At 38.2% G+C, this 72,089-nt stretch overlaps 4 protein-coding genes across 4 annotated transcripts; 3 read left to right on the top strand and 1 right to left on the bottom strand.

Moving 5' to 3' along the window:
• The first annotated feature begins 25,153 nt into the window (after positions 1–25,153).
• On the top strand, positions 25,154–26,296 carry LOC137238810 (chymotrypsin-2-like). The gene is made up of 3 exons (XM_067763835.1): positions 25,154–25,289; positions 25,394–25,995; positions 26,060–26,296. The coding sequence occupies exons 1-3, from the start codon at positions 25,196–25,198 to the stop codon at positions 26,213–26,215; spliced, it is 852 nt and encodes a 283-aa protein (XP_067619936.1). The 5' UTR covers positions 25,154–25,195; the 3' UTR covers positions 26,216–26,296.
• Positions 26,297–28,890: 2,594 nt separating this feature from the next.
• On the top strand, positions 28,891–30,048 carry LOC137238809 (chymotrypsin-2). The gene is made up of 2 exons (XM_067763834.1): positions 28,891–29,003; positions 29,071–30,048. The coding sequence occupies exons 1-2, from the start codon at positions 28,949–28,951 to the stop codon at positions 29,841–29,843; spliced, it is 828 nt and encodes a 275-aa protein (XP_067619935.1). The 5' UTR covers positions 28,891–28,948; the 3' UTR covers positions 29,844–30,048.
• Positions 30,049–30,995: 947 nt separating this feature from the next.
• Rsbp15 (Radial spoke binding protein 15) lies at positions 30,996–35,151 on the bottom strand. The gene is made up of 8 exons (XM_067790085.1): positions 34,893–35,151; positions 34,519–34,829; positions 34,134–34,232; positions 34,007–34,078; positions 33,836–33,940; positions 33,746–33,784; positions 32,009–32,062; positions 30,996–31,238 (listed from the first exon to the last, which is right to left on the bottom strand). The coding sequence occupies exons 1-8, from the start codon at positions 35,074–35,076 to the stop codon at positions 30,996–30,998; spliced, it is 1,107 nt and encodes a 368-aa protein (XP_067646186.1). The 5' UTR covers positions 35,077–35,151.
• An 8,843-nt stretch (positions 35,152–43,994) lies between these two features.
• On the top strand, positions 43,995–56,859 carry Cog1 (conserved oligomeric Golgi complex subunit 1). Its single transcript, XM_067777299.1, has 5 exons — positions 43,995–44,234; positions 44,306–44,988; positions 45,044–46,110; positions 46,170–46,817; positions 56,447–56,859. The coding sequence occupies exons 1-5, from the start codon at positions 44,098–44,100 to the stop codon at positions 56,579–56,581; spliced, it is 2,670 nt and encodes an 889-aa protein (XP_067633400.1). The 5' UTR covers positions 43,995–44,097; the 3' UTR covers positions 56,582–56,859.
• The last annotated feature ends 15,230 nt before the right edge of the window (positions 56,860–72,089 follow it).

Genomic DNA, 72,089 nt, shown 5'->3' with positions numbered 1-72,089 from the left:
AGATTTAAGGCCTGGGCAGCTTCTGGCATATACAAACTAAACAGGATGTATATAACGGGACGGGAATTGTCCATTTTTTTTATAGTATTATTCATAAAAGGACGCTTTAACTCTAATTAGAGTCAATGGGCAGATATTAAAATTTTAGCGGGTTAAACCAGCTTGAAAATACATATATTGAAAAATCGTGCTGTTTTAATAGAATATTTGGGTAAAGGCGAAGAAAACGGGACAAATATCCGAAAAACGACAAGTTTGATAGTTCAGTAAATATCTCACCGCGTTATTGGAGCTTTCCGCCAGCCTTATTGCGAAAAACGGCCAATTAAAGGACACTTTTTCACAATCCCAGGTGATTATTTTGAGAACAAATTACTTCTATGAAAATGTCAAATATTGAGAGGCACTTTTGTTTTGAGAGTGAGGCAGCCTAATGTACCTACAAAAGAGAATATACTTACTCAAAAACGTCTGTCTGGGGCTTGTGTTGTTAGGGTCAAGTCATAGACGCATTGAACTAAAATTTCAAAGCAATTTCAAATTCAAATTTTACGCGCAGCAAATCAAAGATATTTTACATTTGACGCATTTCAGGATGAACAATTTTAATGCAAAGGAAAACTCGCGCCATTTTATAGCTCTGAGTTTGCGCGCATTCGCACTTCAAACATTTGCAGCAAATTCAATTCCAAGCTGACCCATAACAAACGCAAGGAACTTTGCACTAATCACCTGATAAGCAATAAAACATTTACATATTTGTAATAAAAAAAATCATATTTTCTGTCTTCAAAAATAATTTCATCATAGCTGCGCATATTCAGTTTTTTGCCCTCAACGGAGGGCGCTGTCTGTGGCAACGCCATTAAAACGGTTTATTCACCACTGCGTGCACATAAATTCATTTAAATCAATCAATTCAATTTGTTTGTCAATAAAATTTAAATGAGTATTTCATTTAAACAAATTAAAACCGACCCAGTTGAATGTCGCAATCTCTAACTAATGGCAGAGTCGCTGAGTATGCTACGGTTCAAATTGATGTGGCAATGCCTACAAAGGGGTTCATTTGTGTGTCCATATAAGGAGGAAAGACACAGTAGAAAGATGTGGTCAAAAACAAAAAATATTATAAATTTTAAAATAGCTACGTTCGTCATTATGTATATATGTGTGTACATAAGTATATATATCCATTCATTAGTGAATGTACAAAACAACGTATCTCAGATGCCGTTTCGGAAACCATCCTTTTCAGCAAACGCCTCACGTCAGCATTTTTTCAACCGCATTTTGAGCGTTACAATAAAATTTTTCAGAGAACGAGTTTTCTACGAACAAATTTTGAGATATGTCCCTTTTCGAAAAGCCAGCACAGACATTCCATTGATGTGGCTTGTGAAAAATAATTGTCGATTGTTCAGTGCGAGTTTAAACTCTCGTTAAAGTTGACTAGATTTTAACCCTACCATTTCGGTCGCTTTAGCTGAGATGGCCAGCAAAAATTGTATGTTATCGAACAAAGTGGCAATGCTAAACTCTAATCAACTTTAACTGGAGTTTAAACTGGCAGTGAAAAACCGGGCATAAGAGGTTAAAATCTTAGCAATTTATAGAATTGGATATATATCAATATATTCTTATAGAGAAAGAGGCAACACTAGGTGCACTAAGACTTCCAAATATTTCTGAGTTGAAGGAAGGAAATATGATAGGGCATATGAAAGTAATAAGAAAATTCATAGGAAATCCCTCATTACAACTGCGTGACGCAATGTCCCCTAAGCTCAGAATCTCACGAAACTTTTAAGTGTCCATTGTGGACAGGACCCACTGGGAAATAGGGAATCCTTATAACGACCCTGACTCAGAGGTCTGATACACGGATGGATCGAAATTCGATGACGGAAGACCAGAAGCTGGCATCTATGGGCCAAACTTCAAAAAATCGATACCAATGGGATGTTGCCCCACCATATTTAAGGCAGAAATTCATGCAATAGAGGTCTGTGGTAGAGAATGTCTGCGGAGAGGGTCAACATCGAAGAGCATCTACATTATGTCGGACAGCCAGGCGGTACTGCGTGCCTTGCAATCCTACACAGTTACATCTAAGCTAGTGGATGAATGCACTGAAATCCTTAATGCCCTGGGAGCCAAAAACAAGGTTTTTTGGGATGGGTTCCCGGATATCAGGGGCATGAAGATAATGAACATGCAGATTACCTAGCAAAGCAGGGTGCTACATCAGCATTCTAGGGTCCAGAGCCCTTTTGTTGACTCACAAAAGCACACACCAGGGAAACTATAAGTTACTGGGAAACTAAACAATTCAGACGTCACTGGATTGATAGCCTAGGGCAAAGGCATGCCAAACTGTTTATACTTCCGGCAACGAAAGTATCAGCCAAACTCATTAACCTAAGCAGGGAGGGACCTAAGAACTCTTACTGGGTACTACACGGGACACTGCGGTCTACGATATCACCTAAGTAAACTAAATCTATCTGATACCCAAATTTGTCGTTTCTGTGAGCTGGATGATGAAACGCCGGTTCACATCCTCTGCGAATGCATCGCTCTAGCTAGGCAGAGACTATCCCATCTAGGTGTGGGACTCTTAGTCCCTATGTGATATGAAGTAAAAAGCCTGAAGAGGTACTTAGATACATCAAGAGCCTCCAGATACAAAATTAGGCTGAAAGATCTTGCACAATAGATCTGCACAAAGGTCGCAGTGCTTCCAGACCTATTAATAATAATAATAATAATAATAATCTATCAATCGAAGAATCTGTACCAATACCCATATCTAAGGGTGAAATGAGAGCGTCATCTTTTCCAATATTCTTTGCCATGCTTTCTGCCATACTAATAGAGAATATCTTAATTGTTTAAAGTTTAGCTTATTAACCAGAGTGTGCAAACGTAATATGCAGTAACTAAGGTCCTTGGCATACTCTCCTTAGCAAACAAATGTTATATTCCTTTGAAGAAATTCTAGTACTAAATATGAATACAAAACAGTTTCTTTTTTCATTCATTAACTTTTTGCTTGCGCATATTAACTAAGCGCCATAAAATCATAAAGGAACCGAAACCTCAAACAACATGTCCGTAAGATTAGCTTTTTAGTTGTCAACATAAACAGGCAAGTAAACAAATGAGTCCCACAAAGTGGACTAACAAGTTCACGTCAGGACTTCAAGGCACGTATACCTGCACCCACAAGTAAATATTAGAGATGATAATCTTTACTAGTACGTAGATTTCGGGATACCGAGATTTTTTCGTGAGCTAAATATTCAATATTTTTTAATAACTTGTATAACTTAGAACGATCAATTATTATATATTTCTTATACACTACTATCTCTAATGCTTTTCTACTTTGGTGTTGTCACTCAAGAGGTCTTTACGAGAATTCCACCAATTCGCTTTTCTTTAAGAACTGGAGATAGAAATTTATTCCTTTTTATATTCACTATTGACTTAAACCGTTGAAAGCAAATATATGAAGCATTGATTCCTTTTCACAATTCGTCAAGGGCATACATATATGTACATATAGTTCCGTGCATCTGATTTAATATCGCCTAATTTAAGTATATATGTAGGTATGTACCTTACGATTTGTAAAAAGAAATTCATGTCTCTCCTTATCATATGGCTTATTTTCTATGTTACAACCTTTTTGGCCGGACTCCCTCAATATTGGTTTAACAGAGAACCGATCTTTTTAGCAAAAATTTTGAACATAAACGGTGATATTTTCAAATCCATTACATTATAGCGGGATCCATCCCTATTACAAATACAAGTTTTATTAATTTGTTTGCTTAAGTTAAACACAAAGGCATAAAGCGAAAGGCTACAAAGGTATATACATTAGGGTGGGCCGAAAATCCTATTTTTCTAAATTTTCATTACAAACACCAAAAATATTTTTCTTTACACAAAAAAAAAAGGTTTCGAAAAATAAAAAAAAAAACTTTTGGTTGATAAGAAGTTATTTAAAATTTTCTTTCCAACTTTTTTTGATTAGAATTTTCTATAATGAAATTCATTTCCTACCCTGAAAAAGTGAATTCTCGCGAAATTTCGTTTTTAAGCGGTTTTATTTAGCTTGACTTGACAGGCCGGGTGGCACAAATTTTGTAATTAAAATTTAAGTAACTTCCCGATAAGCTACAAGATTCAAACTTGGAATATAGTTCAGAACCCGATGACAATGCAACAGTAAGAAAAAATCCGATAGGTGGCGCAAGGATCGAGCTATTCAAAAAACTTATTTGTGGTCCGATTTGGCTGATATTTGGAACACATATTAAATACAGAGTTAGAAATCGCTTTATGAAAAAAAATCAGGCGAGGTGCGGCAAGGATCGAGATATCAAAAATACTCGTATCTGTGGTCGGTTTTGGCTCATTTTTGGAACAAATATTACATACAGTCGGGTAGAAGTGACATCAAAAAACTTTGGAGTTCTAGGACTTAGATTGTAACAAATTCTCAGGAAAGTGTCCTTGTAATAATGAGTCACTAAATGAACTAAATAGAATGAGAAATAATAGGCAATTAAGAATAAAAACTTGAAAATAAGGTACTAGTCATCACTCTCCTCATTAATCTAGGGCGTTGATCAGACAAAAGCGTTGGGCGCGTAAAATTGCTTAAAATGTGAGACATAGCATAACCTGATTAAGGTTCAGTTGGTCTTACTTATGATTATCAATAGAAATTTGACGCGTCCAATGCTTTTATTTAATTGTCTCATCAAGGCCCTAAATTGATGAGGAGAGTGATGACTATGGTTAAGCGCCAATTAAGTAAGTAAATGATGACTAGCACCTAGGACCTACCTAATTATTTTTTAGCTTTTATTATTATTATTAATTAATGTAAGTATTGTTTTCAATAAAACCGCTTAACTTAAACATTTTTTTTTTAAATTATTTTATTTTAGAATAAAATTGGAAGTATCTCAGTAATTATCAACTTAAAGTAACTTTATTACAGGATTTTTTTTTAGAAAATTTAACTTGCAATCAAAATAATTTGGAAAAAAATGTCTTATAACACTAAATTTTAACAAAAATTGGCGAAACTAAGATATCGACCTAAATTTTTTTTTATACAAAGAAAAATAGTTTGGTATTAATAATGACAAATCAGAAACGGCGGATTTTCGGCCCACCCTAATATAAGTATGTGTGTAAGCTAAGGATTAACGTGTACGTCAACTTCTGACTTAAGACCTCAAAGGCATGAAGCTTGTATTAAAAACTTGGAGATAAAGGGTAATATGCGTTATTAAAATTTGATAAGGATGTTTATGCAAATATTTGTATATCAATAGGTGTTATACCTTTGCATGTTAATTATTGTATTTAAAAGTAGCACTTTTTAACATCAAAGTTTTACTTTTCCATATAGTTGTAGTACTAATTTTAGACCATGTGAAGTTCACACTGCAGATGAAAGATATAACTAAATGCCCAACAATGATGTCGCTCCAACTTTTTACCTTCACAAGAGCCATATACATACATATACCTAACTTCAACTCAAATGAGGGACCGATAGACGTCCGAGGAGATTTAGGTAGAGTTTATCTTCCTACAATTTGGCGGACCTATGGCTGAATTTTGCGGATAAGCTTTTAAAGGTAGTAATACATTTGTTGTTGTTGATTTTAGTCGCACCTTACGACAGGCATGCCTATCTATAATTTTTCGAGCAAAATAAAAAACTCGAAAAAGAATAACTGCTACCTGGGCGATAAATATAAACATATCAAACCCGCCTAAGGTCACCATAAGCCAATTTTGGAAAACGACGGCTCTTCTTTCTGCGTAATATAATTTATATAGCTTTTGCAAATTTGTATAAATGTTTGCTTGATAAATATTAAAACCATTTAGCGAAGAAAAAACAATGAAAAATTATGCCGTGTTTGAAATAAACCCTATGGACTTAGTTGTTTTTGAAAGAAATTTGATCTGGACTTAAGCAGTTTTGAAACGCGTAGATATTATTTATTGACAGGTAGCGGATTAATATTCTCTTCCTGTTGACTTTATTCGATGGCAAAATTTGAATAGAGTCGCTATTTTCATCCATTTTTTTAAACACAATCACTTTTTAACCGTGTAGCTCTAAAAAAAATTCGTAAATCATGTCACAAAATACAATATCAGAGCGCACTTACGATTGGCTGAAATGGACTTAAGTAATTTTGATTTACAGGTACGGTAGACTTAGTCAGCTTTGAAAAAAATGAGTAAACTAGAATTCGGTTTTTAGTCTAATCAATATGATTTGGTCATATTTGTTTATTCCAATATAAAGATTTGTCCGGTCATTATATACCGCAATAGAAATCTCGAAAAATATCATATGTGGACTTAGGCAGTTTTAATATGTATCGATTCAATTATTAGAAGCGCTTTTTTTAATTAAACTGATAACTGTCCAGATCCTTGCTTAATATTTGAAAATCCATTAAATAGTTGAGTAATTTATTGTTTTACTAGCAAACCCGGCAGACGTTGTTCTGCCCTAAATTTGGTCTATCTGCATACATTTTAATAAGCTTTTTCCGTCTAACTCTGCCATCGCCCCTCTCCACTTTTTACTAATCTTTGTATTCACTCCTCCGTATTTTTCGCTTCATCTATCTCCATCTTCGTCTCATTCTATCTCTTTCTCAGTCTCCTTCTCCTTTTCTCTTTTCTCTTCTCTCAAGTTTTTCTCATTCTTCTTCATATCTTATTGCCAGTCCCAGAGGGTGCTAAGTATTTTGTTCCAGTCCCATTCCGAATCTCGGTCCCAGTCCCACTCCGAGTCTCAATCTCAGTCTCAGTCCCAGTCCTGGTCCTAATCCCAGTCCCAGTTCGTCTCTGGTATACTTCCCGGAAAAAAGCATCGTAAATACTAATATAGGCAAATTTATATACCAAATTTCAGGCAAATCGAATAGGACGTATGCAAATAGGCATGTGTGTACTATTAATTCATGTCTTTATTTCGGCTTCGCATGCATATTTATCAGTTTTGCCAGGTTGATGCGACTGAATAGAATATCACAATGAAAATTACTTTAAAGCTCTCAGCAACAGCTTTCATTTGATTTTAGTAATACACGCACATTCTAGGGGTATCCGGGTCCACGTTTTGGCCTATATTTCGAGACCCTAGTCACCCAGGGATATAAAAATTACCCTCTACTAAAGCACTCATCAACAGCTTTCATTTGATATCCATATTATATAAACACATCCTAGGGATGCCCGGGTCCACGTTTTGGCATATATCTCGAGACCCTAGTCACCAATAGGTATGAAAACTACATATTGTATAAACACATTTTAGGTTATAGGGGTGTCCGGGTCCACGTTTTTGCCTATATCTCGAGACCCTAGTCACCAATAGGTATGAAAACTACCCTGTACTAAAGCACTCATCAACAGCTTTCATTTGATATCCATATTGTATAAACACATTCTAGGGGTGCCCGGGCCCACGTTTTGACCTATATCTCGAGTCGCTAGTCACCAATAGGTATTAAAACTACCCTGTACTAAAGCACTCATCAACAGCTTTCATTTGATATCCATATAGTATAAACACAATCTAGGGTGCCCGGGTCCACATTTTGGCCTATATCTCGAAACCCTAGTCACCAATAGGTATGAAAACTACCCTGTATTAAAACACTCATCAACAGCTTTCATTTGATATCCATATTGTATAAACACATTCTAGGGGTGCCCGGTCCACGTTTTGGTCTATATCTCGAGACTCTAGGCACCGATAGGTATGAAATCTACCCTGTACTAAAGCACTCATCAACAGCTTTCATTTGATATCCATATTGTATAAACACATTGTAGGGTCTAGGGGTGCCCGGGTCCACGGTTTGGCCTATATCTCAAGACCCTAGTCACCAATAGGTATTAAAACTCCCCTGTACTAAAGCACTCACCCACAGCTTTCATTTGATATCCATATTGTATAAACACATTCTAGGGGTGCCCGGGCCCACGTTTTGGCCTATATCTCGAGACCCTAGTCACCAATAGGTATTAAAACTACCCTCTACTAAAGCACTCATCAACAGCTTTCTTTTGATATCCATATTGTATAAACACATTCTAGGGGTGCCCGGGTCCACGTTTTGGCCTATATCTCGAGACCCTAGATACCGATAGGTATTAAAACTACCCTGTACTATAGCACTCATCAACAGCTTTCATTTGATATCCATATTGTATAAACACATTCTAGGGGTGCCCGGGTCCACGTTTTGGCCTATATCTCGAGACCCTATTCACCAATAGGTATGAAAACTACCCTGTATTAAAGCACTCATCAACAGCATTCATTTGATATCCATATTGTATAAACACATTCTAGGAGTGCCCGGGTCCACGTTTTGGCCTATATCTCTAGACCCTATGCACCGATAGGTATGAAAACTACCCTGTAGTAAAGCACTCACCAACAGCTTTCATTTGATATCCATATTGTATAAACACATTCTAGGGGTGCCCGGGCCCACGTTTTGGCCTATATCTCGAGACCCTAGTCACCAATAGGTATTAAAACTACCCTCTACTAAAGCACTCATCAACAGCTTTCTTTTGATATCCATATTGTATAAACACATTCTAGGGGTGCCCGGGTCCACGTTTTGGCCTATATCTCGAGACCCTAGACACCGATAGGTATGAAAACTACCCTGTACTATAGCACTCATCAACAGCTTTCATTTGATATCCATATTGTATAAACACATTCTAGGTTCTAGGGGTGCCCGGGTCCACGTTTTGGCCTATATCTCGAGACCCTAGTCACCAATAGGTATTAAAACTACCCTGTACTATAGCACTCATCAACAGCATTCATTTGATATCCATATTGTATAAACACATTCTAGGAGTGTCCGGGTCCACGCTTTGGCCTATATCTCTAGACCCTATGCACCGATAGGTATGAAAACTACCCTGTAGTAAAGCACTCATCAACAGCTTTCATTTGATATCCATATTGTATAAACACATTCTAGGTCTATATCTCGAGACCCTAGGCACCGATAGGTACGAAAACTACCCTGTAGTAAAGCACATATCAACAGCTTTCATTTGATATCCATATTGTATAAACACATTCTAGGGCTGACCGGGTCCACGTTTTGGCCTATATCTCTAGACCCTATGCACCGATAGGTATGAAAACTACCCTGTAGTAAAGCACTCATCAACAGCTTTCATTTGATATCCATAATGTATAAACACATTCTAGGGGTGCCCGGGTCCACGTTTTGACCTATATCTCGAGACCCTAGTCACCCGGTATCAAAGTACTCATTATACAAACCTTCCCCGTGGAAAAATACATATATATACCAATTTTCATAATAATCGGATATAAATTCACGGTATTTCAATATTTATTACTCAATCAATAAATGGCAGAAAGCTTGACACTCGTGTGTAAATATCAGATTAATCCTGTGGGCAAATCGGGCTGCCATAAGAAACGATTCCGACCAGTAGTGGTGCTCCATACATGGTTACAAATGGACCTCCTGACTCGTGCTGAAAATATAAACATGTCTAAATACTTGTAAAGACCTACGTTTTAACTGAACAATTCTTTCCAGAGTATTCAACAAAATAAAATTCAAAATTTCTTTAAAAATGTTTTCATACATTAGCAATAACAACAAACATTCTTGGTTAGTTATTGTTATTCTTGAAATTAACTGTTAAAGTTGACTTATGTTAGGCCTAGCCAGCTACTACACGTCTTAGTTAGGGAGTGCGTGGAAATTTCGCAGACTTCCACTCGGAGAGATTTTATCCATTGTGAGTGCCCTCAGCGAGTGCGGTGGCGCCACTTTCGTCTAACCAGATTACTTTATAATGGTCCTCAAAGAACTACTTGCTTTCTCTGATGAACTTAAGTACGAGTGAAAGATCCACCTTCCCAACCTCTGCCAGCACTTGAAGAACCGTGCATTCAGAAATCTGAGTTCTCTTATTTGCAGTCCTGGACATCGGCAGAGACAGCGATGAGTCTACTTCTCTTCCTCTTCATTCTGATAGATTCTGCAGAGGGAATTTGTTGATGTGCGCCACCGTCGAAGCATTAATGCAATAGTGCAATGACCTGTGATGACAACTGTAAGTACTCTCACTGAAGGCTTGTTTAGTTTGAGGAGGAAGCTGGTTTCTTTTCTGTCCAAATATTCCAATGAAGATCTCGAGGTCGCACAGAGCTGTCGGCCTCACTTATGTCAATTTCGGAACCTTTCCTCACCATCTCCCTTCAATATCACTGTCCCTCGATACCTGCACAGGAGATGTTTCATGGACGCCCAAAGCAAACATCGTTTTATTGATGTCTGAGACCGTACTTTCCTTGATCAGTCTCGCTGCTCTCTATGACATACACCTCCGCCTAGAAGGCATTGCATGAGTCAGGAAGTCGGTACGATTGATTTACCTGCAAATTCTTTGATAACATTACAGCTCCAGTTCCCTTTTCCATTTTCGGCCCGTCAGATTGTAATGCCCTTATGACTGTCCAGGTCTGCTTCACATTCCTCCCTTGAAGGGAATCTTATGTCCTTTACCTTGAACTCAGAAAAAGCCCTGATATTATCGGTGTAGGACGTTAGGTCTGGTCATGCCATCTAATATCCTAACGCTCCCGTGTTTAGTTGATTTCCACATGTTGAATTATTTTAGTCGCAAAGCCCTTTAGCGGCCAATCTCTGCACGAACACTTGTAGAGGCATCAAAGGAAACATTACGTTTAACATTTCCTGGGGTGACCTGCTCGCTGCGCCTGACATACCCGGGCATGCTACCCTTTGCACCTTCTCATCCGTATGTTGATTGCTCTTTTTGTCTAGCTCCGTCCGCCAGACAAAAGCTTCTAACGTTAGTATCGGTTGAGCGGTGACAGTCCCTAGTTCCTCGCGAAAGCCCTTTTGCAGGTGTAATATGCTGCTTTCTTTGATCTTAACTAAAGGTTTCGAATATCATGTGGTTATATTTGGCTTCAGACGTTAGATTTATCTTTGTGCCGTATTGTCATAGTAAGGTAAAGGACGGATTTTTGTTTTTCTTGTGAACACGTAAAATGGTACGCTTGCACTCTAGTCAACATTTACCGTAGATTAAACTACTACTGAAAAACCAGGTTTAAAAGGCAAATTATTCGACATGATCATAAGACTTACATAGCAAGTACTCAAACCACGATCGGCAAGTGCGCACAGTTCATTAGCTGTTATGCGAGCACCACGTCGAGCACATTCTTGATTGGAAATGGTAATATAATTTAAGATTTGTGGTTGCTCCGGTATACGTATCGAATTTGGAATCACAGAAACCCAACCGGTCACTCGCACAGGTACGTTTTCACCAACAAATGCCTGGCCTGCCAGCGGAATGATAGTTAAGCCGTGGTTACTCACGAACGTACGTAGAAAAAACGTGTCAGCTGACACGACCTATCTTATGAGTGTGCAATGTAAACGAAAACTCACCGACGTGCAACGCCCGTACGTACGTAGCCCGGAACGTAGAAATCAAAACAATTTTGATTTTTTCCGTAAGAACGTGTCAGCTGATCGCTCTCTCACTAGATAGAGTTGCCTAGTAAACTTTTGCGTGCTAATTTTTGACCGTTTGCAGTTTTATGCAAAAACACCTAATTAGAGTTTGAAAAATTGTGAAAATAATTCGAAATAATTATGTAAAAGTGCAGATTATAAATATGTAATCTATTTATATTTATATAATATTAATTCCAGCCTTTTACAACATCAAAAATTAAAATGGAAAAAGTTGGTGTTTCCATAAACATGCATGCGAACTGGTCAATGGCAACAGTGCTTTGCTGTAAACAATACACTTACAAATATGTTATGTACATGTACACAGGCGCACGCATTGATGCCTACGGGCTTGAGAGTTCGGTCAAACGTGCTTCGTACGACAAACGTCCGTACGTACGGGACACGTCGGTGGGTAACTGCCGCTTTATGGTTGGTTTGTTTAAATCGAATGGTGGCCATACTTTCAACACAGCTATGTCATTGACGATAATTGGACGCCACGAGAAACTTGGATGCCAGCGCATGGTTACAACCCTTGGCGCCAGAATACAGAGTCAACGACAACAAATATGTCACGCAAGGCCACATAGACCAAGCAGTGAGCGGCGGTGAGCACATGCGTAGGACTGATAATAGAACCGCCACACATGTGTTCGGAACGACCAACCAGAAATCCTTGTATCGAGACCTGATATGGCACTATTTGTTGGGCGGGATGGCCGCCACTGATTTTTATATTGTCACCGCCAGTATCCTCATTCGTCTCGTTACTGCCAGGTGCTTCCGTATTCAAATCGTAAATATATTCGTCAGTCTGTGTTATGAGGGGTGTGGTGGTATTGTTTTCCATTTCAATTATGTAATCCTCTACAGATTCTAGAGCCTTAGAATTGCCAAACGCTATGTAGACGAATATACAGAATAGCTTCAGTTTAAACATTTTAATGCGAAATATTCGAAATTGACTAAAGACGTGAATACAGCCTTGGACCCATTTATTCAATTTAAAAATATTCGTTACAGTGGCCTGAAACGTTTACCGTAAATCATTTAACTCACCTAGTTAAGAGACAGATTTTGGGGTTTATTTATTTATTAAGATATCAATGAGATATGATAATCAGTTGATACACAGATAATAAATTAGCAGCAGCTAGAGGTTTACGCCGATCACTTTATCGGCGGCGGCGGCGTGGGCGGCGCGCCGGCGTACGCCGGTATTCTTACTTTAAAAAGCTTGATTTTTCTATTTAAAAAAATAGTATTTAGGAAAGGTTTTGTTTGTATGTATTTAATGAAATCAACGTGTTGGCCATTTCGGAAAGATCCGGGGTTTTTGCCTCAAGATCTCGCAGACCGTTCAAAAATTTTCAGGAGTAGCTCCTTGCGGAGGGATTGCCCCTCCTTCACTTACTCCAGAGAGGCTTCGAACCTAACCCCGGTCTTTCGAATTGGTAGTGCTGCGTCTCGTGCAAAGCGTAGTTTCGCCTAGGGTTAACTACTAATAATCATCGCGAACACTATTTCTTAAAAGCATCTGTGGATCCTTTGCGGTCACGCACAAAAGCGACTTACGGTTGCTATTAATGGTCTATTAATACTCATGACTCCCGTAGCACAGGGCGCCTCCAGTTTTTCGGCTGTTTTAAGAGCTACAATTCCCGATGTGCGAACAATAGCAATCCCGACCACCAGTCGCTACTACGCCTCCTGACCCTCACATCATATGCCAGCTATAGGACTGCGACTTCGAACTCATACCTTCGTCGACGTCACTTTCCTAGAAGCTCTAGGTGTAGCTCCGAAGACTTTCCAACGGCATTCGGCTACGAATTTTGGATTTGCTGCCACTGAGATAGCAATTGAATGCCACAAATGCAATACTTTTACGTTCAGATACAAGCACGACTATCGAGCGAAAGTTTTGATTTGAACACATGGAACCTTTTAGGCCGCTTTTTTAATCTATATGAATGGTTGGAGTTTAATATTGCAGCCTTGCGAGAATCGATCTGCCATCACGTTATACTTCACCATCCTTTAAGCCCCTTTGTTACTGGCTATCAGCACACTAAAACCTATAACTAGAAGCTAACTTGCACTAAGATGCTCTTCTTTTATATTTGAGAATAAATGGCGGCAAAAGCAATATTCCTCAAGCTTCCGAATAAAATGCACCTGAAGTAGCCATACACATACAATCACACAATTTTTAATTGAATAAACATATCTGGCTCCTTTCTACCCTTATCTCCGTAAGCTTCTTGCGTATCATTGGCGCTTGTGTGCGTGTGGCCATTTAATTCATTACTCTTACACGGCCACAATTTAATGCAATTGTTAATCATTTCGGATCGGTTTTTTATTTATTTATTATTTTTTTTTTTATTTATTGGATATGCAAATTATTTGAATTTCATTAAGTTGCCGCTGTTAACACAACGTTGTGTGGCCCAATTACGTTCGAAAGGCTTAAAAATAGTGACGCGATATCTGCTTCATTCACCGGTTACCCAAGAAAGATTTAAGAATGAATGAATGAATGTACAAACCAAATCCTTGGAAGTTCCGAGCTAAATAAAGCCATTCAAACCTGGCTTAACTTCTACGACGTATGCGCTTGTGCCATGTCTTTGTACTCATATTTGTGTGTATATATATACATAGGTATGTAGCAGTAGAAAACGATAGCCGACCAGTCGCTGCGATAATCGCATAATCGAAATGGAGCGTTGGTGGGCAGTCAAAGTTAAACAATTAACACGGCAGTGTAGAGATCAGGACCCCCACCGATGCTGTGCATGTGCCATTGAAAGATAAGGAAAGCCAAGTTCAGAAGTAGTAAGCGGAGGTGTGCATAATTAATTCGCAAAAGTCTCTGTTGTAAATGTTTTTTTTTGTTTTTTTTTTGCTCTCAAACAGTGATCATCAAATGCACTAAACTAAAAACGGTAGCAATAATCGGAGCAGTCGACAATAGTCGCATCACTTCCTTTAACAACAAAATTATAAAAATGATTCATTAACAAGAAGCAGCTAATGTTGCATGCAACATGAGCTCATACACGTTTTGCTCTCTGCTTCAATGTGTCGTTCAGAGCAAAGTGGGTGCTAGGTCTGGGTAATAGCAAATTTGTTTGCTGCCAGCGCAGTAACGTCAGCTTCATTTGAGTTAGCGCCGAACGCTGGCTCATTAACCTTTATAAATTTTGAGGCGGTTCCCCACTCCCACTCACACTTACACTCCTACCCCCATTCCCACTACCAATCCCACTCCCACTATCATTACTACTACCTCTACCACTCCTGCTCCCACTACGACTCCCAATCCCACTCCCGCTCTGTGATAGTAATAGACACTTTTAAGCGTTTCATAAACATCTTCTTTAGCTATGTAACAAAAATATGCCAAAGAAGTCGCGATATGCTGACATGTAATGCGTTAGCGCTTCTACTTTCATTTCTATTTTCAGTGGCGCTCTCGACTTTAAATACGGTCTTAGCGCACTTGCAGACATTCGGCGCAGTATTACCCATTGCTCTATAGCGTGAATACAGCGTGAAATATGTGAATAATTGTGTTGCTATTCTGATGTTTATTTGCTCTAAACTTTTCTGAGCAACTACCAAAAGCCAGATACTGCCACCGGTTTAGTATGTACATATGTATATCAACGTAAAGGAATGGATGAATGAATGAATTAATACGACCCGCCGCACAAATACTCTCAATTTATACACAAAAGCAACACCTCTTGTCTGATTCGGCTCGTCGGCTAAGCCACTCATTCATCGTCTGCGCTTGCCTGGTTCACTGCAGATCAGAAATCAGAATATTTAAATTTTATTTTACTGATTAAAATTTCGATGTTGTTGAATTGGTCAGAATTGAAGCGGATTTCCATACGAAATGTAGGCGTCTTCGAACTCACTAAAATATTCTAAATGTGTGAGTGTTGATTTACAGTAAAATGTTGTTGGACAAAGCTTTATTTACTAGAACAACGAAGGTGGTCGTTTGAGGTGTCGTTTGAGGGTGGTGGTCAGAGTGTGAGTTGGTGTCATTCCCAGGAAATTGCTATTGATATTCCACCAGAAAGTACACAATTTTGGTTTTGCTCATGTTGTTGTTGATGTTGCTACTATTGATGTTGTGTCTTTCTTATGACTTCTCTGCTTGCAATCAAGCAGTGTGGGATTGATAACATTGCTGCGCCGGATTAAATCGGCATGTTCCTTTAATTACTTAATTCACTTCTGGTTAATTCTTGAAATCACATTGTTGTTTATTTTTTTTTTTTTTTCAGTAGGAAGTTGATTTCTAACTACCCAAATGTTGTGTGGGTGTGTGTGAGAAAATTCAAGTACTTGCAGCTTAACCTTACCTTCCAACTTGTCAGTAATTACAATTTCTTCAAAATTCGGCCATTATTGCCACTGTGACCATTATTTAAAAAAAAAACTAAAAACAGAAGTCAAAAATTGATTGCGAAAGAGTTATATTTTCATATTGTTTTTTTGTGTAGGTAAAGAAAATCTAAAATATATTCCAGATGTTTTTACACATCACTTGATCTTGGAGAATTTTTTATACCAAGCGTATGTATTTGTCCTGGTCAAGTATTACGTATATGATCATACCATAAAATAGATAAGCACATGTTCAATATATTGCTTACCAGAAGTGCGCAGAAATTTCTTCATCTTTCTCCTCTCCCTGGAAGCCACCAAAACAATAAAGCTAAATTTATAATAAAAACAAAAACTACGGAATATGTATTTCTTCAAACGTCCGTAAAGTAGATAGTGTTGAACATTTCGATTCTTAAAGAATCGAAAGTTTTTTTTTTTTAAACCGATTCTAGATTTCTAAAAAAAAAGATCGATTAAATCGGTTATGAATCGAATCGAAATCCAGCTCTAGTTTCATAGCTGTTCCGTTCGTACTCTAGAATTATCTGTAAGATTTCAGCTGCAGGCCCTCGAACAGTGCAGCAACTTTATCATCCTCATTCGTTATTCACTGCTGATGTCTTCTCAAATTGAAGCTTAAATACCTGGAAAGGAACAGAGTCGTCAAAAGATGGAGTTTTTACCTTCGTATTGCTTGCTGAAACAGCTGGGCGATTTAGTTGCAACTCCTGTATACGACCTCTCAAAGCATCCACCTCGGCCTCGATTTTTCCTCAACTGTGTTATTTTCTCGTCCATACGCGCTTCGAGTTTTGATGATATACGTTCCTCTTGTGCTTCGAGTTGTACTGTTATGCGTGTCTCTTGTTCTTTCAGTTGTGTATCCATCTTTGATGTTATTCGTGTCTCCTGTGATTATAGTTGGAATGCCATACATGTTTTCTGTTCTTCTATCTTGGATGTTATACTGTTCTCCTGCGATTCCAGTTGAGATCACATATTTGTGGATATTTGTGATGACATTTCTGTTATGCGTGTTTCCTGGGTTTCCATTTTTGTCGATATCTGTGATAACAAAGCCAATATCACATTAGTCTCGCCGCTTGCGACTGGATTCGGACTTCCGTTCTTCTCTTGTAACGTAACGTTACAATAACGTCAATCCTCCCTGTATTTCCTTATTCACTTAAACCCGAACCTCCCTGTACGTATTTTTCTATAGCATAGCCACCTGAACCTCCCTGTACTTATTTTTCTATAGCATGGCCAAAAACCACTCGTACTTATTGTTTTATAGCGTAGCCAACAACCGCTAAATAGCAAACCAATGAAAACCACAATAATGGTGCATTGATTTCTCAACCAGTTTGCGGCACCACCCATATAAACAATGAATTTGCATTTTTGCAATTCAGTCCTCGCAGGTGAGCCAGCGGGAGTGGTTGTCTTTTTAAAGACAAAATTGCTACTCCGGCTAGCTAGCCGAGTGGAAGGGGGCGCTGTCATGGCGCGGGTCACCCTCCACCAGAGTTGTACGACGCGAGTGGTGTCTTCGGACTATCCTTCCCTCCGTCGCCCACCCTGGTGTTGAGCGGCCCGCTGCCTTAATGACCAAATAACCCTCCTCCCCGCGGCTGGGACTGAGCGGAAGGGGCGCTGTCATGGCGCGAGTCACCCTTCACCTGGGCTGGACGACGCGAGTGGTGTCTTCGGACTATCCTTCCCTCCGTCGCCCACCTCGGTGTTGAGCGGCCCGCTGCCTTAATGACCAAATAACCCCCTCCCCCTCAGCTCTGATTTTAGTAGGCTGGCCGGAGCGGAGGAACCACATCCTCTAGTTAGCTGGTGAGAAGAGGGTGCGGCCGTGGCGCGAGTCACCCCCTGCTGCACCAGGATGACGCGAGTGGTGTCTTCGGATTACCCTTCCCTCCGTCGTCATGGTCTGGTAAGGAATGACTCGCCGCCGAACGACCGCACGACCCCCTCTCCGCAGCTCTGGTTTCGGCCGTGAGCCGATGCGTGCGCACAAGGGGCTACCGCTGTGCCGTTAAGGTGCACTTCCCCTCCGCCACGGGTCGACCCACGGCGTCTCGGCTGGTACAACCCCACCTCCTTACGCACCTTCTACTAGTGTGCAAGTAGGGAGGCGGGGGTGTCCAGCGGCGAAACCAGCACCCGAGTCCTCAAGTTTCTCCCGCAGGTGACTGACCCCGCCGATTACCGAGCCTGCCGAAGACGTTCGATCAGCCCGATCCTGCCGAAGCCGACCGACCGACCAATACAAGTCCGCTGGTACGCCCATCCTATCCCGCCCGGAACACGCAGCCGCTGTCCAGGTAAACCCCGTCGCCAGCCCATCTCCCCTCTCACCACGGCCCTGGTACGCGCTCCGTAGCCCACCGCCGCTGCCGCCGCATCGTCGCCCATCTGGTGCCGCCGCTGCTACGACGACCGTTGGCCGTTCGCCACCCTACCGCCGTTAAGCCGCTGCATCCGTCCCGCCACTGCGACGACGACCGTTGGCCGCTTGCCATCCTACCGCAGTTAAGCCGTTGCTTCTATCCTGCCGCTGTTTCCGTACCGCCGTACCAGTCCGTCCGTTACCCGACCGTTCAGCCGCCGTACCGAACCTCCTCTACTGCAACGACCGTTAGTCGACGCTCCGCCCCCTCGCCATCTTGCGACGGAAAGCTGCTGTCCGCCTAATATCTCCAGTCGTGTGTGCGTGTGTTCGTAACATATAAACATTGTGTATTTATTCAGTAGGGGTTTGTGGGACCTTTACTCGACTCTGAATTGACTGAGCGCTACCCCAGGCTTAGACAAAACCCAACTCATACTCTTCCAATTTTGTCATGGTCTCGTCCCCATCAGGAAGAAAGACATACCCGTCCACATTAATTCCTTCCAACTCCATAACCTCTCCTATCCGTGCTTGAAATTCGATCTTATTGCCGGTTGTATTCAATCCACGGTTCTGCAACTCCTTTTTCAGTTGCTGTGTCCTTAATTCACTCATATTTGCCATGTCCAAGATGTATTCGAAATCTTCGGAATTTATTCAACAATTCCTCTTCTAACACCAATTGTAACGAATTAAGTGAAATTCCGCTTATTTGCAACCTTCTACTAACGTTCGTATCGCTAAACTGTTGAATAAATAACTCCAATATTCAGTAATGCAAAATGGTCTTTATTAGACTACTTTGAAAGTACTTCACAACAACACTTATACTTCGCAACTGATAGCGTGCTTAAATCAAACTGATTGCTGTTTACTTAGATTTCGCTCGTTTTGTACTCTCTGCTGTCTCGTTCGCATACTTCTAGGCGTTTCTTCTTCTAGAATTTACTACTTGTTTACAAGCTCTTGATTTTCCCTAAATATTGGCCGGACGGGACCTGCAAGGCAGATGAGTTTTCACTGAGAGCTTTTCATGGCAGAAATACACTCGGAGCGCTTGCCAGTCACTGCCGAGGGGCGACCCCGCTTACAAAAAAGTTCTTCTAATTGAAAAACCTTATTTCTAAAATTTTGATGTTGCTTTGCCCGGAAAAGGAAAAACGAATTTTTTTTTGTCCCGCACATATTTTAACCAGGTTAGGCTTTGTTCATCGCAAGAACACTCAAAGTGGCGAAGCAAAAGCTTTCCCAAGACAGTCGATCAAATGACGGGGTGTTTTACTACTCCAACGTAGGGGATAGTCGAATTAGTTACTCCCTAACGTTTCAAGGTGTTTCTTTGGTGTAGCTCGGCAGCCTAGTGCAACAAAAACATCCCTCAGAAAGTTTTCAGAGCTACACCTAGAGCTGCTAGGAAAGTGACGTCGACGAAGGTATGAGTTCGAAGCCGCAGTCTTATAGCTTCTGTGCTGGCATATGGAATAAGCGCCAGGCTGCGTGGAAGCGACTGGTGTTCGGGATTGCTACTGTTCGCACGTCGGGAATTGTAGCTCTAAGATGCAGCCGGAAAAAACTGTAAGCCAGTATTGATGCAAATCGTTAAAACTATGCCACGACAGTTATGACTATTAGTAGATAATTGGAAGCAACCGTAAATCGCCTTTGTGTGACCAGCACGGAGCCACAAATGATTTAAAGAAATCGTGACGACTACGACTATTAGAGTTAGCCCAGAACATATCCTTCGGTGAAACTACGCTACAAAAGTGTGACCATTGCAATTCCAAGTATTTCTCCCTTCTTCCGCAAAGTGCTACTCCTGAAATTTTTTGAACAAGTCGCGTGATTTTGAAGCAAAAACTCCGGATCCTTCCGAAATGTCCGGAACGTCGATTTCTTTAAATACATATAAACAAAACATTTCTAAATATAATTTTTTTTTAAATTTTCGTATTACAAACCTCCCAGATACCCACCCACAACTTTATGATATTGTTCCAGATCGTCAAACATGCCATTGACGTCAGCAATATGTTTCCAAATACAGTAGTTGTGGACAATGTGATACTCTGAATTACAGCCATTCAGTTTAGAGGTTTACGCCGAACAATTTGTTGGCGCGCCGGCCCCGCCGCCGCCGATAAAGTGATCGGCGTAAAACTCTAGTTTGTACATATGATATTCCATATGCATTTTTTTATTTAATTTAATTTTTGTTGTTTTTTTTTTTTGTTTTTTTTTTTTTCAGTGCACACAGCTTGATTCGTTGCTCAGCGTGTGGCACATTCTCAGTGTAAAGGCTACAAAACTTAACCATAACTTTGGCACAACATTGTTAACAGTGCAGCAGTTGGTGATTGCTGGTCTGCTCAAATCGGCGCTCGCAATCATTTTGGCCTTTATTCTTGTGTGTTTTTTTTTTTACTTTCAACTTGTCTTAATCAGTGCGAACAATGTCACAACCTATGACGCCCGCTCAAAATTGCTGATTGGTTACCTACATTCAGGATAGTCGTAGTTTATAGAAGCGTAGCACCATATAATGATACGCAATGATATTGCTGGTGTGTGCTGATAATATTGGCCTTAATAAGTTTGTTCTGTCATTTCTGGCGTGCGCACTGCAACTTAATTATTCCCAGGTTTGTCTATTTGTCCTCTTCTAGGCTATTTTTCGTAAATGCTGTAAGGCTCTGGAACTCTACATATACCTGTCTCTGTAAAAAGGTGTTATGGGCAGAGCCAACTATAGAAAGGTTATATATGTATGACTACTTCGTCTGAGAGAGCTAACCGTGATTGCAAAGAAATTACACATTCTCCCTCTAATTTCTTTCTAATTTTTTATTGAACTAAACTCTCTTCTTTGATAATCATGCTAGAACATTGGAATTCAGTAAAGAGTTATATGAAGCTCATCCCTAATACGTCAAGAAAATGTGCGGTGAAGACGTCGTTGGACCTCCCATACAAATGGAATACTTTATAATGCATATCTCTGGATGTATTAATGGTAGAATAATGAAAGTTGGTTAGAAGCTATATGACGTTAAGTCCTAATACCTCTAGTAAATTCGGAAAAGGTGGCGTTCCACCTTCTCTACAAATAAAATTTTTTGGAACTAAGGCTGCCGTCCAAACTAAAATTATTTTAACAGCTACAGTTTGACTGCAGAGTTTTGTTTGACTGCCATTTGAACGTTTAGTTATCTGTCGCCGTTGAATTTTTTTGTTAACTTCTGTCTATCAACATCTTGTGTCTATATATATAAAATTCAAACAAATGACCTTGAAGTGCAAGTTCAGCATGCGGAACAAATTGAAAGTGTGCACTACTTGTTATGACATCGACAACTTATCAATTCATTGACACAGTGGTAGAACAATCCCAAGCTGTTGGGTTTCTTAACTCCTTGAATCCATCAGGAATTCCTCCTCATAGAAAAAGGAGTCCATAATAACTATACTTCTTAATTTGGATCATCCGCGCTTATCTAATGGAACAAGGCTTATTTTCACAAACTTTTACTTTTTTATCTGGAAATTTCAAAAACAACAAAGTTTTCATACCAAGGATTCCATTAATACCGGCATGCCTTTCCAGTTTAAACGCCTTCGATTTCCTATAAGGTTGGCTTTCGCAATTTCCATGAATAAGGTTCAAGGACAGTCATTAGCTGTAGGAGGTGTCAATCTTATCAACTCATGTTTCACCCAAGGCCAAAGTACATATACTTGTACTTTTGGAGATATTGAAAGGAGAATATCAATTTATCAGAATCAGAAAAAAATTGATTGTGCACTTACTACATTTTGTTATGGAACTCCTCAAATAATATAACAAAAAGTTTGGTATATCCTATGGTTCTCAGCAATACTTAAGCAAATACGCAACTTTAAAAGCAGTTTAAAATTAGTTTTATTTATTTTATTTATTATAACTCAAATTTATTTAGTCCATGAACTGATTCTATGAAGTAAACCATATTTTTAACTTTTGGAATAATTTATTTTCTATTAACAAGTTCATTAAATGCTTTTAATTCGAACACGTCCCACCCGTGAAACTTATATTTTGGATTTTAGCAATGAAACGATTTAAGAAGTTTATTATTTTTTACGAAAATCGGTTTCCGAAATGTTCGTTTATCTAAAGATATATGAACAAAAGAAGCTACTTTCATATATTCGCAGAGATTTTGTATTATATAACATCATTAATGGATTGCGTCTATTTTTGGTCCCCCTCGTGACAGTTACAATACTTTTTATAATTTGCATATATACATTAAGTTTCTCAACCTATCTATTAGAACCAGAAATCTCTAGCAGAATGCTTCAACAAAGATTAAATATTGCCTACAACTATCCCATTCATGACGATGGAACATCCCTTTAGCCCAATCTCATGGTTAAGCATAATTTATTAGTTATTCGCCGATTTCAAGTAAATTGAAAATTTTGCTCCAAAAGTTGAAATACCAAAAACGAGATATCCCTTTAAATTTTATTTGGATCTACTTCACTTTAACACCGTGTTGTACTGAGGAGTAGAAATTATGAAAAAGCGACTTGGCACACCTGAAATAAAGACAATTTTGTGTGTCCCATGTCTAGAAACTGTCATGCAAGTTTTAATTTTAATATCCCTTATCTAAGAAATTAGATTGGTGGAATATTCGACCCCGGGTGATATTACTTAGCACCAATATTAAATGATAAACACCAAATGTAGGGTATTGCCATTTTATATTGAAAAATTATAATAAAACCAGGGACGGAAAATAATAATTTTTTTTTCGGAGTCGAAAAAGTCCTGGTCAAAAAATTGTCCTAGGTAAAAATGTTTGAGTTCCCAGGTATCCCTATAGCAATATTATGCCGAATCATGCATCCTTTTTATTTTTCGAGCTTTTTCCATAAAAGTCCACATATAAAGTAAAATCTGTATTTTTATTTTTTGAGTCCGATAGAACTAGTTACACTTGGACTTTTAAACAAAAAACTTTATTTCGGATGAGCCGTTTTTTTGTTATCAAGCGGGACTTTTATTTCGGCCTTAAAAAATAAAAGTCTTGATTTAACTTTCATTTCGGGACTTTTATTTTTAAAAGTCTGAGTTTAACTATTTCTACTGGACTCAAAAAATAAAAATCCGAAAATAATTTTTATCTTGATCCAAATATATTTAAAGTCCAAAATTAATAGTGTTGCAAGGACTTATATTATAAAAGGAATAACAGTTTCAGCCCCTGACTAATACTGTTATTTTGCTTCCTCTTATTCATTGTTGTTACCAATTTTGTTCGTATTTCAACACCTATTTCCCATACATACGTACTCGAATATTTCTCAAGATTGACGGCTACTTCGTTTTTATTACAAGAATATGTTTTACCAGCTGACGAGTGCAGCGAAATTTTTTACACGTAACAAAAGACTGAATGAAGCTTAAACCCCAATTTTTTTATATCATTGTTCCGATAAAATCAAGTGGAATTCGAACGATGTTATGATGAAATAAGTTCTTGCAGTAGGATGCACAATTGAAATGATATAGGGTTACACAATTTAACTTGAAAAAAGCAGAAAATTATTAAAAGCTTAATGTGTTAATTAGTTGTTAATGCCCAGCTGTACTTGTGGTTATAACTAAAATCGAATAACGGTATATTGAAATGGTATAACGGATTCGAGACCGATACAAATACCAGCGCCGAAAAAGAGTTTTTTATTAAAAAGTCGGTGCAGAGGCTTACTTGACCATATAAGATATCGGTATACGTCTACGGCGCATCGCCCACTCTTACGAAACAAAAAATTGGGCAGCTTAACTTATGATTATTGAAGTTAGCTTTAGATAAAAGGAAGTTAAGGTACTCTCCCGTTCTCTAATCTACAATCTTGTAGCACGGCTCCACGAACAATCGATTTCTTATTTATTTTTGTTATGAGAGAACCTTTGAAAATTTAATTTGCAGTAGTTTTATAATCATTATCGACTGGATTCGTACTATAGTTCATTGACGTAATTGGCCTAATGAAACCAGGCTAATCCTGTTAATAATTTTTTTATTAATTTTTTTTTGTTTTTTTTTTTTATTTTGATCTAAGATATATTTCCCTATTTCTCAAATACATTTTTCCTTTTTTTCAAACACATTTGAAAAAAGTTTAGTTATCTAACATGAAAACTAATATTTTTCTAACGTTAAAAACTGTTTGCTGGGAAGCCGTTGAAAATACCATGTTAAAATTTATCATGGAGGTTGTTCTTGTTATTATACATAGACTTGAGGAAAACTAGAAATTCGGTTGCCCACGCCTGCTTTAAACAAAATTTTTAAATGTCGAAGTTTTACAAAATGCTCAACATTTTTATGTTTGTTTTTATTTTCTTGCAGGGATGTTCCTATGATTAATAACACCTGAATTTCTTAATGTTATTATGGATATTATGGATTTCCGACTAGTTATCAGTAAATGACCTCATAAAATTTTATTTTCAAAGTAAAAAATTGAAAAAGCATATTCATATGTACCTTTAATTACATGGCCACTTCAAGTTTTCTTTTTTTGATTTACAAATTAGAACGTATGCAAATAGTTACCTCCCACTGTTAGCGAGCGATTAAAAGGCAACGAAAGGCCACTTCCAAAAATTCATTTAGTAAGTTTTGCTATATAAACGTTAGATATTTAAAGCAAGTAGAACAAATCGCGGTTAGAGCTTCATGCAGAAATGGGACCTGTGATAGTGACAATATTGCTTTCGCTTTGCTTGCTGCAAACTGGAAATTGTACTCCTAATCTAAACAAGCGCGGCGTCTTAGACCGTAAGTTTAAAAATATATGATTTTTGTTCATATATGTATTTGTTAGTTCTATGCGCCTAATGATAAATTCTTTCTCTAAACGAAACTAACAAATACATTTATAGTGGATGCCTATTTTGACTCACACGACTTCGATTCACAGGAGCGCGTTGTAGGCGGAGCTGCCGTACCCGATGGCGAATATATACCCTATCAGATATCCATGCAGTATCGCACTCGTAGCGGCAAAGACCGACATTTCTGTGGTGGCTCCATTATTGCACCCAGTCGTATATTAACTGCTGCGCACTGCGTCAATGGTCAGGATGAAAAACGCATTTCTGTTTTGGCAGGAATACGTGATCTCAACGATAGCACCGGCATTCGTTCCCAAGTGCTGTCCTATGAAATTCATGAAAATTATGTAGAATTAGTAACCAGCGACATTGCTATATTAAAAATTGAGCCCGCACTTGAATTAGATGCCAAAAAGGTGGACAAGATCGACGTGAGTGGCAAGGATAAAGTCGATGGTGGTCAGCCTGTTACGCTTACTGGTTGGGGCGCTATGTGGCATGTGGGTCAGGGACCTTTGGCTGTTTATCCCACGCTGTTACAACGCATGTCCTACAAGACGATCACAAATGATCAGTGCAAAGAGGTGATGTCCCAGCTGACGGATACAGAGATTTGCGCTCTGGAAAAGTTCGGAAAAGGCGCATGTAATGTATGTGTGACCACATGGGAGAGATAGCTCTCTTTTAATTCTATTGATTTCGTTTTGCACTTAGGGAGATTCCGGTGGCCCATTGGTAATGGAAAATGGTGATAATTTAAGACAAGTTGGTATCGTTTCATATGGAACAGCGCTTTGTGCCTCCAATAGTCCGGATGTTTATACGCGCGTTTCCATGTTTGATGAGTGGATCAAAGAACGCTTGGCTTAAATTGGAATGCAAACAATTTTTTGTATAACTCGCTTTGGACTCGATATTTAATATAAACTAATAAATAATTTTGAAAAATCACTCATCTAACTATTTAAAATTTGTATTTTTCCCGTTATGTCCAAAATAGATGTGCAGAACTTCGGCGTAGAGAAATTTTATACTTACTAGTTTACTCTACGCATAACACATCTGCCGCAGCACGACATGCAGAGCGCTGCATAATTACTCCAATCTAAAGGCGGTTACACAATGACATTTTTATATAGATGCGTTTAACACAAGCTTGTGCATTCCAATAACATCGCCACAATCAACAAAAATGTTGCGTTTGTAAATATGAAGGAACTTCAGGCATTGCAATTGAAGTTTATTACGCCTTGCCCATTCACATACAAAATTTCGCGAAGCACTGTTATAAACATTCTCCCTATACAACGAAAATACTTGCCAACATATTTTGTGTCGTAATCGATTGCTATATTGCAGTTTTTAATTGCGAAAAATGTTAGAAAATTTACCAACCAGTGGGAAAAATAATTTCACTTGCAAAGTCTGGGAACACCCTTAGGCAAAGCAACTGTCAAATTCTTCTTCTTATGCTTTGCTTGGAACAAAATTTGGGAGATGTCTACTTTTCAATATCAGATGGCGCCAGTGTCGCTCATTCTACCGTTCTCCATAAAAACACGTGCAATCTACTCATAATGCATAAGCTCTATATGAAAAATGTGTGTGAAAAATGTGTCGGACCTATAAATTGCTTCGCAGAACCAAAGGAAAACCCCCAAACCAATACAAAAAAAAATTCATATAAGCAAATATTTTCCAGCCATTTCTATTGTTTTGTGTATTCTAAACATACAACTAAAATTAAACGTAATTTTTTAGTCTTCCAATTTTTTTTGCCATTAGTGCCAAATGGGAAAATTTGTATGTGACAAAAAGTAAAGCCCATGATTCAATCACAAGAGGTTTGCTCGGCTGATTAATTTTTTTGACAATTTTGCAGCCATTTTGCTCCCAATTCGAATCGACATCCGTTAACTGTTTTGTTGCTTTGCGATTTTTCGAAAATATTAGCAGTAGAAATAGGATCAGTTTACAAATACTCGATAAGTACAGAACTGCATAATTCCTTAAAAGGATTTTTTTTTTTTAAATTTAATTATGAATTTATTAACTATGCCATGATCTATTAGTGTGGCTGAACAGAGGTAACTTTATGAAAAGTACGGACACCAAGGAATCGCGCACTTTCGTAAACCTATGAATATACGAAACCTAAACCAATATAAAATTCATCGCTCAACGTCAAAAGCTCGACTAGTAGTCGATTCCCTTAAAAATGTCATTAGTAAATAATGGAGATGTCATAATGAAAGGTACTAATTGAGCAATTAACTTATTCATTCCGTACGTTCGGAACATTCATCTCCATTTAAGGCTTTGTGGAATCGGTTTATATTGGGAATATTATGTATATAATTATTTGATATATTCGGATCTCTCGAGATAGTATCAAACGAACGTGTTGCGAATATTCTAAATTAACGGTTTTTTCGGAACACTTCCATGAATACTTAAATGGAAAAGAGCATTCCGTAATTTCAGAATAAAAAGGTAAAAACTCCATGTGTAGCAGGACCGCACAAATGCTTAACTCTTCTGCCAAACTCAACCACCCCGGAATATAAAGTTCTAAGAAACATTTTCTTTTATTTTTTTCTTTTATTTTTTTTTTCGGTTCATTGGCTGCTGAGTAGAGTATCATCCCATGATAGGTGCATTTTGAAACAAATTTTGAGAGAGTGTATTTTTGAATAAAATTCTGACGTCCGGCATTCTTCAAACAAATTCTGAACAAATTACCAAACCAACCTAACTCTTTAAATTCGCGAAATGTTAAGTAGAAAATGAATTATTTCCCCAAAACCTGTTGGGATTTACAGGTTTATTATCACTACTAATATAGTTCTAAAGTTACATTTCTACTACAATTTTCCCTAAAGGGGATTGAATTATTTCCCGTTTCCCTTATTTCGTAAAAGCAACCCAGATTTTTAAATTTGGTAGTGTCAAAGCTCTGTCATCATTGGAGAACAAACCTCTAGTAATTGAATCGTGGGAAAGCCTCGGATTTTTTTTTTTTGTTTTTGAGTTTCCAAACGTCCAAAAATTTTAGTTCGGTACAGCTAAATCGTGTACACCTCATTTTTTATGGAGTTAAATTATTCCGATTACCACACAGCATGAGTTTACAAGATATCATTCAAAAATAGACTGCATAGGGCTGCCGGATAGATTTAACTGCACAGCAGCAAAACTTATAGCGCTGCATATAGAACTTCAGCGCATTTATTTGGCTCTAACTAATTTTTCACTGTCAATATTTTAGTCACTCAAGTTATTTAAAATGTTCCGTACTGAGTCATTTGCGCTTGTCGATGAAACCATTTAACTAAATTTTCAGACAAACTAGACCAGCATAAATTTACTTAGAGAACGCAGTGAAGGTTTCTTATGCATTTCAAGTGCAGCTCTAATTCCCTGACCTATCTGATAGCTATGCAAATATGCTAGGCACCTCGGTGCGACTGTTGAATAAAGTAGTCACTCATAATTTATCGCATTTTAAACAAATTAAACAGTTTTTTGCTATAAATACTAAAAGGCAGGTTTCAAACCAATACAAAGTGTAATTCATACGCAAAGTGTCAATTTCTAATACAAATGTCTCACCGCAGAGCTTTCAAAGTCCTAAACCTTTTTTTATATTTGACTAACGGTAAGTTGATTTTTCCTTTTCCCTTACACTCACGTTATCCTCTGTACACGCGCTCGTCTTTTTTCAGCTGCCTTGACGAGCACCACCAACTCGACGCGTATTGTTGGTGGTAGCGATGTGCCTCCCGGTCAGTATGTGCCTTATCAAGTCTCCATGCAGTACTTCACGCGCAAAAATAAATACCAACACTTCTGCGGTGGTTCCATAATAGCACCGAGTCGCATTTTAACCGCCGCTCATTGTTGTAAAGATTTTGATGTAACACGGATGACAGTGTTGGCGGGTGTTCGTGAACTCAACGATTCGGATGGTGTGCGAGTGCAAGTAGCCTCATATGAAATACATAACAACTACGTGGAGCTGGTGACGAGTGATATAGCAATTTTAACACTTGCCGAACCACTTCCGCTAGATGGCACGCGTATGGCAGCTATTGATGTTTTGGGCACAGAGCAAGTAGGGGGTGGTGTACCAGTTACTTTGACTGGCTGGGGTCTGCGTTTGCCAGTACCTTTTCCTTTTCTACCACCAGAGTTCGATAATGTTAACTATCCAACTACGCTGCAAACTATGAACTATCACACTATAACGAATGAGGAATGTAAAAATAGCGGAATGGAAGATCTTACAGAGACGGAGATTTGTGCGCGCGGTCCTGTATTGAAAGGAGCTTGTTCAGGCGATTCTGGTGGTCCGCTTGTAATGCAAACTGATGCAGGTTTGCATCAAGTCGGCATTGTTTCCTATGGACTCTTTGTATGTGGCGTATTCAGCATCATACCGGATGTGTACACCAGAGTGTCTGTCTTCGATGAGTGGATTCGGATTCGCATACAGTAATTTGTGCTCCTGTTTGATTTAGCAATAGTTTGTGTGTAACTCGCATGTGACATGCCCCCATTATAATACGTAAATATCCATACACTAAACATCGATTAAATTTTTTTCCACGTCACTATACAATTACCGAAGAGAAAAAAATTGCTTCATGTACGGCGTCCCAATTGGGTTGTTATCCTTACAATAAACTTAAATTATGAATCTATTGAATATGCTCAGTTTGTATGGTAACCTTCATTTAAGTACTCTTCTCATATGTGTTTATACATTAGGGTGGTCCTTATAAACTAAATAACCAATTTTTTACAGTCTCACCCCTTCATACGGTGACGCTAAGGACTCAATATCTCCTACAAACTTTGGTATCGATTGGAGAAGGAAAAGGGGCAAAATTTTATATATGAAAAAATTGTGTCTGCAGAGCGTTATCGAAACCAGCTCCCCTGAGCAACACGCCTTAACCGTTTCCAATCGCAACAAACATTTTTAAATAAAATCGCCAACTATAACTTCAAAAAAGTAACACAAAGTACCTTAAGTTTAGGTATCTCAAAAGAGTCTCAATAAGATCGACAAATAAAAGGATCCCGCAAAAATAACTTTGGATTGAAGTTTTAGAATTTTATTTAGAATCCGATGAAAGTAAAAAAAAAACGCTTCATATAAACAGACTCACCTTAATATGTATGTATCTAAAAGTATCTCGTAGTATTTTCAAGGACATTTTCATCTCTCCCCAGCAATTTTGGCGCGCGCCCAGACAACACTTTTAGGGTTGTTGTAATGTGCTTGCGGACAATTTAATAATACGGTTCATAAAATAAGTCGACCGGATTTTTATGACATCCCATATGAATATGATTTTTTACCGGCATAAATAAAAGCGAAGAAAAGCGTAGTAAATTTCTTTAAAAAAATAATAAATTCAAGTGGAATGAGTACGATTTACTGGAATTGTTATGGATAAACGAGCCAAACGGATTAATTTTCGTTTATAATTTAATATTGCAGAATATCGTGACTCGTCTAATATTAAGGATACTACATTTTTTTTCTTACACAGGGCATACAATTTCGATAGGTATGTATGTGCATTTATTAAAGATTGAAAACTGGAAGTTTTAAAAAGACAAAGCAATCCTTAATATTTATTCAACCTTCTGCGTGTACCTCAGCTTCATTGGGGCTGGCCTCTTCTGCTATAACTTCGTCCACTGCCTCATTTTGCATATCTTCTGGTGGTTCTGATTCTTCCGGTTGAGGTTCCGGTTCTAATAGCGGCGGCTCTGGCTCTTGATCTGTAAAAGGTTCCGGCTCTACTTTGGTATCTGTTTCAATGTCATGATCTTGTTCCGGGGACGTTTCCAATTCGATTTCAACTGGGATCTCTTCCTCCTATTTGTATTTAATAAAATATTTTACAAAAAACAGCTTCGGCTAAAAAGACATTCGAAATAGAAAGTAAAGGTCACCCGACGGGAAAAGCTTATCGACCAATTGATCGAGTGGGAGATTTCAAGTTAACTAAATACTGGTTGCAGTTTTTAAACTCTCGTATAAAATGCGTCCGATCTTTGACAGGCGGTGCTGTAGTTAGTCTATAGAACAGATTAATTGCCGCCAAGTTTTCGATATTAATTTGGAAAACTGAAAAGCGTTGCTATACGCAAATCAAAAAAGACACTTTGTATTTATATAAACAGTATGACCTTTTCAATGCGAAAATGATAAATGCCATGTACCAAGTAGCGCCAGCTAGCTCAACGTAGAAGCGCGTGGCGCGCCTTACAGGACTCAATTTGTTTCTAGCGAGTATGGAAAATAACTGGCACGATGAGGAATATAGCGCTGCTTGAGCAAAGACTGCCTCGGACGCCTACATAGAAAAGACGTGGAGCAGAGTGACTTGAATGCGGGAAGCTACAGATGCTGAGTACCTACTAGGAATAACGCCCGAAAATTATACCGAATAATCCGGCGGTTGACGGGAGATTTTAAAAGTTGGGCGGATCCCTACTGGTGTAATAATGGCGACCTGGTAAACGATGCTGTGTTAGTTATGGAGGCAGCAATTCTCCTCAATGCATAGCAGCGTAGATGACGGAACATGTTTGACTTTGAAATGGACACCTTTACTTACTATATCTGAGAGTATATTTAGTTACCAAAACTGGCTCTGAGACCGCTGCAGGTATTTGTTCGGTTGTGTCTGGAATTGCCTGAAACGAACGTCGGTTCAGATTCTAATTAAAAAAAAAACGTGTTCACGTTTCATTATAAACAGATGTGAGTACCCCTAGGAGCAAAAATTACTGACTTTGTAGCCACTAAATTTAATATTTGTAATGACGCTGTAGGTAGGTAGGTAGGTTGAACTGGCCGGTCCATGAGGACCTCACATAGACTGATTGAGTCCGTAGTGTTACCAGAAGTTTGTTTTAACGACCAAACTGAAAAACCCTATCAAAAACCAGGACCTATGTTATAAAATAACTCCGCCCTCTTGGCAAATACTAGAAGCTTCCTAGGACTTAAGCCACTTGCTGCTTCTAGATCTGACAGCTGTATCACTCCTAATAGCTGGAGTCTTAGCCTGGCAAGTGCAGGGCACGAGCACAGAACGTGCTCGATCGTTTCCTCCTCCAACCCGCACTTCCTACACCTGCTATCACTGACCAAGCCTAATTTAAAGGCATGTGACGCCATAAGGCAGTGTCCAGTCAGAATACCCGTCATGAGTCTACAGTCCTCTCTTTTTAATGATAGAAGCAACTGTGTTAGTCTAAGGTTGTAAGACCTACACATAATCTTCGACACTTTACAGCCCCGCGCTTGAACCCACGCCTTTTCTGCTTGGCCGATCATGTGCACCTCTCGCCTTCGCTTAATCTCGCCCAATCTAATTGGGACGTCTACGGAGCAAGCTTCAAGGGATGCGCCCTTTTTAGCTAATTCGTCTGCTTTTTCATTCCCATCTATTCCCATATGCCCTGGGACCCAATATAGATGTATGCTTCTCCCTGTCCCGATTCTCTCCAGAGACTGCTTACACTCTAACACGCATTTAGATGCTGTGCTATGCGAGATTATTGCCTTAATTGCTGCTTGACTGTCAATATAAAAGTTAACACGGTTGCAGCTTAAGCTATTCTCTTCCAGGGTTTCTACTGCTTTGGTTACGGCTAATATTTCCGCTTGGAAAACGCTACAGTAATCCGGCAGCCTGTAGAATCTGCTTAATTCCGGATCAGCGCAGTATACCGCAGACCCTACTCCTTCCACTATTTTGGAACCATCGGTGTACACATGTATCGCCTCGTCCGCCATTTGCGCACCCTTGCGCCAACCGTCCACCTCTATTGTGGCCTTAAGATCTCCCTCAAAGTGCAGGTAGGGAATCATGTAGTCTGTTCGTCTTGTGACTGAGGACGCTATACTACTATGGCCATATGGTCGGCGCTCAAGCTGCCCCGAAGCATCGAGCCTGGTTGCGGTCGTTAACGCTTTGTTCTTTGCTACCAGGTCTACAGGTGGAATGTGCAGAATGGCATACAGTGCAGCCGTCGGGGTTGTTTTCAGGGCTCCCGTAATGCAAAGCATCGATAGTCGGCATACCCCCTCTAATTTTTTGAGGTATGTTGTTTTTTGTGTGGCTTTCCACCAAACAAGAACTCCATAGTATAGAATAGGGCTTACAATCGCTGTAAAAACCCAATGAGAAAGAGAGGGCGATAGGCCCCACGTGCACCCCAGCATTCTTTTACATGCATAGAGTGCCGTTGAGGCCTTCTTGACCCTCTCCGCTGTAGGAAAAAATAAAATTTTGTTCGCGTTGTTCCAACAAATATAAATTTTAAATTGCATCTGTTTACGACAAAACGTTCGATAGAAGAAATACTTACAACTTTAATATCTGAGGCAGGCTCGCAGACCTCTGGATCCTATAAAATAGAAACATATAATTTTTAAAACTTACTATAAATTAATTCTTATTCCTTTTGCAGTTTTTCAGATTCCAGACTAGACATGTAGCGACGCATAGCTTTTTGAATAGTTCGTGCAGCTTGGTCTTGTATTGCCAGCAGATCTGAGTCTACCTATATCGATATGAGTAAATACAAGGCCTGATCTTTATGAAATTTTAAGAATTTTTCCAACTCTACCTCTTCTTCAGTTTCCTGTTTGGTATCACGCTTGATTAACTCCCGCCGTACTTTATAGCCGCGATATATTGCCTGAAGAATGTCAATGTAAATTTAGTATTTCAACTTGACAAATTAACTTTGAAACCTGAATTTTGGTTGCAGCCAACTCCGATTTCTCCGCCTCTAAGCGCTTAAGGTCGCGCTCCTTAAAGTACTGATATAGCTCTTCGGTGCCCTCAAAGTCCTTGTTATGCCAAAGAAACGTCAAATAAAAACATGTCTATGGCAATTTGACAAAACAACCTATCTCGAATTAAGAATGTTTAATTGACATATATGTAATTTCAAAGCTATAAGTATCTCATCATTGTACTTACTATATTTTGTAGCAGCCATTTAGGGCTCAATAAATAATCTTTGGGGACCTCTTACGTATTTCCGTTAAAAAGCCAAAATATCAAATCTATCTTAACTCGAGTTAGGTGATTTTATCCAATTACTACAAATTTGTTTATCACACAAAATCTTACCTGATGCGCCTTCATATAAGCATCGACGAAACGCCGATATGCCGCCTCTATCATTGGTTTTGTAATTTTTAATTCGTGTTCAGTGAATTTGCAGCGCTCAATCATCGCATCTAGCATATCGCTTTCATCAAAACTTATAACTTCAATGTCTTTCCTCTGCTCACAGCGCATGCGAGTAAGAAATCGACGGAAGCATTGTTCCATATGCAGAGCCATCTCCTGAGCTTTATCCTTGCTAATGTCACAAACACACATATCAGCAATTATTTCATCCACCACAGACAATGCCCGATCGATGATTCCTTTGGCCACTGTTTTCCAAATATGTGAAAGTAGTATGATTGAACGCTTTAAGGGGGAAGTTCATTATTTACCTCTGGCTTTCTCGCGGGTTACGATCAGCGAATGCAGATAATCTATAATAAATTGGCATAGGCACTCGGATGTTGGCTGACAGCGCAGAACCTCACGTGTGATATCCGACAACAATTCCGGCAGGCCTTTCGGCACATTGATCATCTGGTTACGGACCTTACCGCGTTGAATAAGATAATTCATTATAGTCTCTATATCGGTTGTGCTTTAGATTTATGTTAAAAATGTAAAAAAAATAATAATTTTCTTGGTATTGAAATGTTTTTGAAGTTTCCACAAAGTCCGTTTTATTTTTTGTTTCATACATCTTTTTCCATTTTTTTCTAGCACAGGGCATACAAAGTATCTAATTACATATTGTCACGAATATTAGCTGCACTAAGGGATTATATCATCTCTAAGCCGATGCTAAGCAGTGATTCAAGTCACATCAATAATTCAGTCATTATGACTACACATATGTACGTATACGCAGGGAGAAGCAACGCACAAACACATGCAGATATCTTATCTGAGATATGCAATATAATTGTGGAAGTTTCGCTCACAAACACACGCGCATATGATAGCTATACACGTACATCTGTAGTTATAATTATAACAGATAACCAACTAGTAAATTCTAGAAATGGAAGCGCCTAAAAGATGCAACGAGGAAATCAAAGAGTATAAAAGATAGAGGCGCTGCAAGCAGTTTTGATTAAGGCGCTATCTGGCGAGCAATAGCAGTTTTATTTATTGTGAAGTACTTTAATAAAGGCCATTTTGCATTATTAAATATTGGAGTTATTTATTCAACAGTTTAGTGATTCGAACTTAGAGGCAGGTTGCAAATAAGAGGATTTGCAGTAAATTCGTTACAATATGTACATATCTACTCATATGAACACGTAACGTTAATGGAAAGTGTAGTGGGATTCATTTTAATGTTTAACAAATTTCCTGGCCTGTCTGAGGCTTTCGACAAAAAAATTCTCAAAAGTTTTAGTCAAGATCTTGTGAGAAGTGCAGCGGCATTCAAGAGGAACCTTAGGGATTCAAGGGTTTGATAAGCGCAATTCATAGCTTCCGCAGCCCAATAGTCAACCAGATCTATGTTAGGCAAATGACATCGATTACACGTTCCAACTAAGGATTTTGGCCTGTGCAGCGCTAATGAAGACATGCGAGGAATTCCCCCAGCGGGTTAGGGGATCAGAATATACCCGCGGTAGGTATGCGTGTCGTAAGAGGCGACTAAAATACCAGATTCAAGGGACTGTGTAGCGCAACCCTTCAGATTGCCAGCGCAATATATAGCTTCTCCGAACCCAATTGTCAACCTCACCTATCCGCGGCGAATCCTGTTTCACTAACAGACGAGGCTCTGGCGACCCCAAGCTCCTCATGGAACTTGAGGGTGGGGAGGGAGGGAATGGCCTGAAAGTTTAATGTGGCCACATAAATCGTTCCCGAGATGGTCGGGCTAGCACCTTAATGGTGCTGTGGTACCGGAGCGTACCGGATCTGTATCCGGCAAAGGACCATCACATCGATAACACTCCCCAAAGCCTTCGGGGAACAACCTTATCGCTAAAACAACAACAACAACAACATGCGAGGAATGGTTTTGTCATTCCTACAACAAGAACACCAAAACTGTCGTAATACACCTTATTTATGTAAAAATTTAATTAAAACAATGGAATTCTAAATATAGTTACAAAAATTTGTAGCTCACTTTTGTTTATTTGCCCTAAAAATCAGACCACTAAGATAATAGGAATGTTACAGTTATGGATTGTAATTTGGAATATATGAATCCGGCTCTATCGTATCAGCATCTTCTGGTTCTAGGCCGACTGCCGCGGGGCTAGTACATCCCCTAACATATTTTAGTAAAAAATAACTTGGTAACATTAGTAATACATCATGAATTCAACTATCAGGAGTTTTTAGGGGATCTTATGATCAAGATTGTAATATATTAGGTATATGCTTTACTTCCGACACTCAACTACAAATCATGGATGGAAACACATTTAAAAGTACTACGATCACGTGTGACTGTAAAACTTTTCATCAAACCCGAAGCCCATTTAAGTGCGCAAAGTTCCTACAGTTCAACTAAATAATGGATAACACCTCTCCCTTTTATGTCCGGGTTTTCAATGAAAGTTTCAACTGCAGTCGAATTTGAGGTCAGTTTACTTTAGACGCATTATTGAAATTTAAGCTGTAGTCATTGGTGCCGTTTGTAGTATCGCTGTAGTCGTATCCCTAACGTAATCAGATGTTTATCGTTACGACGGTAAACCAAAACCCAATTGGTTGGCTACGATACGGTTACGACCTTAGCGGCACCAATAATCGATTGCATTGATTCTCATAAGGTTGGTCGAATCAGCTGTTAAAAGGTTCCCGATACGGTTACCGATAAAGCACCAATGTATCCACCCTTAGCTCATCACATTTTTAGCTTTTTATTTTTATTCGATGCCAAAAGTAATATTATCGCGCACTGGTCCTATGTATCCCCTTTTGCTTTGGCGTTAGGTGGCACTCATATGGTGAAAAAACAGTTTCTGTAATGGCTTTCGTAGCAAGGTATGTATTTTTGTACTCCTGTTTTTTCGAAGCGCGTACAAATTTTACCCTCTTCAGACCTTTGAAAATATATCCCTACCATTTTAGATAGCGTACATCTTCTGTCTTTTTTTATTTACTTCACCTGGTGATTCCACCATGGCCGATAGCTTTGTTGTAAATGATCAGATTTCAAATTATTTATTTCAATAATTAATAATAATTAAATTATTTTGTCAACGGTTAACTGTACATTACATGTATAGACCACATTTTTATATATGAAACTCTCATGCGCTCTGAACAAATAGCCCTACATCATGATGTAGATAGGTTGAAAAAAAAAATTTATGGTTCCGAATATGGGGTTTCATAAGCAGAGCTGTAAAACTGTGCAATCATCTGAAATTTAAATCATTGATTTAAGAATGCTTTCTCTTCATTCATTCATTCCTTGCTAAGGAATGTGGCTTAAAAGTTAACCCATTCTTCATTCAGTAGTGGAAAAAAGAATGCACTCCTTAACTCATTCGAAGAAAAAATGATGTAATTGAATGAAACACAAACATTTTTCAACACAGAATAAGCATTCAAAAGAATGCAGCCTTTGCTGAGTGTGCACACACTTTTCTAGTACCAATCAATTATGAAAAATGTCGTACATGCACAAAAACCCGCTCAAATGTCACATGGTTGCATTTAATTAAAGCCACTTCAAAATATCAACACAAAAATTTAATTATTGTCCGTGATGACCAGTTTTTCCATATTTAAATGACAATAAAGTACGAAGAAGTTAACTGGAAAAGTATTCGTATTGAAAATTTCCTAAAAATTTAATAATAAAAAACAACAATTACAAATATTTCAACATCTCTGTTTCGAAAATTGTTATCATACTAAATAAGTGATGCCAATGTGCCATATAAAAGCCTTGCATTAAAAAGTACTGCCTACATTTGCACGTCCTCAATTGGTGATTAAACAATTGAAGAAAATGCAATACATTATAAAAGCTCTTAAGTTCCTCCATATATTCTTCCTAGCGGTATATGGTCAAATACTGTATCTATACTGGTTTGTGAGTTTGCAAATTACAATAGCAATATCCTATTTTCTAAGAAAAATATTCTTGTAAACACAATTGCGCATAATCATATTCAAAATAAAATATGTTTTTTTATTTAGTTTCAGCTTTTTTGACAGATAGCTCATAGAAAATTATGTCAAAAAGCTGCAACTAAATATAAAATCTATTTTATTTTGACTATGACTATGCGCCAATAGTTTTTAATTACAGTCATTTAAAGTAGGCTCTATATGTAGTTGTAGCTTTTTTGATAGCAAGGAAATTAACTTTGAATACAAATCTGCTCAAGTAAAATAGAATTCAACCAAAACAATTTCAATCTTTTACCTATGCCGTGCAAATAGACAGAGAGACTATTCTCAACCACTCGGGTCCTATATTTTTATTCCGTCAAACACTGTTAAAATAACTTTATTTTTTTGTAATTTAGTTTTTAGTATGACAAGTTTACCGCATGTAGGTGGTATCGATTTTTCCATTCTATTAACCTTACACAATTTTTTAATATTAAAATGTTTTTAAATGTTTAGTGAAAATTATGTGTTTCGTTTAATTCCAATTTTATAAGTAAGAAAATACTTCTTGTACAAACAATATTTAATTGTAATATTTTAAATTTTAATTCTATATGTATCTTATTATGTTCTTTGTTGTTTTTTGTTTTATTAAATAAATACAGTGTCACGCTCCTGAAGATGCCAAGGAAAATTGGCGAAACGTCGAGCTGAAAGGTGGAATAATCTTTGTTTTATTTGCACCCAACACAATGGATCTGTCTAGCTTAAAATATACATAAATATTATTCAAACAGATCGGAAGAAAATTATATGTAAACACATTATGTTGGCGTAAGTTACCTGGTGGCACATGAAAGTTCAATAATGCAAGAAGTATTGGACAATCGATAATTCCATTAATAATATCATAAATGAATATAATAGAAGAAATTAACTTTCTACTCTCTAATGTATGCAGATTAATTAACTTACACCTGGATGTATATGACGGCATTGGCAGGTCAAAATTTATGTCAGATAAACAATATTTCGTAAATACTTTTTGAACACGTTCAATCTTTTACTATGAACCTCATAATATGGGCACTAGATTATAGAACCATATTCCAGCCTTGATCTTACAAACGTATTATGCAATAACTTTTTAGTATATGGGTCTTTAAACTCTGAGCCATCTCTTTTACTATGAACCTCATAATATGGGCACTAGATTATAGAACTATATTCCAGCCTTGATCTTACAAACGCATTATGCAATAACTTTTTAGTTTATGGGTCTCTAAACTCTGAGCCATCTCTTTTTATAAATGCCAATAAAGAATACGCTTTAGGGATTATAAAATTTAAGTGTTCAATGAACATAAATGGTGAATCAAATACGATACCTAAGTCTCGAATTTTATTGACCCTTACCAAAGGTATATCAGAAACGTAATAAGTTGAAATCAAATTCTTATTTAATTTAGAATACGTAACACTGTAACATGTATTGACATTGAGAGCGAGCCTATTCCTGCTGCACCATCCGTTAAAAGCAACTAATTCTGTTTGAAGTGCAAGAATATCAGACTCATTTTTTATTTTGAAAAAGATTTTCAAGTCATCGGCATAAATAAGATGACCGCACTTTTTAAAGCAAGCACTGATATCATTAGAAAACATTATAAAAAAGAGCGGACCAAGGATACTTCCTTGAGGCACACACGAAATAGCCACATATGACACTGACTTTACATTATCGATAACAACAAAATTGATTCTATCGGATAAATATGAACTTATCCATTGTAAGAAGGTAGAATAAAACCCCCAATGCTGGAGCTTTGCCAATAATACTCGATGAGATACTCTATCAAAAGCTTTGGATAAATCAGTATATATGCAGTCAACTTGGCAACCATCTGTAAACGCTGAAATGCAGTAATTGGAAAATACTGAGAAATTAGAAATTTTTGAACGTCCTGGAACAAATCCATGCTGATATGGGGACATATGCCGCTGAACTAACGACATTAACTTTCCCATAACCACTTTCTCAAACAGTTTCGATATAACGGACAATTTAGAAATTGGTCGATAATTTGAAACATCACTCTTATTACCATTCTTGTGAACTGGTTCAATATAAGTAATTTTCCAATCATCAAAAAAAAACGCCTGACTTTAAGGACAAATTAAAAATGTACAACAAGGCTTCCACAACCGAAACCATACATTTCTTTAGAAAAAAAGATGAAAATTGTTGATAGTCGCACTGCTGAACTCTTGATAGTCTTAATATTTATAATAATATCATCTATGTCAAGAACTTATGTTGGGAAGTTAAGACAAGACGATATGTTATTTAGCATAACACTATTGTCACTCGGAGCGTCACTAAAGTCGAGATTCGCTTTGAAAAACTCTGCGAACAAATTTGCCGAGTCATAAGTTGATTTTGAGTTTATACCTTGGTAAGACACATACCGCAGAATAGCTGAAGAAGATCGCTTAGAACGAATAAAATTACAAAACGACTTTGGATTGGATTTGATGTTATTCTCGAAGTTATTAACGACTTTGGATTCGATTTGATGTTATTCTCGAAGTTATTAATATACTGATTGTATAAGAATTTATCAAGGCAATTGAACTCCTTAACGTACTTTAAGTATTCTTGCTTGTGTTGAAGGGATTTCGATTCCTTAATAAGCTTATAATAATTATTACTTTGGTTTTTAAATTTCTTTATGTTCTTTGTATCCACGGTAACTTATAAACCCTTGCTAGAAGACGAGGAATATTATTTTCTACTATTTCCGAGATATTAGGGGGACTCATGAAAGCATATAAACTTATAAGGTGTAAAATTATATCCATTTACACACACTGTTATATGAACGCACCTAGTATATTCTTGATAAACTTGATTGTTTATCAACTGTATTATTGCCAAACAGAATTTTTTTGATTGTTATACAAATTAAAAAATGCCAAGATTAAGTTATAAACCAAAACTAAAACGTCTTTACTTGCTGATGTTGGAGATTTCTGATGAAATTGCCTGCTGCAATGTCTGCAAGGTCTGCAAGGTTGCATTCCCTTGAGTTTACCGTGTTTACACAATGAAATGTGCGCGTAAATTTATACAGATTGTGTAAATGATTTTTCATACAAAATTTGACAGCTCGTTTACGCACTAGATAAATTTATACGTTTACACACTTTATAAGGCATTTATAAGGTTACATGAGTCCCCCTATTAGTTTTAAATAAATTAAAACAGTCCACAAGACTGCGATTTTAAAATAAAAGTTGCCAGTCAACATTGGAAATTAAATTATTTATCAATCCAAAATCACACCGACTACCTATAATTGAAACCAATCTCATTATTAATTGCAACATTTGCAAACTCATAAAACTCAACTAATGGTACATGATGCCTGTCAGTATTCGATACCAGAAAGCAAGAGCAAAGCAAATTACAATTTAGATCATTGCTAGCAAAAATTAGATCTAGTATTTTATCGAGTGAGTTTACAAAGTTATTAATTTGAACTCATTGTAAACTGTAAAAACTATCAACTAAATACATTTCATTAGCATAATTTACATTGGTTGGTATAAGAACATTTTCACCTGGAAGATAACTCCAGATTACTCTACTTAAATTAAAATCACCTAATACACATAACTGCGAATTCAAATCGTCCCTCGAAACATACATAATATTATTAACATGATCTTCATAAAGCTTCTCCGAACTATTTGGCGGGATATAAGATACACTAACGTGAAGAATACCTTTTATTGAAATTATTATTTGGTCTATAGCAGTATCAGCTATATTAGGAGGAACCTGAGACGAATGTATTTCTTTCTTAACAGCTATTAAGACTCCTCCTCCTCGAGAAAGACCAGTTCTTAAACTATTTCGATCTTTGCGAAACACATTATACAGATTCTTATCAAAAAACCCATTATCATGAAAATCTTCGGTTAACCACGTTTCCACAAGAACAATTAAATCGTAACCACTCTTACAAGTAGCGGCATAAACAATTGAAGCTTTAGTCCTCATTCCCGACATATTTTGAAAATACATCAGATGGCCAAATTGATGCACTAAGAATCTTATTATAATTGCATGCGCGAACTTCGGTGGAAAGCAGCGGAGCGTAACAAAATTCTAGTAGGTCACTTTCACCACACCAAAAACTTTAACACAATTTTTAACATAATTTAAGCACAGAAATACACTGATTGGAGTTTTAGTGAGTAAAAGTTAAAATTCTGAACACACTAGCTGAATAAAAAGTGTACAAATAATTATTAAATAACAAATACAGACAGTGGTAGTTTAACAAATTCTGCTGTGGTAAGTGGTGAATGTGACCTACTAGAATTTTGTGAAGCTTGCCTCACACGATTTTTCGTCTATGTAATGCCTCTATATTATATCGTTTCTGCTTGAGAAGCAGATGTTGTGAAATTTTCGCACACGTGAAATGTGATAGGCAGATGTCGCCGCTGTTTTTGATTTAACTCATACGGCAAAAGCCTAAGCAGCGACATCTATTTTTGAAAAAGTAGGTATATTAAAGGCCGCGTTGCCAACCTAAAGAGAAGCAATTAACAAATTATCTGGCTCACAAATTGAACCAGACTTCTATCTGGATTTATCTGGCTCAAATCGTTGTTGTTGCATTTACATGCAAAATTCTTTATCTGGCTTAGGATTTTGCCACCGGATGATAGCTATTGATCCAAGGCGAATCTATACTAGGTGGTGGCAAAGCGAATTCAGCCAATTCGCCGTGCGGAAGAATGCCAAGTCAAAAGAAAATTTTCATTGATTTCGATTAACTGACATGTTGTAGTACTAGGCTTTGTATGGAAAATTATCAAGAAGAAGCAATCAGCTGATGGGATAACACCACCTGTAATGAATTCGCCTTGCCTTGATCTGATGGCACCTCATTCTCACTCATGACGACAGCAACAACTTCACAAGAGTTCGGCAATTTGAGAGTAACAGACTCTTCTTGATTTGCATTTGCATTTTGCGTTTACTTCGCATTCGGTTCAACGACATTAGCTTTTGAACGCGTTATAATAATATTTTATGCATTCTCCGAACTATTTCGCGATTTAATGTTTTTTGTTTGTTTCTTTTTTTCACAACTATCACCATTTATGGACTTTAAGAAGCTACCAAGAGCAGTTAGGCTTTTTTGAGTCTCAGCAATCTTGGACTGCAATTTAGAATGCAGACCAACAACACAATTGTCATATCTATAAGCAATATCCTTATTATCAAATCAATCCCTTTGAAATAACATATTTATAACAGAGCACGCGCAATGGTCTGGCAGCACTATGCGGGAGGTAATGCAGTGAATCAAGCTATTGGTCGCTAGATGTAGCAAAAGTACAGTCAGCTGTTATCGGCGACGTGTCAAAATCTTGTTTTCTTTTTGGAGCCACATACCGGATGCGAGTTTTGCGAAAAAATTTAACTTTTATTAACAAAAATCCATCTTTGGTGTAATGGATGCCGCGAATTTGTTAAATTTGGATGTGGACACTCTCTTCGAGCAGCACAATGTACCCGAAATCGATGTTGTGCATAAGAAAATTCAGTCTGTTGTAGAGAATAAAAGGGAAGAACTGCGGTTGATGGTTGGGTAAGAAAATTGCTTGATTTAAGCGATAAATAGATTAATAATGAATAAATAAAATATATTTGTGCATAAAGCGAAAGGTATCGTGACTTATTGCAAGCTGCTGATACAATTGGAGCTATGAAAGATTCATCAGCGAAACTCATTGTGCAAGTCGAGTCCATTAGTACGAATTGTCGAAAACTTAACGAACAACAATTGCTTGGCTTTAAAACTACGGCACCCGATGATTTGCTGAAAAATCGAAATGCTCATAAACAATTAAATAATTATTTCAGTACTATGGTACAGATTAAGCTGCTGACGGCGTTGCCTGAGCTAATTTGGACACAAATCGATGATGGACGCTTTTATACTGCGAGTGAATTGTTCATATTCAGTAGGCACATAAGTACAGGATTGCAATTAGATTCAAATAATTCGCTGATGCAGCATCTGCCTGTTGCTAAAAAGCAATGGGAAACGTTGAAGCCTTTCAATACTACCATCAAGCAACATGTTTTACTTGCAATGGAACTTGAAGATCTGAGTGTGGATGTGGCGCTGGATTGCTTGCTCAGCTTGCTGTTGCTAGAAAAGAATAACATAAACAGCATATTTAAAACTTTTCTCAACTTACGCTGCAATACTTTTCTTAGCTGTCTCAATGAAGACAAATCATTTGCGAATGGTGAGCGAAGGCGCGTTAAAGATCGGATATTAGCTAGTTTAAGGATTTTAAATAGCACAATTGATCTTATGATAAAATGTTTCATGGGTATGTATACTGAAATAACTTGGTAATAATTAGTTTATAAATTTTTTTTTTACAGAAAATGGTTTGCTTTATCAAAAATTGTCTGAAATCAACAATCCAATTGCCCCACCTACAATAACATTAATGCATCGAATTGATGCACAATTTTCTTACCTGCTGCCGGAAATTATTTCAAATTTTCGACCCAAAATCGACACTCAACCAATAAATGAGACGCAGTTACGTGCTATGATAGAGCAGTGGCTCGCTGATACCTTGCGCATTGCTGACATCGAATTAAAAAAACTGTTTGACTTCGTTTCGTCAATGAGTACCATTAAAGAATTAAAAACTGAAGCAAATACATACAGAAAACATTTGAATTTCGATAAAATAATTACAATACTTCAACTGTCACAAACACTGGACTTCTATGAACTAAAATACGTGCCACTTATTAATCAGCGCATCCATAACATAATTCATGACAGTTGGGCAAAAGCAATACAAACGACATTTGAAGCATTGGAAAGCGCAATGTCTGATGCAGCTGCAAATCCGTTGAATATATGGCTTGAGCAGGCAACGGATCTACCCGTAAGTTTAGCAGTTGCCTTAAGTGAAGATTCCAAAGTTAAGAAACTGTTAATGAAAACGAGAGGATATGATGCTAAAATAATTGCTTTGTGCGCTGAATTCGATAGTCAATTGGAAGGTATAGTTTCTGAAATGAATGTGCTGCTCGAGGAGCAAGCAACGCGTGCCGAAGATAAGATAGCCTTAATAATATTTTTACGTGAGACTGCTGAAGCACAGTTGACACACTTTTTGAGTCGAGCCAAGAGTTTACATCTCGAACCCACACAACGTCCTGAACTGCTATTTGTGGCACGCTGTTGTGTAGCGCTGGTCGAACTGTCTCCAAACTTGAAAGTCTGCTTTTGCCAACGCAGTGGTTGGCGACAGTGGGTAGGAAATGTAGCTGCAAATAGTGTTGCGCACTGGAATCGCGTATGTATGCTACTGGAGGAAGAGGCCTTTCATTTTTGGGAGAAAATCGTAAGGGGCATACTAGAAGAGTACAGATGTGAAAAAATGTTGCCAAACGCCATTACGCATAAAAATATTCTCGAAGAGTTCGCAGTAAGTATCGAATTGGAGATAAAAACATTTTATTAGTTACATAAATACTTTTCTTATAGAACTGGGAAACTGTTAAGCTTGAGCAAAAGGATGAGGAGGAGGCCACCATACATTCCACTTTGCGAATTCCTAACCAACCACGCATATCTCTGCAAACTTATTTGTTCACTTTAATAGGAGTGCTAAACACAATTGTGCCACAAACATTGCCTTCAAAAGTTCTGCATTACTTCAACCTGGAATTGCTTACACAGATATTGCAGCACTATCAACATTTAACTAATGATAAGCAGTCGATTAATCAAAATATCGCCTTACAATTATATTTTGATTTGAAATTTTTACAATGTATATTTGGGATTGCACGTGAAGAACGCGTCCTAAACGAACAATTCGCTTCTTTGCAAAACTCTTTAAAGGAAATAATTGATCCGTTCGATTTTGAGTTATTTGCTGAACATATGACGACCAATGTGAAACGATGTGTTAAACGATTTAACTGTGAATTTGGGGTATTGACACCACCTTTGTCTGCGCATATGACAACAGTTACTCCAGTGATGTCAGTACATGAGAAAGATCCGAATGTGTTGAGTTTAAGTTCGAGTGGTTCAACATCGCTGTGGTTTCCGTTGCTGCCAATTATATCTACTGCCTCTACAAGCAATGCAGAACGCAAATCTAATACTGTTCAAGATATTGAGAAGGTAAATTATTCTGTATTATATATTTCGTATAAGTAGAGCTAGAGTTTACAAAAAAGGAGGACTCTACGATGTCTTTGAATTTCCGTTATTAAAGAAGATCGGAAGCAATTCAGTATCTGATTTGTTTATACCTGAATTAGCTTTAGATGAACAGGATAATTTTTCGTTTTGGTGAGACGAAATTGTGCTCCAAATATTTTATATTTGACTCTTACTTATTTTCTTTGATGGCGATCAATATTAGTTGTGGATTTGCACAGTTACTTTATACAGTTAATTTTTACTTATTTATGTATATCTATCATCATCGCATAAGATATTCGTCTTACCAGACTAAATATCTAAATGCCACGTATATACTTTCAATTCGTTTTTTCGAAGATTGTCTTGTTTTAAAAAATAAAATCTTCGTGGGTTTTCCTATATACCAGAATTTCTATACTTTAAATTTTCTTCAAGAATATTTTCTTTGACTTGTAGCCAAACACCCGTAAGCTAAAACTTTGGGACTGTTAAGTATATTGTTGCGTTAAAGCGAGATTTGTTACGTATGCTGTTAACTTATCCTTAAAATTTTGTGAAAGCTAGCTACTGGCCGAAATGTAAAGCAAATGTTAAGCATAAAACATTGCATTATTGACTCTACTATTTCCTATAGCATTCCTCGATTTCATAAACTAATCCATGATCAAATATGCTAAAAAAAAATATGGCGTTTAACTTTTCCAAACAATAAGATTGCAGCTAATATTGTAGAAAATGACCATGTCAAGTCATGTAGCCCTGTGTGGTCCTATGAATCACCATCCAAACTCCACGTAGCTGCTTAAAATAAGCCAGTTTAAGCAAACCCTCCGATAGTATTTCTGTATCCACATTAGACTGAGTCGATTTATTAACCGATATCGCGCCATCGATTTTTCGATAGGGTTTGGGTTCAGTAAAAAAAAGTTCCACTACACATAACCAAAAAAATAATTTTCGAGCCTGTGAAATTTCATCGATTTTTTATGCATTTTTTTCATTTTCAAGGCTCCAAATCATTTTTTATGTATTTTTTTCCCTGTCAATTGGCAAATGCAGTTTTTTGAAAAAAAAAAAAATTTTTTCTTTTATGGAGATTTAGAAGAATTTTAGTCAAAAAATCGACTTTTTTTTCGCAGGCTCCAAAATTATTTTCGAGAAATCGCGATGTCGGTTAACTTTCGTCCATACAAATCGACCCAACCCAATCCACATATCTTTAAAATCTACATACTTCCTGGCACCTGTAGAATAGATTTTGCGCCAACTTCAATGCGTTACTCAAGGCTGAAAATCATATAAATCTTGGCCACTTTAACGCACACCATGACTTGTGGCCCCAGCTGGTTAGGGGGTCAGAATATACCGGCGGTAGGTATGCCTGTCGTAAGAGGCGACTAAAACACCATATTCAAGGGGCTGTGTAGCGCAACCTTTCAGGTTGCCAGCGCAATATATAGCTTCTCCAAACCCAATTGTCAACCTCACCTATCCGCGGCGAATCCTGTTTCACTAACAGACGAGGCTCTGGCGACCCCAAGCTCCTCATGGAACTTGGAGTGGGGAGGGAGGGGATGGCCTGAAGGTTTAATGTGGCCACATAAATCGTTCCAGAGATGGTCGGGCTAGCACCTTAATGGTGCTGTGGTACCGGAGCGTACCGGATCTGTATCCGGCAAAGGACCATCACATCGATAACACTCCCCAAAGCCTTCGGGAGCAACCTTATCGCTACAACAACAGCAACAACAAAAACTTGTGGCCTTCCAATTTTGATAATGGTAGAGTACGGGGCCTTGCTAAATGCGGTAACTTGTAGACGAAAACAAATGAGCCGAATGGAAAGAGCATCTCGAAAACTGCAACATATCTTCTGGTGTTAAAAACTTGTTGTTGTTGTATCGAACCCGGCAAACAATGGCAGTTACTTTTGGCGACAAGCTTCTGCTCCCTCGAATAAATGGGCGAACGCTTTTTGCCGGCAATTTATAATTCATCCTTCGGTTGATAACCCAAATGATCACCATCAGAGCACGAGCTCAGAACGCTTCCCAGGGCCGTCGGTATCGGAGCGACTCGGGATTTTTCCCGACCAAGGACTGCCATTTCAGTGTAACCCCATTTAATTTGTTGCGTCCCTCCCACAAATTGTCATCCTCCCACCAGATCCTTGCAGCGGGACTGCTCCATATTCTCTTGCTCCGGGAAGGTATCGAACCCATCCCGGGTCCGTCTCCTGACCCCGGTCCTGAGAAATGGTTTTGCTGCATCTGCCGGAAAAGAATCTTTTTAGGACGGTCATACTCTTGTCAGTGTGTCTCGTGTAAGGGATGGTTGCATCGGACAGGTTGTTCTGGGCTAGACCCCAAAACCAGACGTCCACGTAACTTCTATAAATCTTTTGTGGCACCTTGCTGTTCACGTCCTAGGACGTCCCGTAGTCTGCGCCTTAGCGGGCGAAGCAAATCCAGAAATCATCAACATCTACATCCCCCCTGCCACCTGTTGCCCCGTTGGATACCGCCCTAATATCAGAGCCTTACTCACTGGAAACAATCGCATTATTTTAGGCGACTTCAATGCCCATCATGATCTATGGCATTCAAATTTGCGGGCGGACAGTAGGGGCGAGATGTTGGCGGATCAAATAGAAGAAACGACGTTCTGCACTATAAACGGAGACGCCCCCACACGTATGGTAGGAAGCTGTCACAGTTCGCCGGATATTTCAATCGTGAGCGCAGAACTTGCAAACGGCGTCAACTGGCAGCCGATGGTAACATTGGCATCCGACCACCTGCCTATACTTATTTCGCTCGAGCGTCCCGCCGACTTCATCGTCGCAGAAAAACGCACTGGCAGAGGCCGCAAGTTTAGCGAGAGAACGTGACCTTATAGGACAGCTCGATCCCGGCGACCCCCAAATAAGGGATATAAACCAACGCATCAGATTGCTTGTGGATGAACACAAGCGGGCGAAATGGGAGGAGCACCTTAGCGGTTGTAACCTCTCTGCCGGTGTAAGTAAACTTTGGTGCACTGTAAAGTCCCTATCGAATCAGTCTAAACACAATGGCAAAATTCCATCGCCTTTGGCGACAAAGTGCTGTCGGATGCGAAAAAATGCGCGAGCGCTTTCTGCCGACAATATATAATGCATTCTACGGTCGACAAAGTTAGACGGAGGGCCAACAGACACGCACATAAACATAAGTTCAGCGCGTCACCAATCACCATCACCGCTAAAGAGGTTGAGGACGCCATTGGTCGCGCTAAACCATCCAAAGCAGTGGGCCCAGACGGCATAGCCATGCCGATGCTTAAAAGCCTAGGGAAAAAGGGTTTCAAATATTTAGCACATGTCTTCAACCTGTCTCTTTGCACCTTTGTCATACCCGAAAAATGGAAAATGGCCAAGGTGGTCCCGCTACTAAAGCCTGGGAAACCAGCTAACATAGGAGAGTCATATCGCCCGATATCTCTCTTATCGCCAGTAGCCAAGGGGCTTGAAGCCATTTTGCTCCCCCACTTCAAAGCAAATTTGCAGCTGGCCTGTCATCAGCATGGCTTTAGAAAACTCCATAGCACCACCACCGCGCTAAATGCCATTAGCACCCAAATAAATTGTGGTTTAAATCAGAAGCCCCACTATAGAACAGTACGCGTAGCGCTAGATCTATCAAAAGCTTTTGATACGGTCAACCATGGCACGTTACTGCAAGACTTGGAAGGGTCTACCCTTCCCCCATGTCTTAAAAGGTGGACCGCAAATTATCTGGATGGTCGGCAGGCATCGCTGCAATTCAGAAACGAAATATCAAAGCCAAGAAGAATTAAACAAGGGGTGCCTCAGGGTGGTGTCCTATCCCCACTTTTGTTTAATTTTTACATATCAAAACAACCTTCGCCACCAGAAGGAGTTACTATAGTTTCTTACGCCGATGACTGCACAATAATGGCCACAGGCCCGGGCCCAAAGATCGATGAGCTTTGCAACCGAATAAGCGGCTACCTCCCTGATCTCTCCAGTTTTTTCGCCTCGCGAAACCTGGCATTATCACCTACTAAATCATCCGCGACCCTATTTACAACTTGGACGTCCCAAATGTCAACCATTTGGAACATCCACGTCGATGGCGCTACGCTATCGACTGTCCTACACCCCAAAATCTTGGGTGTGACGTTTGATCAGGATCTCCATTTTGGTGAGCACGCAGCCGCAATTGTTCCGAAAATCCAGAGCCGTAATAAAATCCTCAAATACCTTGCTGGCAGTACTTGGGGAAAAGACAAAGAAACGCTTGGGCGCTTCCCAAGGCAGTTGGTTCTATGTACCGGAGCGACTCGGGATTTTTCCCGACCAAGGACTGTCATTTCAGTGTAACCCCATTTAATTTGTTTCGTCCCTCCCACAAATTGTCATCCTCCCAGCAGCTCCTTGCAGCAGGACTGCTCCATATTCTCTTGCTCCGGGAAGGTATCGAATCCAATCCGGGTCCGTCTCCTGACCCCGGTCCTGAGAAATGGTTTTGCTGCATCTGCCGGAAAATAATCTTTTTAGGACGGTCATACTCTGTTCAGTGTGTCTCGTGTAAGGGATGGTTGCATCGGACAGGTTGTTCTGGGCTTGATCCCAAAACCCGACGTCCACGTAACTTTTATAAATCTTTTGTGGATCCTTGCTGTTCACGCCCAAGGGCTCCCCGTAGTCTACGTCTACGCCCCCCCCCCCCCCCCCCCCACGGGGGGCAGCAGCGGGTACTTGTTGTGGCAGACGTCCCAAATGTCGACCATTTTGAACATCCACGTCGCTGGCTCTACGCTACCGACTGTCCTACACCCCAAAATCTTGGGTGTGACGTTTGATCAGGATCTACATTTTGGTGAGCACGCAGCCGCAATTGTTCCGAGAATTCAGAGCCGTAACAAAATCCTCAAATCCCTTGCTGGCAGTACCTGGGGAAAAGATAAAGAAACGCTCATGACTACATACAAAGCAATTAGCCAGCCGATTACGTGCTACGCGTCACCCATATGGTCGCCAAGCCTAAAAATTACCCACTGGAAGAAGCTACAGGCCTGCCAAAATACTGCTCTCAGAATTGCCACGGGCTGTCTTCTTATGTCCCCAGAACACCATCTACATAATGAGGCGAGAATACTCCCCATCAGGGAAAGAAACGAGATGCTGACCAAACAGTTCCTGTTGAATACCCAGAAACCTGGGCATCCCAACAGACATCTGATTGACGAGCCAGCACCGCCTAGGGGCTTAAGGAGTCATCTCCGTAAGCATTTTGAGGAAATACGGCATCTGAGAACACAGCCGTATGAAGCGAAAAAACACAAGCAGGTCCTTGGTGAACTCCACAAACAGGCGTCGGACCTTTATGCCGGGAATTGCCCGGTGAACCCAGTACTCAAAGTAAAGTATCCAAAACTTGCGGAAGAGGAACGCATACTCCCCAGGGAAACGCGTGTCACTCTGGCTCAACTTCGTTCTGGATACTGTAACAGGTTAAACTCTTACCTATCCAGAATCAACCCCGACATACAAAATGTATGCCCCGCTTGCAATGTGTCCCCACATGACACCAACCATCTCTTTAATTGTAATGTGGAACCAACGCCTCTAACACCCCTTTCCCTATGGTCCACCCCTGTTGAAACAGCAAGTTTCCTTGGACTCCCGTTAGAGGATATTGATGACAGTTTGTGATCGGTCGCGTCTGTTAGGTGGGGCGAAGCACTGCTACAACAACAACAAAGAAACGCTCATTACCACATACAAAGCAATTGGCCAGCCGTTTGCGTGCTACGCGTCCCCTATATGGTCGCCAAGCCTAAAAACTACCCACTGGAAGAAGCTACAGGCCTGCCAAAATACTGCGCTCAGAACCGCCACGGGCTGTCTTCTTATGTCCCCAGAACACCATCTACATAATGAGGCGAGAATACTCCCAATCAGGGAGAGAAATGAGATGCCAACCAAACAGTTCCTGTTGAATACCCAGAAACCTGGGCATCCCAACAGACATCTTATTGATGAGCCAGCACCGCCTAGGGACTTAAGGAGTCATCTCCGTAAGCATTTTGAGGAAATACGGCACCTGAGAACTCAGCCGTATGAAGCAAAAAAACACAAGCAGGTCCTTGGTGAACTCCACAAACAGGCGTCGGACCTTTATGCCGGGAGATGCTCGGTGAATCCAGTACTCGGGGATCAGTACCCAAAACTTGCGGAAGAGGAACGCATACTCCCCAGGGAAATGCGAGTCACTCTGGCTCAGCTTCGTTCTGAATACTGTAACAGGTTAAACTCTTACATATCCAGAATCAACCCCGACATACAAAATGTAGTTTGCGCTTGCAATGTGTCCCCAGATGACACCAACCATCTCTTTAATTATAATGTGGAACCAACGCCTCTAACACCCCTTTCTTTATGATCCACCCCTGTCGAAACAGCAAGATTCCTTGGACTCCCGTTAGAGGATATTGATGATCGGTCGCGGCTATTAGGTGGGGCGAAACATTGCTACAACAACAACAACAACGAGCACAGAACGTGCTCGATCGTTTCCTCCTCTAACCCGTGCGGGACGCCAGAAGGCAGTGTCCAGTCAGAATACCCGTCATGAGCCTTTAGTCCTCTCTTTTTAATGATAGAAGCAACTTTGTTAGTCTAAGGTTGTAAGGCCTACACATATTCTTCGACACTTTACAGCCCCGCGCTTGAACCCACGCCTTTCCCGCTTGGTCGATCATGTGCACCTCTCGCCTTCGCTTAATCTCGTGAGAGAGAAAGGTATCTAAAACATGTTTCAAAGCTTCACTGCCCATCTTTGTCAGTTCTGAAGTGGTACCGCATCCATAGCCTGCATAATCAGCTAATCAGGAAAAGTCGTATGGACCGACATATCTCTCTACCATCGCGCTTACTATCATAAATACCCAGATAAACAATAGACTTAATCGAAGACCACACCAGTTCACAGTACTACCTGCGCTCGCCCTGCCAAAAGCTTTTGACACGGTTAACCATTGCAATCTAATCCATGACAGAGAAGTCATGCATTCCCTTTTGTTTAAAGAAAGGGAGCGCCAACTATGTGAGTTGCAGAAAAGCGTATGTACTATTTTGAAACTAAATCAAGGAGAACTCAACTGCTTAATTTCGACAAACCCAAACAATCTTCCCCACGAGAGTGACTCCCCTTCAATTCGTATGCAGATATCACTTGACTTGATACTTTCATTAGCAAAATGTTTGTCTATATTGTTCACGAGATCAAACTCGCAGATGAAAAACCAATTGCACATGTCGAAGACCCGAAAATACGTCGTGTGACGTTGGATCATTGTCAACACTCGTTCATCCCCAATTGCCTACAAAGTATAGAGTCGCAATAAGATGCTCAAGTCACTTCCCTGCAACACTTGTAGATAAGACAAAGGAACACCGTTGACTACATATAAAGCGATTGGTCGGCGATCGGGAGCTATTTGTTGCTAGAATGGGTTTCCAATCTACACATCAAAGACCGAAGAAAGTTACCGGGCTGCAAAAACGCCGCACTCAGACTAGCCAGAGGTTGCCTCCTAATTGTTATAAATTGAGTACCATCCAAAATTCGAATATGGAAACAAAACATCAAACAGCAACTTAGTCCACCCTTTTGAAACTTCTGTTTTCTTTGGAATTCTGTAAGAGAATTTTGATATCTTAAGTGATCGAGGCTACTGAGTGTGGTAAACCATTGTTATAAGCACAACAAGTCTAGCAAGACAGCCATGGCAATTTCTTCGTACTCTAGGTGACCTTCCATTTGTCAATGTTCTATGTAAATCCGGCTTTATTACATACTGATTTTGCTATTCACTACCTTTCAACTCCCCAGAGGTAAAACTAAATTTAGTTTGAATGGGAGGAAAGCGGTTTTACAGCTAATACCGTTAAAAATCAAAACTTTAAATTAAAAATTGTTACTGTTTTCGCTTCGCTAATATAATGAATTCAAGTATTATCAGGCACATAAAACAACTACAAAAAATTACTTTTACCGTATAACTTGATAGACAAGCTGATTTGAATTTAATAGCATGGTTATGTTTGGTCCAAATGTCGCTTAAAGTAATACGCTTGTTGTGCCGAGTTTGATTACCCTTTGTTTAGCATAAAAGCTATTATCTTCGAAAATGGTAGATGTACGCTCTTGGGAAACAATTTAATTGAATAATATCTCTAAAAAAAAGCTACCTTTTTTATGAGCTACATAATCTGAGTGCCATATTTATAAAATGACTAGCAGACCCGGCAGACGTTGTTCTGCCCTAAATTTGGTCTATCTGCATACATTTTAATAAGCTTTTTCCGTCTAACTCTGCCCTCGCCCCTCTAAACTTTTTCCTAATCTTTGCATTCACTCCCTCCGTATTTTTGGCTTCATCTACCTCCATCTTCGTCTCATTCTATCTTTTTCTCAGTCTCAGTCTCCTTCTCTCTTATCTCTTCTCTCAAGTTTTTCTCATTCTTCTTCATATCTTATTGCCAGTCCTAGAGAGTGGTATGTATTTTGTTCCAGTCCCAGTCTCGCTCCGAGTCTCAGTCTCAGTCCCAGTCCTAGTCCTAATCCCAGTCCCAGCTCGTCTCTGGTATACTTCCCGGAAAAAAGCATCGTAAACACTAATATAGGCACATTTATATATTCAGGCAAATCGAATAGGACGTATGTAAATACATAGGTATGTGGGTAGTATTAATTCATGTCTTTATTTCGGCTTCGCATGTATATTTATCAGTTTTGCCAGGTTGATGGGACTAAATCGAATATCACAATGAAAATTACTTTAAAGCTCTCAGCAACAGCTTTCATTTGATATCCATATTATATGTACACACATTCCAGGGGTATACGGGTCCACGTTTTGGCCTATATTTCGAAACCCTAGTCACCAATAGGTATGAAAACTACCCTCCACTAAAGCACTCATCAACAGCTTTCATTTGTTATCCATATTCTATACACATTCCAGGGGTACCCGGGTCCACGTTTTGGCCTATATCTGGAGACCCTAGTCACCCAGGGGTATGAAAATTACCCTCTACTAAAGCAGTCATCAAAAGCTTTCATTTGTTATCCGTATTCTATACACATTCCAGGGGTACCCGGGTTCACGTTTTGGTCTATATCTCGAGACCCTGTGCGTCGATCCTGAATTTTCTTTGCTATAAACCTCACGGAGCCCGAGACCTTTCCAACGAATGCAAAACCGTGGAAATCCGTTCGTGCCTTCTGGAGTTATAGCGTCAGGAAGGAAAACCCGACTTATTTTTATATTATAGATAAAAAGAGGCATATAAAATTATTTGGTAAACAAACCGAAAACTCAAATGTACCGCAGTGTTATTTTAAATTAAAAAACTATAGATAACATTATCGTTTTTCAAACGAGTCTTCAACCATTTTCAAAAGTTCACTTAACCTTACGTAAGCCGGACTTAGTTTTTGCACTAACATATTTAAATATTTAATTTACACATATTTAACAAATTTTGGTTTTCTTTCTTATCGTTGGAATACTCACCTACTCCGCGCCTACAGGACACCACCACACGCAAAGCCACAGGGTCGACAACAACTTCGCCGGCTGCCGGAGGGAAAAGTAAAACTGAATCTAAATCTAAATCTGGTGCAGCTTCATTTTTTGGGGCGATGTCACAGGATTGGTTTCGGTAATAAGAACCATCTCAACCCGCAAAAAGTATTCATTCATATATTATTATTCACATACAGTTATTGATTTATATTTAGGTAGTATAATATTAGTCATTTGTTTTTATGTTAAATATGTTATAACAATAATTTATTACTTCGTCCACACTTCCCTGAAGAATTCACAAAATAAACAAGAAAACAATATTATAATACAAGTATATACATACATACAAGCACACTAACATACATATGTACAAGGAAATTAATTATTAAATAAAATAATCGTATGTAAAGCTGAAGTTGCTCTTCATGGTTTCATGTTTGTCTTTAGATTTTTGCAAACTTTAATGTATAGACATGCATATTAATATGTAAATACATACATATTGCATATTTTATTTGAATGCCTTGTATTCATAAAGTTAAAGTAGATAATTTCTTAGATATTTAATAACTGCTATAATAGCTATTTAAGTATAAAAATGAACGTATATACTTACATATATCAAATATTTATATTATTTAAATATACATTTATATGTATATATTTATGCCTAAGCCATTTTTAGAATACGTTTGTATGAGCTTCATTTGGTTTGGCTTCACCGCCACATTTCTGCTCTTGTGCCTTTTTTCCTCCTCCTTTATCGCCGCCGCCAGCCACACCAACTCCTGTGTTTTTGTTTCCGCCTTTGTCAGCAATCACAGCGCCATTTTTCCCTTTTTCTATAAAGCCCAAAACAAAAGAAAATGTATCAAATACGTCAGACAACGACAAACGGCTAATGTGGTTTGAGTCTACCCAATACATACTCAATAGTTTTTTTTTTTGGTAGTTTGAGGTCTAACTGACAGTTTAGGATATATTTTAAGAAACTAGGTGATTATGACCCGGAGATAGGATGGAATAGAAATCAGCAAGTGGTTGGGATCTACAATAACAGGTAATTTCTTTCAAATTTTTTGTTGTGGATTGCCATAAATGAGAACAGACCTCAATCAACAAACACTGCATTTAACTTTTACCGAAATTTGAAAAATTACGGTCCGTACACGGCAAAGAACTTATGTAGCATTAAAGGAGTCCACAAGTTGGTTAAAACTGTCCCGTGTTCTATCTTCCTCACTAAATTTAGAATTTATGTTGTTGCTATACAAAGTATTAAAATGCTCAATACCAATTTCATACAGAAATTTAATGGAATCACGTTTTTTTTTTTAAATAATTGAGTTTTCTTTTCACACAAGGTCATTAAGAAACACCTGTTAGCAGCCCCAAATATTGCTACACTTTTAAAAAAAAGCTAAAATGGATAGCAAGGGGTTGATAAGCGCAATACAAAGCTTTATAGCTTCAAAGCTTCCGCAACCCAATTGTCAACCTCACCTACGTAACAGGATTCCCTTACAAATATGAATCTATCACACATATTTAGCAGACGAGGCTCTGGCAACCCCAAGCTCCTCATGTAGGGCGGGATGGCATAGATTGTTTAATGTGGTCATAAAAATCGTTCCCGAGATGGTCGAGCTAGTACCTTAATGGTGCTTTGTTACCGGAACGTACCGGACCTATATCCGGCAAAAAGCTGGAGACATTGGTGCTTTATCGGTAACCGTATCTCTGACCTTATAACAGCTGATTCGACCAACCTTATGTGCTTCCCAAGGCAGTCGGTTCTATGTACCGGAGCGACTCGGGATTTTTCCCGACCAAGGACTGTCATCTCAGTGTGACCCCCTTTAATTTGTTTCGTCCCTCCCACAAATTGTCATCCTCCCAGCAGCTCCTTGCAGCAGGACTGCTACATATTCTCTTACTCCGGGAAGGTATCGAACCCAATCCGGGTCCGTCTCCTGACCCCGGTCCTGAGAATTGGTTTTGCTGCATTTGCCAAAAAAGAATCTTTTTAGGACGGTCATACTCTGTTCAGTGTGTCTCGTGCAAGGGATGGTTGCATCGGACAGGTTGTTCTGGGCTTGATCCCAAAACCCGACGTCCACATAACTTTTATAAATCTTTTGTGGCTTCTTGCTGCTCACGCCCAAGGGCGTCCCGTAGTCTACGCCTAAGCGCCCCCCACTACCTTCCAGCAGCCTCGCTGCTCAGCAAGCCCCAACAAGTACCCGCTGCTACTCGCGCCCCACGGCGCCAACAACTCAAACAGCTGATACCACTCATAACTACTACTTTCGTAGTAGAGCTGGTAGCAATGATGAGCATCAGCCCCTGCCCCCGGGGAGCACTGACCAGGTGTATAAGTAACTTAAAGTCAAGATATCACAAATAAAGCAAAAATTTGACATTTACACTTTTACGAAATTCATAAAAAATTGCTCCTTGCTTTAGAACTGCTGAACTATGAATGAAACTGCTCATTTTGAAGAGAAAGGTATTCTTCTGCAGGGTAAGGCTGATAAAAAGCAATGGGTGAACATTACCCCTCCTATCGCGAGTGACCATCGCAGTAGATTGTAGACCGCTGAGCTATAATCGATTATTTTCACCATGGACAAAAGTATGTTATATACATCGAAAAGTGAACAAAGATTTGCACAGCAACAAAATTAAATGAAAAAGATTGGATCGAAAAATAGTCGACTTTATTCCGATCGACACTCGAAATAGGGGGATATTTTGAGAAAGGAATACGCCTACCGATTTTTGTATGTACTTACAATTAAAATTATTATTTCGCTTACATAACACAAATTTTGCTTACATTTCCCCCACCGCCGCCTCCACCACCCTCACTCTTATTTTTGCCAATTTCACCCTTTTTGTATTATTTTAAAAAGGATTTTTGGAATAGCCTTTTTATATTTATCAATGGTTTTCAAACCTACAACAATTTGTTTTAATGCTTCTGGTCCGAAAGTGAAACTAAAGTGAAAACACAAATTCTAAAGAATTTCATAAATATTTTCAAGAGCAAAAGCACCAAGTGCTAAGAGATTAGAAAATTTTTAAAATAATGCAACATGAAATGCGGAACGAGATAAACAAAGGGTAACAAGTAAGGAAGGCTAAGTTCGGGTGTAACCGAACATTACATACTCAGCTGCCAAATTACAGCTTGCAAAACTTTTAAATTACCTTCTTTTTAAAGTGGGCGGTGCCACGCCCATTGTCCCAAATTTTACTATTTTTCTATTCTGCGTCATAAGGTCAACCCACCTACAAAGTTTCATCGCTTTATCCGTCTTTGGTAATGAATTATCGCACTTTTTCGGTTTTTCGAAATTTTCAATATCGAAAAAGTGGGCGTGGTTATATTCCGATTTCGTTCATTTTAAATAGCGATCTGAGATGAGTGCCCAGGAACTTAAATGCCAAATTTCATTAAGATATCTCCGCCTACCACAGCTTATGCCCTGGGTTCACCCCCCGGGCAAAGCAACATCAAAATTTTAGAAATAAGGTTTTTCAATTAGAAGACAATTTTTCTAAGCGGGCTTGCCCCTCGGTAGTGTTTGGCAAGCGCTCCGTGTGTATTTCCGCCATGAAAAGCTTTCAGTGAAAACTCATCTGCCTTGCAGATTCCCTTCGCAGTCGGCATAAAACGTGTAGGTCCCGTCCGGCCAATTTGTAGGGAAAATCAAGAGGAGCACGACGCAAATTGGAAGAGAAGCTCGGCCTTAGATCTCTTCGGAGGTTATCGCGCCTTACATTTATTTATTTACCTCAAACTTTACTTAAGCTATCGTGCTTGCGGACAGACGGACGGACGGACGGACATGGTTAAATGAATTTGTTTTCGCCCAGATCATTTTGATATATAGAAGTCTATATCTATCTCGATTAGTTTATGCCGTTACGAGGTACCGTTATGCGAACAAAATTAATATACTCAGTGAGCTCTGCTCAGCTGGTGGTAGGTGGTGCGAGCGTCGTGTTGTAACTAATTTGTTTATTCTAGCCAACGCGTTGAAATAATGATGTAAATACATATGTAAGTGCTTGCACATAACTAATTTTGGCGGGACATCAAATAAAATGGGTATATTGCCTTGGACCATTCAAAATCATCATTCATCTATCTGAGAACCAGAGAACAATTCTTATTTTGAAGTGCTACTTTGGGTTGAGTAGGCAATTAAAAAGTAAAGTCCTTTCTCGACGAACAAAAAATCACACTCCACAAGCCGTTTATCACACCTGTCCTGATGTATGGCTCGGAAGCATGAACGGTTTCGAGAGATGAGATGGCTGTTGGAGTTTTGGAAAGAAAAACTCTGCGGAAGACGTATGGTCCTGTCCGTAATGCCGATGGCTTGTATGGAAGAAGCAGCTATGAAGATAGTGCAGCGTATAAAAGCTCAAAGGGGTATCTTTATCGCAACACGCATTTGTAAGCAGGGGAAAGGAGATACTGCTTCGTGTTGAAAGAGAATGTGAAGGAAGAATTGCTCTCCCTATATTTTCACTTGCCTACTAAGTCCAAATTAGCACTAATTGGCAAGGGTGATCCTCTCCTTACTATCTAGACTCAAATTGTTTTCACTGTTAGTGCGTGCTCCCAGATAGACGAAGAAAAAGATTTGACTGTCTTGCCCTTGGTCATAGCAGACACAGTTAAAGGAGGCGTTTGTTAAGCCCCAGAGTGTTCAAAAATCCCACAGAAGGTTTACACAGCAACAAGTTGTTCACCGAGTTACCTTTCGCCGGTTGCGTTGGAGATTCTGATGATTCGTCAACCGATTCATTGTTTACCGTCTTCACACTTCCACTTTTGTAACGGCAGCTGGGGCAGCGATTGTACACCCGCTTCGCTCCTTTCCACCAACCTGCCATTTAGCTAGCTACTGCTCCTCTTTCCATAATCATAACCAGTGACGTTCCCTGCCACGTAGTTCGTGGGTATGGGCGTGGCTCAAATAACACCGACAAAAACACTCTGTATTCCTCAGTGATACCAAAATCAGCGCGATGTCCAAAAGACTGCGTCGAAAAGAAGTTACAAAAAAACTACCCTAAAATTTGAAGCTAATCTTGAAAGGGTCTTACATTTTTTTTCATCGTTATAAACGCAGTCGCAATCGGTTCTCATCCGATTTTTTAAATTCATGTCAAATCCTCCTATGAAGACTTACAGATTGCATGTATGATTGGCCAAAACTCGGTTTGCTTAACCCAAATTATTTTCTTCTTTTATCTTAGTGTAAGTAATTTTTAACTTTTTATTTATTTGTAAGACATATGTATATATGCATATTTGATGTCCATTTATGCAAATTGAAAAAAAAATTCCGGAATGTGTTTCTTTAGTTCGAAATATCTATGAATTTCATTCTATGCAATTGCTAGTATTTTTGATTGGCAGCCAAAGTAAAATTGGAAAATAAATAACTTCCTGGGAACTTAATTTTCTACAGACTTTGCATTTGCACCTCCATATATGTGTGCGTGTATAAACATGTATGTGTGCGTGCGTGCATGCTTCTCTTTGTGCATTCCCATGGGCTGAGGTGACTATCAAAGCCACTGAAGTGTGTATTTACGTTCTGACTGCTTTTTAAAAGGAAAGCAAAAATCAATTTAGATTTTTTTGGAACAAATATGGAATCACATGCTTATTTTTATTTATTCGTAGTACCTAACATCCAAAGGTAATGAATATTTCTGTAACTACAAGTTTCCTTACAACATTTACACATCCATTTTAAACTTTTGGCATTAAGAGGCAAATATCCGTACCAATGGCCTTGATGCTCTTGTATATTTCTTCGACGTATTCATCTCTGCATTTTTTCCATTTCCATTTAACTGATAAGATTTTGATTCTCACTTTTTATGCAAAAATAGTCGCTTTCTTTCATATCGTACTTACATAAGCGAATCAGGGTTTTTATACATTAGGCTGGTACTTATACTTCAAATAAAATTTTTTTTCTAGTCTCACGCTTTCAAGCGGTGATACCAAGTACAAAAATATCACTTATTAATTTTGATGGCGGTTAGGGACGGTGGTTAAAGAACAGTTTTTATTATAAAAATACAAATAAATGCAAGGCGCGATATAGGGTGTGTTCGAGCCGCCAAACAATGAAGAAAATGTGTTGCAGGTAAAAATTTTTATGTTGCGTGTTGATGATCAACAGATTGTCAACATTTCATTCCACTAGCGCGTCCTTGCGACAGCTGCCCTAACTTCGCCGAAAACCGTGGTACCCTGTCATAAAAGGTAACAGTGCTGCATCAACTGCACCCCAAACACACCAATACCTCCTAGGAGTTTTGGGCCGAAAAAGATTTTGATGTTGCTTTTCCTGGCCCGGACCACGCTACAGCCAAACTTCAGCGTTCAAAATATTTGAGGTTAATATATTCAGGGTTATTAGCAGCTAACTTTCAAAAGACACAAAGGAATTCCATTCTTCGCAGCCTTCGAATTTTGCTAAAATTGATTATATTTTCAATTAACTAAATTAAATTTTCAATTCAAATTCTAAATTGGTGTGTTGATTTAACAGATTTGTACTTTGAAATTTTTTTTGTAATTGTTAATAATAAAAGACACTTATAAAGGGATGCTCACACTTTCGATTTGATAATGCCGTACATTTTTAAAATGTTATTATTATAAGATTACTGTGAGTAGCCAAGATGTTTTACTTTTTTGAACTAAACAATTTTTTACTTACCTTTTTTTAATGTTTTATTGACTGCTATAGTTTTATCGATGTATTAGATACAAACAAAAAAAAAAAAAAAAATAGTCTTATGAATTAAGTGGGGATTGCCCTAATTGCTTTTAAATCTTTGAATACATTTATTTGAAGCAACTTTTTAATTTAATTTATTTAATTATTTGAAAAAAATTTAAAGAACGTAACATCAGGACGCACAAGGTGACAGCTTTTCGATTATACCTTGTAAATCTCTTCAAAGGCTTTTGTCCTGGGAGTGGGATTTGAAGCCGCATTCGCATTGTCCATCCTGATGTCACGTTGTTTAAATTCTTCCCAAATTATTAAATAAAATAATTTTAATTTAAAATTAATATGTGATATTTTTACTGTTGATGCCGGGTGAAGGGGTGATATTCGGAATTTTTTATTTTATTATATAAAAAGAACCACCCTATTGTAAATACACAAATTTTTTTTAGCATATTAAAGATTCTGTGTTTTTAATAAAAAACGTCACTTCAATGGCATTTGGAAATCTTTTTGGTTACTCTTACTCTTACCTGCTTAGGTTTTAACTTTTGTTTTGCTGTTTAATACGTCTTACAATCGCATTCATCTGTAACTTCTTCAAATTGCTTCATTTGTTTTGTCATCTGGTATTGCATGGATGTCAACTAGAAAGCCATTTTATCTCACCAGTCATTGGAAGCTTAAGCTAAACTAACGGGAGAATATTTGATGATGTAAATTTTACGTTTCTTTGTTGTTTACTCCTTTAATTTTTATTCCTACAAAGGCAGTATGAATTTTTGTAATTTTTATGATTACAATCATAATAGACAGAGATTAACCTTCGTCCTTGTCCATTTGTGTATCTATATGAATGTTCCCGATCCGGTAAAGTCAGATTCTTTTACCATTACCATTACAAATACTGAGTAATTGAAAACACTAATAACAGTAATAGTTAGAAAAAAAGTAATCTGATATTGCGTCTAACTTTATGCACATATCGCACACCTAGAATAATAAGAAGCTTAGTAAAAAATCTGAAACTTTGAAGTAGAGAATACTACAGGATTTCACATTTCAATACCTCCCGATCTGTACACTCGATTAAATATTAGCTCCTCTACTTCCCCAAAAAGGGGTTGGTAAACAAAAACATTTCTTTGGCGCATATGGGGAAGTCAATCATTTGTTTGCCTTTCTTAAACATTAACAAAAGGTTAACGCAGCGGACCCAAGGCGTACTGACAATGAAGACTTAGGAATCTTCGAAATGGATCTATCCGCGTAGCTATGGCAGGTTGTCTGAAAATTTATTTCTTTTATTAAAATTAAAAAATAATTTTTCAATTTCAGTTAATGGTGCACCTACGATAGCCAAACTTCATAAATTAGCAATTTAAAATTCTTAGAAATTTTCGAAAGAAAACATCAATTTCAGCAATATAATTGGTCATTAATCCATAACCGTTTCAGCTATCATCTCAAAACACTTCAATCAGATTAATCTTATCATAGATAAACCGAGTGAAAAAACTAACGAAAAAGGTTTAGGACCAGGGCCACTTTTACATAAAAGACTTTTAAAATAATCGTGAAAGTTAACTTTGTATAAATCGTTTTAAACTTTTAAAATGTTAAGGTTAGATTAAAAACTACAATATTTTAAACCCGCCTCCCAACCATTTTCATTATTTCAGGAGATAAACTAGAAAATTATTTTTTTGGGTATGCGTAGTGGCACTTTTTTTCCTGAGCCCAAATCCTACCGAAAAATCGATGGCGCGATATTTGTTAATAAATCGACCCAGTCTCACCTGTATGTTACCTTATTAAAACTTCTAAAACAACACAATTAAGCAATGCCAACTGGTTCTAATTTTGATTGAAGCCTACAAAGTGTACCAGATTATTCCAGCTAACAAAGCTAGTTTGTAAAAGAAATGTGTGCGAACAGAAATTCAAAGCTAAAATTTAGTGTCCCTACCTTATCTTGAATTAAATCAAAACCGGTAAATTTCCGTTTAAAATCCCCGCGTTAAAAACGTGCCATTTCCGCGTTTACACTTGATTGGGATATGTCTTTGCACATATTGGCATTCATTTGGGAACAAATACATTATTTGCGTTTTTTTTTTTAATTTTGAGAAAAATTAAATACAATGGAGATTGTATGTCCAAAGTAAATTATAATAAAGGCTTAGTTGCGAAGTGAAGTTAAGTATATGCTATTTAAGAGTAATAATAGCTTTATTCTGGTTGTGGCTGTAGCTTATAACTAGTTGGTTTGACTATCAGGTACTTTCTCACACAGACACTTACGACGTTATTAGTGAACATTCACCTTTAATGACATTCCAATAAACAATAAGTTTCCAAACAAACATGATCAGATGCAACTAAAATGAATCCTAAACATTTTTAAAACCATAGAATATTTTTCTGTAGATTACTCGTACATCACAACATCGCCAGTACTTACATGTATTCTATTGGATAATTTTTTTTACCATGATTACCTTTATACATACATTCGATCATTTCCTTTTGTTTGGTATAAAAATTTTGATTGTATATGATTTCAAAATTTGGATGTATTGAAAAGCATTTTCACGCATCACAGGTAAATGCTCATTTGATGATGGGTAAAGAGCCATGCAAGAATGCCATTGTATGAGTTCACTTCATTTTTCTACACTTGACTCATGCATATCAACTGCGTTGTTCTTATGAAATGTCAAAAAAAGAACAAAAACGTTTAGTCAAATTACCCACTACCAGCTTAAGCTTCGCGAGTGTATGCGCACACACATCCATTTGAACAAAACTGTGATTTGACTCAAATTGCTTTCAATGGAAGTCACTGGAAGTCTTGAGTGCTTGTGACTTTTTTGTTAAATTTCAAAAAAAAAAAAAAAAAAAAAGCAAAATGGATGCATTCTTAGACCCTTACACATTATACTGCGCAAACTGATTTACCATCCAAATGGGCACGACTACATTCAAATGTAAATGCTTGCACTGCAATTTTAATTTTGTATGCCCAGAAAAGCTTTCGACAGTCGATTGGGTGCGATTTCATTTTGTGATGTGATTCCTCGTACTCGATTGCACTGTCAAGTTGCGAGATGAGAACCAGCAATACTACATACATAAGCACATACATATAAGCCTTTTTATACTCAGTTGAGCAGAGCTCACAGAGTATATTAAGTTTGATTGGATAACGGTTGGTTGTACATGTATAAAGGAATCGAGATAGATATAGACTTCCATATATCAAAATCATCAGGATCGAAAAAAAATTTGATTTGAGCCATGTCCGTCCGTCCGTTAACACGATAACTTGAGTAAATTTTGAGGTATCTTGATGAAATTTGGTATGTAGGTTCCTGAGCACTCATCTCAGATCGCTATTTAAAATGAACGATATCGGACTATAACCACGCCCACTTTTTCGATATCGAAAATTTCGAAAAACCGAAAAAGTGCGATAATTCATTACAAAAGACCGATAAAGCGACGAAACTTGGTAGATGAGTTGAACTTGTGACGCAAAATAGAAAATTAGTAAAATCTTGGACAATGGGCGTGGCACCGCCCACTTTTAAAAGAAGGTAATTTAAAACTTTTGTAAGCTGTAATTTGACAGTCGTTGAAGATATCATGATGAAATTTGGCAGGAACGTTACTCTTATTACCATATGTACGCTTAATAAAAATTAGCAAAATCGGAGAAGGACCACGCCCACTTTAAAAAAAAAAATTTTTTTAAAGTAAAATTTTAACAAAAAATTTAATATCTTTACAGTATATAAGTAAATTATGTCAAGATTCAACTCCAGTAATGATATGGTGCAACAAAATACAAAAATAAAAGAAAATTTAAAAATGGGCGTGTCTCCGCCCTTTTTCATTTAATGTGTCTAGGATACTTTTAACGCCATAAGTCGAACAAAAATTAACCAATCCTTTTGAAATTTGGTAGGGGCATAGATTTTATGGCGTTAACTGTTTTCTGTGAAAATGGGCGAAATCGATTGATGTCACGCCCAGTTTTTATACACAGTCGTCCGTCTGTCCTTCCGCATGGCCATTAACACGATAACTTGAGCAAAAATCGATATATCTTTACTAAACTCAGTCCACGTACTTATCTGAACTCACTTTATCTTGGCATGAAAAATGAACGAAATCCGACTATGACCACGCCCACTTTTTCGATATCGAAAATTACGAAAAATGAAACAAATGCCATAATTCTATACCAAATACGAAAAAAGGGATGAAATATGGTAAGGTAATTGGATTGCTTTATTGACGCGAAATATAACTTTAGAAAAAACTTTATAAAATGGTTGTGACACCTACCATATTAAGTAGAAGAAAATGAAAAAGTTCTGCAGGGCGAAATAAAAAACCCTTAAAATCTTGGCAGGTATTACATATATAAATAAATTAGCGGTATCCAATAGATGATGTTCTGGGTCACCCTGGTCCACATTTTGGTCGATATCTGGAAAACACCTTCACATATACAACTACCACCATTCCCTTTTAAAACTCTCATTAATACCTTTAATTTGATACCCATATCGTACAAACGCATTCTAGAGTCAACCCTGATCCACCTTTATGGCTATATCCCTAAATGGCGTCCACCTATAGAACTATGGCCCACTCCCTCATAAAATACTCTTTAATGCCTTTCATTTGATACACATGTCATACAAACACATTCCAGGGTTTCCCTCGGTTCATTTTCCTACATGGTTATTTTCCCTTATGTTGTGACCATAGCTCTCAACTGAGTATGTAATGTTCGGTTACACCCGAACTTAACCTTCCTTACTTGTTATTACTATACTCACAGCCGATAAATTTCCAAGGACCGTATTCAGCTTACGAAGCTAAATGAATGAATGAATAAATGAATAAAGTGGAAAATAAATAGATTGCTAAAATTTAACAGAAAAGCGACAATCGCTGAGGAAAGAGCTATAAAAATGACGAGTAAGTATGATGCATTGAAATCTGAATATGATTGCACCGACATGCATACGAGTATCACGTATTTATTTATAAAAAACGAAATGCTTATATGTGGGATCCAGCAATATTTCATCACGTTGGACAAGTGGATTATACCTACTCGATTAACGAAACACTCCTAGTATGTTTCTATCATGAAAACTCGTCTATCATCCAGTGGTAAATCACGCCAATAACTTTTTTTTTTGTTTCCATAGGTGGGACTCGGGAGTTTTGCGATCAAGTTTTAAAAAAATGCTCACTGAGCTATAAACTTCCAATCTCGCACATACCTCAGAGGACGAAAACAATGCAACATAAGTGGAATAAAATTCCGGTAGTTGGTGCACGGGTCGAGATAATAAAAAAGCGCATGCCACATTTGGAATATTCTGATCGATTCTTATGTAAATTGCTGGAAAGCAAGTACAGAGGGGCTGAAATTCCTGTTACGGGTTGAGGTATTCGAAAAATTGTACGAAAGGGGAGGAGGGAATATTGAGAAAAATTGCCATTGAGCTAATAATTTGATACTGAATACATAGCTAAGAACAACGAGACTAGGCAACGAACGCGGAAAATAAAAAAGAAGATGAAAACATTTTAAACACTCTTTTAATACATGTGGATTAAAACGTAACGATTAATGTGTCCCGAAACACAGTAATAATATAAATGAGTTTCAATTTTGACAGGTAAACTATAGCTATTTAAAGCAACTTGTCAGAAACAAACTATAAAAAAATTCCTTTCCTTTTCAGTTGCCTACTTACTTAGTCCATTATAACACTCACTGGAATGAGTGATTATCCAATGGATTCTATGTTGTAATTGTTTGCGCTGTTAATGCTGGTCCCGAGAGAGATGAAGACATTTCCAGTCTGCACGATTCTTTCTGGATGATGGCGAGTACTTCGTCCTGTCCTCATTTACTGCAAGACCCTCTTCTTGTGTCTCCTTATCCAATTCAGAGAAGGCAAAACTTACGCCGTGTCTGTTAAGGCTAATGATGATTTTAGAATACGCCAGCATTCACACGCTCGTATAAAAGATGAATCGACCCACATTTACTTTACTTTACTTGTTCGCGGTTTGAGCAGCGCTAAAACATTTTTTGGCGCTCATTAAGTTGTAGATATGATGTGCTAGCCAAAGTACCGAGAATCAAGTCAAATTTAGAAAATTTTTCAAAAACAACGTTGCACATCGGTGTGAAAAGTTTCTCGGCATAAAAATGTTTAACGAAAAAGCCTCACATCACAAATCTGAAGAGAAGCTCCGTCTCCATCTCGTCGTATCGCTAAAATATTATTATTATTAATACTTTTATTATTAGTTTTTTTCACATCGCATTGATCTGTCAATCACTCAGTATTGTACTCTTCTATTTCGGACATTCTAGCTCCTTTTATTTTTCCACTCATGTTTGGCCATTTCTTCAACGTGACTAGTAAATTAATTTGTTTTTGTTAATAGATTAAAGTGCGAAGCTAATGGCGAGCTTGCTTAGTACTGTAATGAATGGGGTATTTAAATGTTGAAGCATTTCCATGTCTTTCATGCGGGATATAAAAGGGACTTAAGCAGTCTATAAATAAAATGCGGATACAAATAGAAGACATTTTACTTCAGTGCAGCAATTGCAGAAATAAGTTCAGCTTCCTGGAATTATCCATTAATTTTATTCACTCATTAACGAAACTTTTCCTCATGAAAAGCGAAATCTGTTTTAATAACAAGAACAACATTAAACGGCATGTAATTTCAACCATAAGAAATGACAGCTCATCGCATACATACAACCACACATACATATGCATGTAGAAGGTGCATTAAATTCTGAGTTATGCCATTTCACATCAGCTGACATAATTCCAGAAAATTATCTTGGATTTAAAAGTTCTTGTGCTGTCTTTCGCATGCCCTTCACTCAACCGCAAGCTTTCAATCATTTAAATGGAAGGAAATGTACTCAATTTATTTACATATCTTTATGCACAAGAACAACGACACAAACAACAGCAACAACTTTAATGTGTTGACACTTGCGACTATAGCCAAAACCAGGTTGTACCCAATGAACAGTTAAACGTCAACATCTGCACCGTTGCGGCACGTGCATTTACGACCAATTTAATATTACACTACAAAATGTTACTCATACGCACCGTCCGCCAGTAAAACTGTTTAACGATTAATTAAATAAGTAAGCAGTACATCCAAGGGTGGAGTAGATGGGGGGAGTTTTTGATAGATATATTGCATCGTAGACTTTATTTGCTAGGTGAAATGATTTTAATAAGATCAAATAAATATGTACAGTTTTTTAAACATTTAAATATTCGCTGTCTAGGAATACGGACATCGTATGTGAAATTTTTCAAGTTTGAGATTATGGCATATTTTTTAGTGAATATCCATTTTTACAAACCCCACATCTGATTGTATCTACCTGTTGACGAAATTGATAAATTTTTTGTTCAACATTTATGTAGATCAAGGACGCTCGTTCAATAGCTCTTTTGACTCCGGGTGACTCCCAACAACAGCCAAATCGATTTCGGTAAAATAAAACGGAAAATTATGCATGCCTTGAAATTCAAAGGATTGAAAATTTTTGTCACACAAGTAGTCGATCGACATTCATTCACTTTGACTCCGAAGTCGTTAAACAAATTGATTTCGGCAGAACTTTAGAAAAATTAAAATTAAGCAATAATTGAGTGGAGTTTTAAATAGGTGAATATTGCATTGCCTAGTATAAGAGGAAGACATTTAATAGAGTTTTTGCTAAAGTGGAAAAAGTTGCATAGCATGATAAGAAACTTAGTACTGAAAACCAATTGGATTGGACATACCCGGATTCTTCAGACTAATCATTTCTAGGTCAATTCTCTGAGTAACACAGTGCTGCAGTGGGGTTCAACTGTAGTTTTTATAACTTTTGTGTCGGGTTAGTAAAAAATAAACGCGAAGTCGAAGGATCTCTTCTCGTAAGAAAAGCGGCCCTAAAGGTCTAATTCATAATCGCCACAGAGATTCTAGTAGAGATTTCAAAAAATTTTCGAGAAAATTCAAACAGAAGTGAATACATGGAGGAAAAATGTTAACAGGTTCTATTGTACCAGAAACTTCAAATATATGATCTCGACTAATGGTCCATCATCAAAGGATAAAAAACGAAGACGCCAATTTTTCTTTAAAAAAAACACTACCAAAAAATTTGATCCCAAAATGTGTTTGTAAATATTATTTACGTAGGACGTAAGTTAAAACAAGTAAGGACGGGACTGTCTTCGGCTGTGCCGAAGACTTCATACCTTTCATGAATGGGGCTGAACAATAATTTTATCCCGTTCGTTATCTCCGAATAATCGAATGAAAAGATAAGGAATATATAGTGAACAGATCTACATACCTAAACGATTTTTAAGATAAATAAAAAATAAAAAATAGGTAGGTACTTTTTGTGAGGATGCAAAGTTTCAGGTTTTTTGTTATCTTCGTGTAAAAACTATGATTACGAATCACGTATTTCAACAATAAATGACATAAACGTAACTATTTAATGAAAGTTTATGAATTTTGAAGCTTCTAGCCGTAAAAAAGGGGCAAAAAAATACAGTTTATATGGGGTATATAATATATATGCCACCGATCTCTATAATTTTTTCAGACAACAATATATGCAATATACGTAAGCATTCGTTGAAATTTGAAGCCTCTAGCTGTTAAAATAGGGCAGTAAATACGGAAAGTTTCTTATCTGAACAATCGGTTGTTGGGGATATATATACGACCGATCTCATCAATTTTTTCAGGCAACAATATGTGCAATAGACGAAAGTATATGGTG

The sequence above is a fragment of the Eurosta solidaginis genome, chromosome 1, assembly GCF_040869045.1.
Source record: "Eurosta solidaginis isolate ZX-2024a chromosome 1, ASM4086904v1, whole genome shotgun sequence".
NCBI classification, from domain to species: Eukaryota; Metazoa; Arthropoda; class Insecta; order Diptera; family Tephritidae; genus Eurosta; species Eurosta solidaginis.
Note: the sequence above shows the minus strand (reverse complement) of the source record. Positions and strands in the feature narration are given on the sequence as shown.

What these genes read in the sequence shown, in the direction of transcription:
- LOC137238810 (XM_067763835.1), top strand. Translation starts at nt 25,196, where the DNA reads ATGGGACCTGTGATAGTGACAATATTGCTTTCGCTTTGCTTGCTGCAA. An exon ending in CAAGCGCGGCGTCTTAGACC is followed by an intron (nt 25,290 to 25,393) that starts GTAAGTTTAAAA and finishes ATACATTTATAG; the next exon opens with TGGATGCCTATTTTGACTCA. An exon ending in TCGGAAAAGGCGCATGTAAT is followed by an intron (nt 25,996 to 26,059) that starts GTATGTGTGACC and finishes TTTTGCACTTAG; the next exon opens with GGAGATTCCGGTGGCCCATT.
- LOC137238809 (XM_067763834.1), top strand. Translation starts at nt 28,949, where the DNA reads ATGTCTCACCGCAGAGCTTTCAAAGTCCTAAACCTTTTTTTATATTTG. An exon ending in TTTTTTATATTTGACTAACG is followed by an intron (nt 29,004 to 29,070) that starts GTAAGTTGATTT and finishes GTCTTTTTTCAG; the next exon opens with CTGCCTTGACGAGCACCACC.
- Rsbp15 (XM_067790085.1), bottom strand. Translation starts at nt 35,076, where the DNA reads ATGAATTATCTTATTCAACGCGGTAAGGTCCGTAACCAGATGATCAAT. An exon ending in TGGCTGCAACCAAAATTCAG is followed by an intron (nt 34,079 to 34,133) that starts GTTTCAAAGTTA and finishes GACATTCTTCAG; the next exon opens with GCAATATATCGCGGCTATAA. An exon ending in CTGAAAAACTGCAAAAGGAA is followed by an intron (nt 33,785 to 33,835) that starts TAAGAATTAATT and finishes TCTATTTTATAG; the next exon opens with GATCCAGAGGTCTGCGAGCC.
- Cog1 (XM_067777299.1), top strand. Translation starts at nt 44,098, where the DNA reads ATGGATGCCGCGAATTTGTTAAATTTGGATGTGGACACTCTCTTCGAG. An exon ending in TATGATAAAATGTTTCATGG is followed by an intron (nt 44,989 to 45,043) that starts GTATGTATACTG and finishes TTTTTTTTACAG; the next exon opens with AAAATGGTTTGCTTTATCAA. An exon ending in CTGTTCAAGATATTGAGAAG is followed by an intron (nt 46,818 to 56,446) that starts GTAAATTATTCT and finishes CCGCGCCTACAG; the next exon opens with GACACCACCACACGCAAAGC.